The 71,614-nt window shown below is 40.4% G+C and overlaps 4 protein-coding genes and 2 long non-coding RNA genes across 13 annotated transcripts; 2 read left to right on the top strand and 4 right to left on the bottom strand.

Annotated features, from left to right (window-relative positions):
* The first annotated feature begins 18,951 nt into the window (after window positions 1–18,951).
* On the top strand, window positions 18,952–22,031 carry LOC145128514 (uncharacterized). 8 transcript variants are annotated; one of them, XR_013716961.1, is made up of 10 exons: window positions 18,952–19,222; window positions 19,408–19,495; window positions 19,612–19,670; window positions 19,771–19,891; window positions 19,986–20,142; window positions 20,234–20,318; window positions 20,598–20,738; window positions 21,109–21,166; window positions 21,416–21,562; window positions 21,742–22,031. It is a non-coding gene; the product is annotated as an uncharacterized LOC145128514 (long non-coding RNA). The 8 variants fall into 8 exon arrangements; XR_013716960.1 differs by having other exon boundaries at window positions 20,598–21,386; window positions 21,484–21,562; XR_013716958.1 differs by having other exon boundaries at window positions 20,598–21,166.
* Window positions 22,032–25,394: 3,363 nt separating this feature from the next.
* Window positions 25,395–26,867, bottom strand: LOC145132350 (superoxide dismutase [Mn], mitochondrial-like). The gene is made up of 6 exons (XM_079067103.1): window positions 26,543–26,867; window positions 26,285–26,331; window positions 26,071–26,196; window positions 25,927–25,983; window positions 25,761–25,838; window positions 25,395–25,666 (listed from the first exon to the last, which is right to left on the bottom strand). Exons 1-6 carry the CDS (start codon window positions 26,826–26,828, stop codon window positions 25,574–25,576), a joined length of 687 nt encoding a protein of 228 aa, XP_078923229.1. The 5' UTR covers window positions 26,829–26,867; the 3' UTR covers window positions 25,395–25,573.
* Window positions 26,868–27,451: 584 nt separating this feature from the next.
* On the bottom strand, window positions 27,452–28,964 carry LOC145128932 (uncharacterized). Its single transcript, XM_079063703.1, has 6 exons — window positions 28,705–28,964; window positions 28,407–28,455; window positions 28,227–28,329; window positions 27,978–28,148; window positions 27,831–27,900; window positions 27,452–27,722 (listed from the first exon to the last, which is right to left on the bottom strand). The coding sequence occupies exons 1-6, from the start codon at window positions 28,828–28,830 to the stop codon at window positions 27,648–27,650; spliced, it is 594 nt and encodes a 197-aa protein (XP_078919829.1). The 5' UTR covers window positions 28,831–28,964; the 3' UTR covers window positions 27,452–27,647.
* Window positions 28,965–30,510: 1,546 nt separating this feature from the next.
* Window positions 30,511–32,190, bottom strand: LOC145128311 (uncharacterized). Its single transcript, XM_079063118.1, has 6 exons — window positions 31,771–32,190; window positions 31,441–31,489; window positions 31,261–31,363; window positions 31,003–31,173; window positions 30,856–30,925; window positions 30,511–30,781 (listed from the first exon to the last, which is right to left on the bottom strand). The coding sequence occupies exons 1-6, from the start codon at window positions 32,086–32,088 to the stop codon at window positions 30,707–30,709; spliced, it is 786 nt and encodes a 261-aa protein (XP_078919244.1). The 5' UTR covers window positions 32,089–32,190; the 3' UTR covers window positions 30,511–30,706.
* A 9,385-nt stretch (window positions 32,191–41,575) lies between these two features.
* On the bottom strand, window positions 41,576–47,154 carry LOC145130217 (bZIP transcription factor 18-like). Its single transcript, XM_079065054.1, has 8 exons — window positions 46,877–47,154; window positions 42,864–43,088; window positions 42,708–42,765; window positions 42,237–42,321; window positions 41,998–42,148; window positions 41,905–41,956; window positions 41,695–41,762; window positions 41,576–41,612 (listed from the first exon to the last, which is right to left on the bottom strand). The coding sequence occupies exons 1-8, from the start codon at window positions 47,152–47,154 to the stop codon at window positions 41,576–41,578; spliced, it is 954 nt and encodes a 317-aa protein (XP_078921180.1).
* Window positions 47,155–48,032: 878 nt separating this feature from the next.
* On the top strand, window positions 48,033–48,824 carry LOC145128832 (uncharacterized). Its single transcript, XR_013717123.1, has 3 exons — window positions 48,033–48,427; window positions 48,532–48,608; window positions 48,715–48,824. It is a non-coding gene; the product is annotated as an uncharacterized LOC145128832 (long non-coding RNA).
* The last annotated feature ends 22,790 nt before the right edge of the window (window positions 48,825–71,614 follow it).

Consider the following 71,614-nt stretch of genomic DNA (forward strand, 5'->3'; position numbering starts at 1 on the left):
TGCTAACGAATGTAACATACAAAAATAAATAAATGGTGGTGGTGGAGTACTCACTGTGACATTCCCATTCCGAGTCACCGTACGTTATCTTTTTATCCTAGGTAATAATCGTAACTTCTATGTGACATCCCCATTTTCACGGCCAGAAAAGACTGATTTTGTTTATGCTTTATAAAAATCAGAGTACCTCTTTTTAATAAAAATGTTGCGGAATTTGTTCCCAGAAAAACATGATAAATACGTTATCAAAGCATTTCCGAAGAAATGTATTTTTATCCATTTTAAAACATTTGGGATGTCATCGTCAATACAGAAACATAAGCATAAACAGAACTTACATTCATTTACACTAGTGATCTACATCTTTTTTAAATCCCTCGGTGTAAAGTAGCTTCATATCGACACCTGTGATACAAATAAGCTTGAGTGGGTCAGGTTGGGAAACCTGGTGAGTACATAGGGTTTTCAACCCACAATAATTTAATTATTATGTTTAAACATCAAACAATCAACCCAATTACCCATCCCCATTATCTTATTTACTCTTAAGAATCTACCATAAGAATCAGCTATTCATCGTTCATTCATTCCTAAGGATTATCCTAAGGAATCGGCACGAAGTCCATCGATGCCATGGTTTACTCAATAGGCACTAAGTCTCATAGTCGCCAGGGTTATTCTCTTTTATCGACAGTATCGATTCTGAGACTCCTCTCACAACACATGTCAAGGGTTTTTAGAGTACAGCTGGTGAGCACACAGTTCAAAACACCTACATGTTGCGAGCCTGCAAGTGTCCACTGGACTGTCTAGAATAGTCCGTGGTTGTCATCCATACTCTGCTGAATGACGGGGCCAACACATGGGTAAAAGGCTTCTCTCATGGTTTACCTCTCACCCTTATCTCATGGTCTATATCACCTCTCATCATTTTGTTTTTGTCACACAACAACTATTTCATCTACCCATGTTTTACCCAACACGTTTTGTAGATATAAAATACATATAAAGTTTAAATCATTTAAAACATGTATAAAAGTCTTTCACCCAGTACAGACTTCAAGTATACAGACAATATCCACACATAGCACGTAATTTATATTAAATACTTCATATCTATGTGTAAGATGAAATGGACTATGCACTCACCTGAAAAGGTGGTGATTCCGAACTCAGACAGCGCTTCGCTTCTTAAAAAATAATTTCCTTCGACGAAACCTAGTATTATTACCACTAGAGTTTAGTCTATTATTCGCCGAGACTAATTAATAGTCTAGCTATTATTACTATTATATAAGCGTTAAACAATACTTATATAACACATAATAATAGCCCAAGTACTTATTATAAGTTCCTAATAACGTTACTATAATTAAATAAAAGCTATATTAAAAATAGCGTAGACGTAGCTCACTTACAGCGGGTTTTATAGAAAATTGGGCTTTGCTTGGAGCAGCGTTCCTGAGCCAAAAAGTTCTTCTTTTCGGAGCCGTCGATCACTCCGGGGCTTCCGCCTCGTGCTAGGGAGGTTCCCTAGGCTTTTCGGGGGGTTTCGGGGCTAGAGAGAGGTTCTAGAGAGAGACAGTAAAGGGAAGAAAGAATGGGAAAGGTGTGAAGAAAATGAAGGTGGGAGAGGTTCTATTTATAGGGTGAAAAATGGCTGAACTTGGTGCCACATGTCACCATCTAGTGGCAAGACTTGGGGAGAAAGCGATGGCCAAGATTGTGCCACATCACCCATTTTCGCACAACACACTTCCGGCTTCTAAAATCCGTAACTTTCACATACGAGCTCCGTTTTTGACGTTCTTTATACCCACGCATAGGTAAAAATAAGATCTACAACTTTCATTTTGACTCCGTCGGCAAATTCTCGACCGATCTTAAATTTAACAGCACGAGGAGATTATACTGTTAAATGTACGCGTAAAATTCATAACTTCTACATACGGACTCTGTTTTCGTCTGTCTTTTTACCGTTGAGTTCCTATTAATGAGATCTTTAATTCTCATTTAGGTCGCATAGGCCAAAAACCGCTCGAACTAAAATTCGAGTTTCGGGTCGTGCACAGCTATGCCAAATCTTAGAAAATTGATAACTTCCTCATACGAAGTCAGATTTGGGCGTTCTTTTTTCGTATGTTCTCGGTTTAACGTATACTACAAATTTTGTTTAGATCACTAAGGCTAAAAAGTCCTTTATCAAAAATTCACTATTTACGTCTCCCGGTGCCGTGCCGGTTTTGCCGTAAAACTTCGACGGACCATAACTTCTTCGTTATAACTCGGATTTTAACGTTCTTTATATGTACGGAACCCTTGAGACGTATTCTACTACTTGGTTAAGATTATTTATTCTAAATAATCTTTTGTCAAAAAGTCATTTTCGACCCCTATTATCTCTAAATTGACTAGCCCGGATCTACGGACGTTACAGTCGGCCAGGTTCAAGGCCGAGTTTGCACCGGTAATTGAGGTGCAACAACTAGCACGGGAGTTTCAGGACCTCCGACACACGACTGAGACTGTGGCGGAGATTACCGCCAAGTTCAGGGAGATGGATCTTCTTGTTCTGCAGTATGTGGCGGATGAGGAGATGAAGAAGGCCCGATATCACGAGATGCTGAGGGGTGACATCAGCCAGTTTGTGAGCAGGTCCAGCTGCAAAACGCTGGAAGATATGATTGCTTGAGCCAGGGAGAGGGAGATCAACCTAGAGCACCTCAGGAAGAGGAAGCCATATGAGATTTAGGTAGCCACAGGTTCAGGCAAGAGACCCAAGGGGTCATATTCGAGATCCAGGGACTATCAGAGCCGCAGCCAGTGTGACAAGTGTGGCAGCACGCACGAGGGTGCGTGCAGGAGTGGTCGTGGTGGTGATTCTGGGTACTTAAGTGCGGCCGGACTGGTCATTTTAGCAGAGATTGTACAGCTACCATCACCCAGGGATCAGACCTGATCTGCTTCCATTGCAGTCAGTGGGGCCATAAGAAGGCCCAGTGTCTGAGCTTGATTACCACGGGACAAGGGATAGAACCTGCCCCTGTGACGTTGAGGATCACTGACAGCCGTCAGGGCCGGGCAGAGGCAACCACGGTGAGGAACAGGGCTTTCCAATTGACCACAGAGGAGGTACGAGCAACTTCCGATGTTGCAGGTGCGTATCTTTTGCTTTCCTATCAGCTTTATTTATGATTTTATTGTCATGGTACTGCATTGATATTTATATGTCATTTGCATACCTTGGATGTTAGAATAGTAGTTAGAGGTCGTTCCCTTTTATAGAAGGTTATCAGGATGCAGTAACTGTAGCAAGCGTGACTAGAACTCAGAATATGTGTCGCTAGTATTTTGAGAGAGGTATTAATTGGTATTGGTCAGTTATATCACTAGCAGTGTGAGCTTCGGATTGTCAGCAGATCGACCCTTAGATGGAGAGAAGGATTGGGAATCCTTTCCAAGGTGGGATCTGTAGGGATCTAGTTGAATCGAAGTCGGGGAGAACTATCCTAGAGGTCAGGAGCAGAAGTAAGTGCAATTGGGATGAGTTCGCAACTTTGTTGGGAAGGAACGCAACCCAAGTGGTTGTTTGGATAGAGGAGCACACGAGTTGGGAGTTTGGGAAACCTCCCAACATTGAGTTTGTGTATTCACGATAGTTGATAACTGGTTGGGAACCAGGTGGGAGATTTTCTCGGCAAGACGCGATTTTAGTCAAGATGTAAGACTATGGGATCGTCGTAGCATTCCCCAGCAGTTAGGCAGAGCGGGAAGAGTAGTAAGACTGCGGGATAGTCGTAGCATTTCGTTAGCAGTTAGTTAGAGGAGTGTGGGCGAGGGCCCGTATCTCCTAGATAGAGGAGTGTGGGCAAGGGCCCGTATCTCCTAGTTAGCAGAGTGTGGGTGAGGCCCGTATCTCCTAGTTAGCATGATAGAGATCGAGAAAGGATAGTTCATTGATTTTTCGGGATGGAGTTAATCCTGCATAGCCCTAGATAAGTGAGACTTGTGGGGGAGGCCACTCCGAGATATAGTTTGAGTGAGACCCGTGGGCGAGGCCCGTGTGATTATAGCAGCGCAGGTGGGACCTGGTAGAGACCTTAGGGTCAAGATAGGGGATCGAGGATCCCAGGACGTATAGAGCCAGAGTGGCAAGGTGGACAGATCAGTTTTCGATAGCCGAAGTTTTATGCAGAAGTCGATGAGAGCGACTGAGAGGGTGATCAGTGGTGCAGTAACTGGTTGTAATTCGGTATTCCAGTTAGTGAACGGAAAAGTTTGGGCCTGAGAGGTCCCGTCACCTTGGAAGGTAGATAAGTGACAGCAGGGTGCTCAGGTAGAAGTAGTGATGCGAGGATTCTTGTAAGAGGGGGTAGCTTGCGAGTCAGAATAGCGAAGACACTTACAGCTGGATTGGATAATCTCAGAGTAATTGATTTGACTCTGTTGCACAGCTCTCGTCTGAGTCTAACCGTTTCAGGGATGAATCTTTTACTCGAAGGATTATCTGAGCCTCCTGGCAAGTATAAGTATTCTACATCTGGGTATAGATAGAGATGGTGTCCTTGATGGTGGAAAAGTTGGTCAGGGTGAGAAGTTTTGCGGTTGAGTAGTTATTCGTTGAATTTTTGGCATGGTAGTATAGGCGGCTTGTCGGGGAGACAACCCCCTTATGGATTTCAGGTCTCGGAAGGACGGAAGAAGTTCCCCGTAGGGTAGGTGGGGAACAGATGCGGGTGTGGTACGTGAGATATATGTAGGGTATGTAACGGTGGCGGACTTCGAGGACGAAGTCCAATATAAGTGGAGGAGAGTTGTAACACCCAGTTCTGAAAGTATTCGTTTGTGGTTTTCAGAGGCCAAGGGTATAGACGATTCGGTCTTTTATGGGGTTTCGGGTTTTGTCCGAAAGGTTTTAGGCTTGGGGGTGTGGCTAGGGGCGTAGGGTTTCTCGCCACCTTTTCGTGGATATAAAGTTCGTCAGAAACGGATTTGGAATGAAGGAATTACAACACTTTAAAGGTATTGGCATTATTGGTCCTTAATAGAGAAAGATGGCAAGAAAGGACCATGCATGCAAGGTGGTAGGCGCACGAGTACGCCCAACGTCGAGGAGTAAGTAACGCGGGTGCGGAGAGGCATACGCCCAGCGTATGAGATGTACGCCCAACATACGCTCATAGTTATTAAACCCTAATTTTTAGGGTATGCCGCTATATAAAGAACATAATGCTTCAAGGGTCAGCCTCCCTCTCATCCTTAGACAGCCACCACGAAACCCTAATCCCCCATTGAGTGTTCTTGGAGCTTAGAAGGCCATTAGAGAGCATTTTAGTGTTGTGAAGCCATTTTCCAAGCAAGAGAAGAGCATAGCAAGGTGGAGGATCAAATAGAAAGCAGTAGATCCGAGATTGGGGTTCCATTTCAGATCACTTTGAGGTATAAAGCTATAAACTTTCCTCAAGTATGCTTAGATCTAGTGAAGTTTGGTTTTGAAGTCATTTTGGTCCAAAGGATGAAGCTTTATAGTCCAAATCTGATTTCTAGGCTAAGGGTTGCCACCCTTGGTGCTAAACGACTCCCTAGGACAGAAAGTTGTCATCTTGGTGGTCTTAATGGGCTCATGCAAGAGTTAAGACCATTTTCATGGAAGTAGAATACCATTTTAGAGTTTGGACATGTTTGGGACATGTAAAGTCACCAAGTCAGTGACTTTATGGATTCAGACGTTAAGAGGAACTTAGATCTATGATTTGGACCACTGGATAGAAGCATTAAGTGCTTAATATAAGAAAAGGATTAACAGGGGAGTACACTGGGCGTACAAGATGGTACGCGCAGCATACAGGCCACCAGCCCAGTACGCCCTGCGTATAACTGAGTACGCCCCGCGTACTCAGTCAGAGTGGGCTTTGTGTTGTTGGGCCTCGGGTTGGGCCAAACAATGGACTTTGGGTTTTTGGGCCTTAGTGGGCCATCAGAAGTAAGATGTTTTGGGCCAAGAATATGTTTGGGCTTAGGGTAAGGCCCATTAGAGGGATTGGGCCCAATTTAGCAAATTAGGCCATTAGTGGGCCACTAGTGGGCTTGGGAAGCCTACCTAGTGTTGGGCCTTTGTAGATCATGGTTTGGGTCTTAGATAGGGAACAAGTTGGACTAGGGGTAAAATGGTCATTTTACCCTAAGAAGGATTATTGATGTGGACTAAGTGATATTTTGGTATTGGTAGCTCGGGGAGCCGAAGGATCAGCAGTTCAGGAATTGCCAGATAGCAGCCAGAGGGGTATCAACAAGACTTCAACAGAGCAAGGTGAGTCTCCTCATTGTGTGCATGGGTCTACGGTCACAATGCCGACCCATTATGTTTGAGTATAGTAGGAAGACCCGGGGGTTAACCCTAGGCATTTTTATGATATATGTTCCGGATTACTATCTGATACCGGGCAAGGCCCGAGGTATGTTAGTATGCTGGAGGTCTTTGTGATCCTTGCATGTGTCGGTAGTATGTTTCCAGACTAGGGTCCGATGTCGGGGTAAGCCCGAGGAATGTTATATGTTGCATAGTAGTTATACTTGTTGTCTTTGTGATACATGTATGTGCCTGGTAGGGAGGTGAGTGTGGGCGAGGTCCCGTATCTCACCACTAGCTGAGTACGGACGGGGTTCCGTATCTCATTATTAGCAGAGCAGGGCGGGGCCAGGGACTGGAAAGGGGTGAGTGTGGGCGGGGGGGCCGTATCTCACCATTAGCAGGTTCGTGGATGGGGTTCCATGACTCTTCAGTAGCAGGAAAGGGGCGGGGCCCAAGATCGGCGGGGCCTTAGAATAGGAATTCAGTAGTGTATGTTGCTTTATGTGCTAGTATGTTATTGTGATTGTATATGTATAGCGGGCGGGGCCCGGAGATAGGCGAGGCCTAATAGAAACATATCTGTATACCGAGCGGGGCTTGATGCCAGGCGGGGACTGATACCAGGCAGGGCCCGATGCCGGAGCGAGTCCGATGTCGGGCAAGTCCCGATGCAGCGGGCTGGGGCCCAGTATGTGGTTATGTGTATGGTATGTGGTAGGTTGGGGAACTCACTAAGCTTTGTGCTTACGGTTTTCAGTTTTGGTTTCAGGTACTTCTGGTAGCGGAGGGAAGAGCTAGGGATGACTGCATCGCACACACCATGATGCTTAGCCTGGGATGTTTTACTCTGATTTTTAATATGAAACTCTGATGACAATGTTTTGATGAAATATTTTGATAACTTATGGTTTTATTAATGAATCAAAATGAAAATTTTTAGTCTTAAATTTTGGCATGTTACACTTCCGCTGACCCTACAGTTCGGATAACCTCCTCCCACCAATCTCGTGCTCGGTCCCTCACCGGGCAGGATGCAAATCCCACATTTTCCCCCTCATGGACAAAATTCATCCGCTGAGCATTCTCCATGTCAGCGATCCATCGTCGGCTAGCGATGAGGTCCTTATCCCTAAAGAACTCACGAGCTCCATGAGCCTTGAACTCTCGGAATGAGGGAGCCCGAGCTCCTATCTGGCCTGCAGCAATCTCAGCTCGAAAAGTCCTGAGCCTCTTCCCCATCAGCTCCATAATCCCCTCCTTGACGGTACCGAACATCAAAGGAGTAGCATCCAACATATCGTGAGTAACCTCAGCCGAAATGAACTCGCACATTCGCTCATCAATCGGTTTTGTGCCAGAGCGAAAACCTAAACCAGAACCATAGCCATAACCTCCTCGAGTAATCATCACCATCCTCAAACTGAAACATAACATATAAATAATTAGCATATGACTCGATGGGATTTTCACTACAAAGGCCTCCTTATATTTCCCCAGGTCTATTCTTGTCTCAGGTACATATCATGTGATTTCATTAGTATGGGATCAATACTACCTTTCACACCTATTTGTACCTTCCACAAGAATCGTCTTGATTCGTCTAAGTCACCATGCTAGCACTATAAACCAATCTTATGCTAAACAACATGCATATCCTAGGCTCTCCTAGGAATCCTCAACTCTTATCGTTGATAATACCAAAAACTTTAATCAACACCATTGGTTGCCTTATGCATACAAGTTATACACACAAAATGGGATCACATAGACTGTCAAATAATGATTCTACCCTAAGTCCATAACCAAGCAAGGACCAAGAAATGAGGCTAAATCGATCATTCTAGGGCTATATGATCCTAATCGTATACAAATTTGAAAGCATCCACATAGCAATTAACTAAGCCGATATTAATTCCAAGTAATACATAACATCCAATTATCCTAGGCTATAAGGCATCACACAAATCAAGTAATTCTATCATATGATTCCTTAAGGTATCCTTAGCCATAATCTAGCATGCAATAATCATATCAAGCACACTACTCATAATACATAGGTATGGGTAATTTGGGAACCACTTGCTTGAGCTCGGCTGATTGCACGCATCACACCCCCTTTTTTATAAAAATCTTTGTATGAAATATATAGAAAATTCCTAGGGAAGAGATTGTTTTTCTTTTTCGAGGTTTAAACATCGATTTTTTCTTTTCATATTTTTTAAAACTTCATTCTTTATTAAATATTTTTATATCACCAACTTATACGTACTAATTCATTTCGATAACCTAACAACAATCGCTAGTACATATTACATAACATATTTAAAGTTTTATAAAATAATAAACCTTCAACATATTAAATTTTATTGAAGAATCGGTAATCCTCTCACTGATTTGACAGGGAAAAAAAACACAATGTGGTGTTATTTTAACATCCCGATGATGAGGTATTTTCAATTTTAAGCCTATATATGAAGGGATATTGCATTTTGACCTTTTTGCACGAGAAAGATTGCTTAAATGGCCCATAGTGGCATTTTGGTAATTTTGGCTAGAGAGTTAGTATGTTGGGCGTACTAGGGCGGACCCTAGTACGTTGGGCGTACACCGCATACGCAGGGCGTACATGATAAATCCTCAAACACTAATTTTTAGGGTTTGGTCCATATATAATCATTATTTACTTCTCATTTCTCATTCCCTCATCAACCTCCACCTGAGAAAACATCCCTCTAGCTAACCCTAAGTGAGAAGAGTGCATCTTGAGCTCATCTTTGTGTTTTGGTGGTATTCTTGAAGAAGAAGAAGGTGGTGGGAAGACTTTGGAGCTTAGAAGTAACTTGAATATAGGATTCTCTCCTTGCTAGCAACCTCCAGGAGGTAAAAAGCTCATAGCTTGATCATCTTATCTTATAGGTTTATCCATTTCTTCATTTAGAGCATATTTGGTCCCAACTATGATGATTTTTGAGCATGGCATGCTCTTAGTCGAATAAGTCGTCCTTTCAGACCTAATGAGGGGTCTTAAGTTATAAAAATGTGGTCTTGATGCTTAGTTTTTCCCCATGCATGCTCTAGAAGGTCTTAAGGTGTTAAGAAGTTGGAATTTTGTGTATTAAGCACTTAATGGGCATGCAAAGTCATATAAACCAACGTACGTCACGCATACGGAGTCAACCGCCCGACTTTGGTCAAAGCATGATTACAGCCAGCGTAGGAGCTGAGTACGCCCCGCGTACTCAGCTAAGTGGACTGAGTTGACTCGTTAGGCATGCCACTCTCGTACTGAGGGCTCAGGGGTATTCCAGACTTATGCTGAGGACCCAATACATGTTGTTATATGTTGTGTGTTTGGTACTTTGGGGGAATTAACTAAGCTTTGGCTTACAGTTTTAGTTTATGGTTTCAGGTACTTCCGAGGATCGTGGGAAGGCTAAGGCATGATCGTACACAACTCCCTATTTTATGTCATTGGGTCTTGGGAAAACTCTGATTTGAAATAATGCTTTTGAAAATGGTTTAAGTCAAATATGATTTGGAGTTGAAGTCGAAAATAGATTTGAAGTTGATTTCAAACTGGAGGGATCAATACTTCATTCGAGTTTCGTTTGTGGGTATTGACCAATTTGGGGTCAAAATCACTTTTATGTGATATAGAGTTGAAGTCGTTTGATATGCTACTTACGATTTAGACATGAGAAGTATTTGAGAGTTTGTATTTCGATTTAGAGGTTGAACATATATCAATGGTTTGGGTTAGATAATTGAACTTGTATTGATGTTGAGGGTACTTTGATGGAGGTCGAGGTCCTTATAAAAGGTCAATATAGAGGGTCCTTTAATGAGGTTCGAAGGTTTGATTTCGAAGGTTTGTAGAATTGAACGCCATGAGGTTGATGATCGAACTCATTGTCGATTGTTGCTGATACTGGTAACAATTTGGGGAAGAAAACTAACATTTTCAATATGCACCCCTGGAATTTCTAAGAAATGGCAAAACACACCTAAATTAGAAAATTGGAATAAAAACCTTATGAAAAGTGAAGATTTTTCTCAATGGGTCCCTGAAGTTTCAGTAACTTGGCATAATTTACCCAATTTCAAAACTGGACTGAAAATTATGAGAATTGGGATAATTGGTGCAACGGGTCCCTGCATAATTCTGATATCGGTAGTTTTTACCCGGATTTTCGAAATGCTTGCAACTCTCACCCAAAGTCGAAAATTTTCACAAATTTGGAAAATTTTCTTGGTTTTTTCGTGATTGTTTTTTGTGCAAGTTTTTCGCGGTATGTTTTTTGACACACATCGAGAGGGTGTTTTTCATGGTACATTCCTCGGGCGTTTCTCATACCCTTTTCGTTTTATAATCATTTGTTGATTATAAAAAGGAGGAGAAATATGAAATGGGTATTCGAGTTACTTCATTTCAAAGCGACATTTGAAGACCGGTGTCAATTCAAGGGGGAGTTAGGTCTTATCGCTTGGAGCTCGTTGGATATTGAAGCCGGGACATCCAATCCTAACTTTGAGGGGGAGAATGTTAGGGTTCAAAATCATGCTTGGATGCTTCTAGTAGCTTACCCTTTTGTTTGTGTGTAATGAGTTGTCTTCCTATAAATAGGAAGTGAGTGACACTCATTTTATGTAAGAATTTATGAGAGATTAGTCTAGTGAGAGAAATATTGCATGACCCACTTTGTAATACTTTCTAGACTAATGAGAGCTAAACCCATATTTATTTACTCTTGTGTTCTTCATGTTCATGATTCTTGTATGATTCACTAAATCATTTCATATTCCGCATTCATCATCATGATTAGGAACACTACAAAAAGTGCGACATGGTTCATGAGGGTCCTTTCCTATCTACTTTTGGGTGCCACAAATGTGGCAAGGATGGGCATTACGCTAAGGACTGTCGCCAACAGGTTTCTGTGTCGACAACCAGGATCTGTTATCATTGTGATTAGGTTGGCCATATGAGGGCCAACTATCCTTTGCTTACTGGGGGACCGAAGCAGGCTCCAACACCAACTACTTTGAGGATCATCGATGAGCTTCAGGGTAGGGTGGAGCCCCCGAGGGCTTGAGGTAACGCTTTACAGCTCACGGCAGAGGAGGTCAGGGCGCCGTCAGACTTCGTTATTGGTATGTTTCCATTTATTATTCTGTCGATTATATTATGGTATGCTTATGTTTATGTTTCTGATAGGTACATTCTTAGTGAATTCTTTGCCTGCTCTTGTGTTATTTGACTCGGGCGCGAGTCGGCCCGTTGTATCTCGGTATTTTAGTAGGGATTTTGGTATGACCCTTAGCAAGTTGGAGTGTCCGTTGCGGGTTTCTATCGCCAACGAAAATGGGATTTTTACATCCAGAGTGTATCAGGGTTGTGTTTTGGAGATTTTCGGGGTGCCTTATCTGATTGATTTGATTCTTATCCCCATGGAGGATGTATGTGTTATAGTGGGGATGGATTGGTTGAGCAGGTTTGGTGTTATGATAGAATGTGAAGGTCAGCGAGTGATAGTTCGAACTCCAAGTGGGGGAGAACTGGTTATCTATGGAGAGGGTATCAGGATTGGGTCAGGGTTTTGTTCGGTGCCCAGGGCTCGGCAGTACATTCAGCATGGTTGTATGGGTTATCTTTCCTATATGGTTGATACACATGTTTGGGGAACAAAAATCGGTTTCGGATGTGCCGGTTGTCAGGGAGTTTGCTGATGTGTTTCTGGAGGAGTTACCCGGTGTGCCTCCTGAGAGGCAGGTTGAGTTCAGGATTGACCTAGTATTAGGTGCGGCTCTGATTACCAAGGCGTCGTACCGTTTGGCACCGCCTGAGACGCAGGAGTTGTCCTCTCTGCTTTAGGAGATTTTAGGCAAGCACTTCATTCGACCAAGCAGTTCGCCGTGGGGAGCACCGATATTGTTCGCCAAGAACAAGGATGGTTCACACCGGATGCGCATTGATTACCGGGAGTTGAACAAGTTGACGGTGAAGAACTGTTACCCCCTTCTGCGGATTGATGACCTCTTTGATCAGTTGCAGGGAGCAAATTGGTTCTCCAAGATCGATCTGAGGTCGGGGTATCATCAGGTGATGGTTAGAGAGGAGGACGTGGATAAGACTGTATTTTGGACTCGTTATAGGCATTATGAGTTCGAGGTGATGCCATTTAGGCTCACCAATACGCCTTCAGTGTTTATGGATTTGATGAATCGGGTATGCAGGTCGATGCTCGATCGATCAGTTGTTGTTTTTATTGATGCTATCTTGGTGTATTCCAAGACTAGAGAGCAGCATGAGGAGCACCTTCGAGAAATTTTGGGGGTGTTGAGACGAGAACGGATAAATGTCAAGTTCTCAAAGTGTGAGTTTAGGTTATGAGAGGTCCAGTTCCTGGGGCATCTCATTAACCAGAACAGGATTTTGGTCGATCCGGCCAAGATTGAGGCTGTGATGCAGTGGGAGATTCCGAAGTCTCCCTCAGAGATCAGGAGTTTCTTGGGTTTAGCAGGATACTATCGGATATTTATCGAGTATTTCTCTAAGATTGTTGTACCCCTCACTCGTCTGACGAGGAAGGGTGTGGATTTCTGATGGGGCCTTGAGCAGCAGACGAAATTTGAGACACTGCGACAGAGGTTATGTGAGGCCCCGGTGTTAACCCTTCCGAAGGGTTTCGAGGATTTCATTGTATTTTGTGATGCATCCATCACTGGTTTGGGGGCAGTTCTTATGCAGAGAGGGCGAGTGGTTGCGTATGCTTCTCGGCAGCTGAAGTTGTATGAGGCACGATATCCTACCCATGCTCTGGAGTTGGGGGCAGTAGTGTTTGCCCTCAAGATTTGGCGGCACTAATTGTATGGGGTCCGGTGTACTATTTACACAGAGCACAAGAGTTTGTGATATCTAATGGACCAGCCAAAACTGAACATGAGACAGCTTAGGTGGCTTGACGTGGTCAAGGATTATGACTGCAAGATCCTTTACCATCCGGGTAAAGCGAATTTGGTCGCGGATGCTTTGAGCCACAATTCGGCTGGATCTTCGACTAGAGATATGTCTATGAGAATATCTATTGATTCTCCACTTTTGGTTTAGATCAAAGGGGAACATGCAGAAGGAGTCAAGAAGGAGAACTGGAAACAGGAGACGACCAGGGGTGAGATCGAGAGATTTGTCAGCGATAGTCGAGGATTGTTGACCCGGTGTGGTCGGGTTTAGGTTCCAGTTTCTGGCGGAGTCAGGCAGATGGTTTTGGAGGAGGCATATAAGTCTCGATTTTTGATACACCTGGGAGCCACCAAGATGTATCGGGATTTGAGAGTAAGTTACTGGTGGCCGTGTATGAAGAGGGAGATAGTTTGGTACGTCGAGAGGTGCTTGACCTGTAGGATGGTCAAAGCCGAGCACCATAGACCGCATGGCAAGCTGCAACCTTTGGAGGTTCCCATGTGGAAGTGGGAATAAATCACTATGGAATTTATCACCAAGCTACCAAGGACTGCAAAGGGTTTTGATTCTATCTGGGTCATCGTAGATCGATTGACTAAGAGTTCCCACTTTTTGGCCATCTGAGAGAGCTCCTCGGCCGAGAAATTGGTCGATGTGTATGTTAGGGAGATTGTTTCTCGTCATGGGGTTCCGGTCTTGATTCTATCAGATCAAGATGTTCGGTTCACTTCCCGATTCTGGAAGAAGTTCCACGAGGAACTGGGTACGAGGCTACATTTTAGCACTGTTTATCATCCACAGACCGACGGCCAGAGTGAGCGGACCATCCAAACACTTGAGGATATGTTGCGGGATTGTGGCATAGATTTTGGTGGGAGTTGGAATTCTCATATACCTCTTGCGTAGTTTTCCTACAACAACAACTATTACTCCATCATTGGTGCACTGCCCTTCGAGCATCTGTATGTTCGGAGATGTGGTACCCTAGTTTATTGGGGGAAGGTTGCTCATAGAGTCATGGGGATGACTGAGGTAGTCCTCCAGACTATAGAGCTCATCCAACAGATCAAGCAGAGATTGCAGACAACTCAGAGTCGACGACGTCGATCAAAGTTGGAGTTCCTGATCGGCGATATGGTGCTACTGAAGGTCTCACCCTGGAAGGGTGTGATACGATTCAAGAAAAGGGGGAAGTTGGGTCCCCGGTATATCGGAGCGTTCTGTGTGATCGTCAGGGTAGGCATGGTGGCTTACCGTTTGGATTTGCCGAGTGAGCTCATCCAGATCCACAACACTTTCCATTTTTCGAAGTTGCGGAAGTGTGTGTTGGACGGCGAGGCAGTGGTACCTTTAGATGATATTTAGGTCGATGAGCGTCTGAATTATATTGAGAGGCCGGTAGCGGTGGTGGAGGGAAATATGGAGGTCTTACGCAACAAGGAGATACCTTTGGTAAGGTTCAGGTGCAACATCGGAGAGGCTCCGAGTGGTCCTGGGAGCCGGAGTCGGAGATGCGAGAACATTGTCCTGAGTTATTTGCAGCATCGGTCTTCGAGGACAAAGTCTAGTTCAAGTGGGGGAGAATTGTAACATCTCGATGATGAGGTATTTTCAATTTTAACCTATATATGAAGGAATATTGCATTTTAACCCTTGTGCACGAGAAATATTGCTTAAATGGCCCATAGTTACATTTTGGTGATTTTGGCTAGAGAGTTAGTACGTTGGGTGTACGTTGTGTATGATCGGCGTACTGGGGTGGACCCTAGTACGCTGGGCGTACACTGCGTACGCAGGGCGTACGTGATGGATCCTTAAACCCTAATTTTTAGGGTTTGGTCCATATATAATCATCATTTACTTCTCATTTCTCATTCCCTCATCATCCTCCACCTGAGAAAACGTCCCTCTAGCTAACCCTAGGTGAGAAGAGTGCATCTTGATCTCATCTTTGTGTTTTGTTAGTATTCTTGAAGAAGAAGAAGGTAGTGGGAAAAATTTGGAGCTTGGAAGCAACTTGGATATGGGATTCTTTCCTTACTAGCAACCTCCAGGAGGTAAAAAGCTCATAGATTGATCATCTTATCTTATAGATCTATCCATTTCTTCATTTAGGGCATATTTGGTCCCAACTATGATGATTCTTGAGCATGGCATGCTCTTAGTCGAATAAGTCGTCCTTTCAGACCTAATGAGGGGTCTTAAGTTATAAACATGTGGTCTTGATGCTTAGTTTTTCCCCATGCATGCTCTAGAAGGTCTCAAGGTGTTAAGAAGTTGGAAGTTTGTGTATTAAGCACTTAATAGGCATGCAAAGTCATAAATTTGGAAACTTTATAACTCTTAGTGGTATTTTGGCCTTGGATCTGAAATTGGGACGCGAGAGCTTAATGTATTAAGCTCTTATTGAGGAAAAGGGGACCTTGTACGTACGCCGTACGTAACCCAATGTACGTCACGCGTACGGAGTCAACCACCCGAATTCGGTCAAAGCATGAGTACGACCAGCATAGGAGCTGAGTACGCCCCGCATGCTCAGCTGAGTGGACTGAGTTGACTCGTTGACCTTGACCTTTGACCAGTGTTTTGACCAAATTGACTTAGGGGTATTTTAGGTATTTTGAGCTGATTAATTGAAATTAGGTCCTTGGTGTTGGTTAGGTGATCGTTGAGCCGATTTTCAGGACCGAGATTTATTCAACTTGCATTTAGACTTGAGGTGAGTTTTCCTCACTGTACCGTAGATTGAAGGCACCAATGTCGGCCCACTAGTTTATGTATCATGGTTATAGTATAGTGATATACTAGTATTTGGCTGAGTAGTGGATCTGCATGAATATTTGTATTTGATGGTTTTGTGTTTAAGTTTATCTGTTTCATATGTCGACATATTGTGTTGGGTTGAGGTTGTACTGCTTTGTATGTAGCCAACAAACCCAAGAGCATTCCATACATGAGCTGAGGGCCCGATTGACATGCCAGTCTCATACTAAGGGATCAGGAGCATTCCAGATACAAGTTGAGGGCCCGATAGGCATGCTAGACTCGTACTGAGGGCTCGGGGGTATTCCAGACTTATGCTGAGGACCTTGCAGGAGTAATCCAGACATAGGCTGAGGACCCAATATATGATGTTATATGTTGTGTGTTTGGTACTTTGGGGGGACTCACTAAGCTTTGGCTTACAGTTTTAGTTTATGGTTTCAGGTACTTATGAGGATCGTGGGAAGGCTAAGGCGTGATCGTACATAACTTCGTGTTTTATGTTACTGGGTCTTGGGGAAACTCTGATTTGAAATAATGCTTTTGAAACATTGACTATTTTTGTAAACAATGTTAATTAATGGTTGATTTTGAAAAATTTAAATTTATTGTGATTTTTGGGATGTTGCAGTTATAGGATATGTTGTTTAAGATATTAAATATAAATTTTAAAATTTACTAGTTACATGTGCAAATATTGAGAATACGTGTTGGCATACCAACTCGACAATAAATATGATAATCACCATCTACGTCACACCAACTATTCACACCAATAAGCGTGTCATCCGAAACACTTGAGATTTGCATACTTGCAAACCATGTTCAATTCGTAAAGAAAAACAAAAAACATGTCATGAACCATAAAACTATAATAAAGACTAAAAGTACCAGAGATGGAGATCAATAACATGAAGTATAACATTTTCAACCCCTGAGACAATTTATAGGAAACTAATTTCCCCAGAAATGAGTAATTCCTCGAGGTTCCCAACTAGGCAGCAAACTTGTGTGTGGAAAATTGTCAAAATTTCCTACATACATCTTTTCGTAGAAGATGTGTTGGAAATCACTAGCAAACGACTGTTCCAAGAAAACCCATACGAAAAACTTTATGTGAAACATTAACTTAATAAAAAAATCAGAAATATACGGGTTTAAATTTTTTTTTATAACGGCTAACACACACACCCACTATTCTACTCCTAAGGCGGCGTTTTGTTCCCGAATGTTTTTGAAGGAATTTGAATATGTTAAGGAATTGAAATCTGTCTTGAATTGGAATCCAATTCAATATTCTGTTTGGCTAGCAGTAAATGGAATTTGAATCCAATTTTATATTTTGTTTGGTTGGCGGAAAATGGAATTGGAATAGTGTAAAATGACATAACTACCCTTCTTGGTTTTTGCTTACTTTTACTTTGTTTTATAATTATATGTAAAAAATATATTATATAAATTATAAAAATAGTAAACGGTTGTGGTGGCGGCGGCGATGGTCGTAGAAGCGACGGTGTTGGTGATGGCGGCAGTGTGTGGTGGTGACAAAGGTGGAAGTGGTGGTAGTAGTGACATCACTAGTGTTCATGGTAGAGGCAGTGGTGGTTGTGGCGGTGGGTGTTAGTGGCGGTGGTGGATGTCGGTGGTGGTGGGTATGGGTGGCGGCGACAGTGGTGGTGGTGGCAATAGAGGCAGTGGTGGTGATGATTGAGTTAGTAGTAACGACGATAGTGGTAGGATGATGGTGTAGGTGGTAACGGAGGTTATGGGTGGTGGTGGTGGTAGTGGTATCGACGATGGTGATGGTGGTGGTGGTAACGGAAGCGGTGGTAGTGGTGGTTGGCAGTGGTGACGACATCAGTGGTGGTGGTGGGTGGGTGGTAGTGGAGGTGGTGGTGATAGTGGAGATGGTGAGTAGTGGTGTTGAAGGTTGTGGTGGAGGTGGTCGCGAGTAGTGACGGAGGTTTTTCATATTTAATGTTAAAAATGAAAAGGGTAATATGGTAATCTTCAACATTCCCACTTGAAGGAATTTGAATTTCCTTATCTTTTATATGAAATTTATTTTCCCTCAATGGAATGAAAATTGGACACATTTAGGAATCCAATTCATTCTCAAAACTTGAACAAAACATAGGAAAGTGATGAATTAAATTCCAATTCCAACAGCTAACCAAACGACCCCTAAATCTACACATTTTGTCTCCAACGATAATTGAAGCCTCAAGCTTTGTCTAGAAATACCTTTCCGACAACTCCTCATACCTACATTCTACTCCTAATTGGTTTTTGTAGGGGCTTTTTCTTTTATTTATTTACAACATGTGAGGTTTTAATAACACAACTATCTCACTAACACGTAAATATAAAGTTACAACATTATATTTGTTAAGAGCTGAATATCAAATAAACTTTTAAATTCTATTAAATTATGAACACGAAAATTCTTTTATTTTTTAAACCTTTTAGGTTAAACATTATTTCCTCATATTATAATTAGATTTAATTTTGAACAAAAATATATACTTTCTTTTTGGGTTATATTTTAGTTTATCAAACTTACATGTGATATTAATAAGATGTTAAATTGTACCATTGCCGTTATGCTATCCATATTGATGATCCAAATTAATAGGTTGGGTTGTTATTTTATAATCGTCATGAAGTTATAATCATATCAAGTCTAAAATTAAAGAATTTGATTACATTATAATGACACCATATCTTAGTAATTATAAAATTTTGAAGTGTCACTTGAACAGTTCTTCCCTGTGATTGGTTGGATTTTCTTTTTTTTTTTTTTTTTGTTGGTGATCTGTTTTTCCCTTTTTTTTTAGTATGGTCTGTTTCCACAGCATTCGCTTTTACACTACGACGCTACGTGTCCTCCGCCGCATCATCCCCCAATTAATCCTTCTTGGGTGTAACCCCACCGCTCCACCGCCTAATCGACTTCTATTTACTTTCTCCTCATTATTCTAGAACCCTCTTCGTCTCCCACAATCGATCATTCCTACAATTGCTTTCTTAGAACTTTTTCCAATACCACCCTCTCCACCCTTCTAACTTGTTGCCTGAAGGACACAAACGACAGAACGAAGCAATTAGATCTGCTCCGATTTCCCGATCGGTTTACCTAATCTCGGGTATATTCTTCGCATATGTCGACTCGATTTCTTTTTTCTAAATTTCTAGGGTTTGTCTCTTGCTTACCTGTTCAACATCATCACCGATTTCGTCTTATAATTAAGATGCGATTGGTTTCTTCGCTTACTTGATAAGGCCAAATAAAATCTAAATTGTCTGCTGCTTTCTCGAATTGGATATACAGAGGTTTCACATTGAGATTGAAGTAAATCCTAGCAATATTAGATGAGCAAGAAGGAATGATGGGGTCAAAGGCAGCCACAAGCGTTGAGGTATGTGATTTACTTTGAATCGGTGCTTGTACTTCTCTTTCCCTTTTATGCTTCTATCAGCGTCGACTTGCAAAGATCGATTATCAGAAATTCTGAAAAACGATGATCGATTGAAGGTCTGCCGGTGAAGCAATCTTGGCCATGGGAAAGAAGAAGATGCACATGAATTTTTAAGGTAAAGTGACTTATACTTTTGCATTTATGATTTATGCCATTTAAATTGTTGTAATAGTCTATTAGTGAGTTGACTCAGTTATCAAGTGATGTTATTACAGGTATGCTATTGATACTTTGCAATCCGCCTCTCTTAAGGAAGCTGGAACAAAATCTTCCAACTCCTTAGAAAAAGAAACAACTCTAATCGGACTTACGTTTGGTGGTTATCTAAGATCTAAGGTAACAATGTCTTTTATTAACTACTTCAAATCATCTTTATCCAAAACACAAGAAGCTTCTAATTTCTAAAGCTACTGTGGCTTTTGAATTGTAGATAAAGTGCATGAAATGTGGTGGAAAATCAGAGCGACATGAGCGGATGATGGATCTTACTGTTGAAATTGAAGGTGATATAGCAACTCTTGAAGAAGCTCTGGATAAATTACATGCACTGAAGTACTAGACGGTGAAAAAAAGTACAAATGCAGCATGTTTGTTCAAAATCTCTCATCTAATCTTACCTTAAAACTTTTTATTTATTTATTTATTTATTTATTTATTTATTAACTTTTTAACTTTCAGGTGTAAATCCTATGAGAAAGCCAAAAAGAAATTGACTTTGTTGGAGGCGCCAAATGTGCTTACCATTGCATTAAAGCGATTTTAGGTATTTTTTTTTAATTTTTTAATTTTTAATCAAAGATGCTACAATACATGAATAAATGAAAGTAAAAAGTAAAAGAACATTGCTATTTGTTGCACTCTGGTAAAAAAAAATTCGTTGTGGTGTGAAGTTCATGTAACATGACCATTTTGCCCCTAAAATCACCTTTGGTAACACTTTTTTCCCCTCTGTTAACTTTAATGACCGTTTTACCCTTATATTCCAACAAACAGTTTTAACAATATTTCCACTGATATGATTTATTGTTTGTTTATTTGAAAGATGTTGGTCGGGTGCTCTGTTGGGGGTATGGTACACATGGATCTAGACAACATCAGAGTGTTCCCTCATTTATTGGGTCTCTAGCTGCTGAGAAAGTTGTCCATATTGCTTCTGGAGGTTCTTCATCAGCTGTTGTAACTGGTAATATATGTCTCCTTTGAAACAAATGTAGTTGTTCTTTTTTACTTTTATCAATTCCTACAAGGATAAAATCGTCGTCCTTATTTAACTAATATTAACACCTTACAATATTTTTATGTAGTAAAATTAGCTATTTACCATTTTTTTTAATAATCACCTATGATGATTTTAGTTTATTGAACTTTTGGAGTTTTAACTATACCAAGCCGCTAAATAACAACAGTCTAAGAGGACCAATTCCACAAGTGTTGGCTAACTTGACCTAACTCACATTTGCGTAACCTCTGTAATAAAAACTTTAAACCTTAATCTTTCGAGTCAAATGCCTTTTCATTTGGTTGAATTTACTGAAATAACCTTCCATTAAAAGGGACTTATCCTTTAGCATTTGGAACAAGCCAGTGGTGCTTTTGCTTGCTACTTTTCAGGTATGGATTTGTTTTTTGGTGGAGGATACTACACAACCAACAAGTATTCTTTGATATAAACAGTTCGCATTAAAATATCCAATTACCTGTTATAATGGTATACTTATATAATAGATTTTACATTATATGTTGTGCTCACATAACTGTTCATTTAGGACTGTCACGCAGAAAGCTTCTCATGCATATAGATCTCTGACCGGATAAAGTGTTTTTTGTTTACGTAAGATATTTTTCTGTTTCTTTTTCTAGACTGAACTAACCATTTCAAATGAGACTAAATGAGGGAACTGAAGGACAATTACTTTTTCAAAGAGTAGATAAAGGTTTGGCTTAATTTCGTAGATGAGGTTAATGGATTTGATTTTGGCGAATGGTGACAGTGCTTGCTGATAAAAAGTAATGTAACTACATTACTTCATCTTTAATTTATTTAATTTATTCATAATGCTTTAATATTTATCCAATCTCTTTGACATTCGACTTAACATAAAATTCTAATGGCAATGGTATTAAACAAAATGACCAAGTGTGATGCGTTCTAAACTTTTTCATATGAACATTCATTTTTTTTGTAGGTTGCAACTAAAATGAATGATTTGACCATGTGATAGCTCTGCCATTGTAATTGCCCTTGAAGGAAAAATGATTAGATTTGGGTTTTTGGCTGTAGCATTTACACCTTATTTCCAGGTGGCACCTTCAAATGACAGTATTTTTTGTGTTTTGTACTCTTTATAGGTTGAACAATATACTATGATTGATTCATCATTAGGACCACCGACTGAGGCGAGGAAAACTGCCTTGGTTGTGATTAAAATTGTGATAAAGATTTTATTATTAAAGAGTTTGAAAGAATTGTAATCTATCACATTTTTTTTTCAAAAGAAATAGAATGAAATCCAATTTCCATCCGGCAAAGCGGGTTCTTCCCTAGTTAAGAAGTAAACAACAACGATAACATATCAGTCATGCATCACATTTTAATTAAGCTGCGAGAATATAAAGGAAAGCCTAAATTTGCAAGGAAAAAAGTCAGTTCAACAATCACTTAAAACTAACAGACTATTTTATATATAATATAATATAAACATACATAATTATTATATGTCATAAATCAACTCAATGATTTAATTATCGTGGCTCAAGCACCTGAGCACCATCCCTAAACACCTTTTTTACCTTACAACCTCTCGTCAAGCTTGTTCGAACTACAAAAAAAAAAAACTACACACCTCGTTGAAATGTGGACCAACATTCACAATCACCTTTACAATGTCTTCTATGCATATGATATCATGATGATGCCCACAAAAACTATCAACTTATCTAAATATTTAGAAGTTTTCAAAGAGAAAAAAACAGGAAGACCAACTCTCAACCATTAAAGCACAAAAGAAACACATACCTAATCAGTGCTTGATTTGGGTGGGGGTTATATAAAAATGAATCCAACAAACGCAATAGACATGATGGGTGTGAAAAGCAAATATGAACAAAAATGGCTCAATAGATCATTGCAATAAACACCTAGTTAATAATTTTAGTTCCTTTGCAACGGTTAGCAGTAAAATAAACAAAAATGAAAGAATACTCACAGAACTTATAGCAATCAGAATATCAGATAGTAATTAACAAACTTGGAAAAGCTCGGACAAACTGTTGTTGTCCAGCCGATTTGACATTAACTCTTGCTATGATAGAAGTATATAATCAACAAGACTTAATAGTAGCCGAAACAAACGAAATTTAAATATATATGTATTACAATAATCAATCCGCAAGAAGACTTACAAACACGAATTTGTATTCAGAAAAAGGCATGTGTGATGCAGTGTTGTTTAAAGGATACAACAATCAATCAACAATATATCTTTATTCTGACGAAAATATCTTTGCTTCCATGATTTTCCAAAAAAAAAAAAAAAAAAAAAAAAAAAAAAAAAGAGAAGGGGTGGCGTTTTTGTGCCTTAATTGTTGTGGCCGATGAGGCACCATCGACAATGTCCAACGTCTTAAAGGTCGTGTCAGGTGGTCACTTGTCACTTGATGGTTTTCTTATTTTGCAAGTTTTGTTGTCATTTGACTAACTTGTGCTGGAGTTTTTTAATGAATGGAAGGGCAAGAAGAGGAATGAAATGGAAGATAATAATAAATAATTAATTGTCTTAATTCAAATGAAAAAGAAATAAAATGCAAGGATTTGAGTCATTTTTTTCCTTCCCCTTCTAAGTTCTAACCCGCCTAAAACTGGGTGGATGGATCTAAGCCTTCTTTGCCTCCCCCTCCCGGCTAAGCTAGCTTATCGGATAGTTTTTTACCAAACATTATTCTTTATAAGTTAACAACTGGCTTGACTTTTAGCTAGTACGCCAAACATAATATTAGATCCGCACAAACATGATATGTGTTTTGGGCTTTGTCAAAGCTAATAGTTGTGAGCTTGTAGCTATTTTCGTGGATTTGCATTCATCAAAAGCTAAGGGCTTGTTTGATATCTTGCCGACTGGGTCCGGTGAGCACTTTTGGCTGACTCGGTCCGGTCAGCATGTTTGATAATTGGTATTTTTGTCTGACCCAGTCCAAAACCACTGACCCACCTTCTCACTCAGTCCCATACAAAAAAAAAGCTGACTCGGTCATTTTTCTTGATTGCCCTCATTTGCCCTTCTCCCAAAACACGTTTGTTCTTCACACCTTTCTTCTTCGTCACCAAATTGATGAACGATACAGCTACATCGCTTCTTCCTCAAACTCCGACCACCTCTTCTAATGCTCCAGCAACGACCTCTTCTGCCTCTAACCCTCTCGCCAACCACCATCTTCGCTAGAGTAGGAAACCCCGTCACTGGTACTCCACCATCGTTGTGGTACGTTTTTGTACCGATCGCCTGTGGAACGCGACCCATATCGGAAAAAGAACCAATTGCAAATTTGAATTGACCATACCTCAATTCGTGATTCTGATAGACAGGAACGAGTATTTGGAACATGTATTGTGGGTTTGGGAACGCTGGTTTTGGGTATGGGATCGACGACTGGTAAAATTGAAAAAAAAAAATCTTATCTTTTATGCAATTGATTGTGTATATCTCCTTCATATAAGGCAACGATTCACTAGTTTGACTAGTTCGATATGGTTGACGGTGCGTTAAGAATGGAATGAAAATTTTAGATGGTTAAAGAAGTTGCAGTGGAAATAGTTGAGGGATGGATAAAAGAGATCACAATATCTTACTTTTGTGTGAGATTAAGAGATAGGAATGAAGTTTGATTTATCTGGAATTAAGAAAAAGAAGAGTTGGTTACTGCCAAATGTTTTTCTTGTCTATAAGGTACATCTTAGACATTGTTTACAAAGTCAACTCCATTGTCCATTATGTGACAATCAGTTTGTCTTCAGAGCAAGGTGTAGTGGAGTACAAGATAGCAGAAATGGGGTATATGAAGGTTTTATTTGGCTCCTAAGATTGAAGAAGATGATGAAGAGAATAAAGTGAATCAACAAGTGAGATGTGAGAACTGAAATACTAAATACTTTGGTAGTTGTTTGCTAGCTGAAGCTATATTGTGTAGTATGTACTCACGAGAACTTAGCCAAGTTTTTCTTGATGGTACTTATTATTATTACTATTATTATTATTATTATTATTTCAAGCTAATTTTGTATAATTTTGTATTCATTTGTTGGGGATTGAAACATTTTAAATGAATTTGGTCCAAGTGTTGACTTTTACTTCAACTTGGTGTAAAAATCACATGATTCTACGTCCCATTGATAACAATTTTTATTTGGATTTTTGAAGTTGGTATTTTTTTATAATTATTTTATCCGGTGTAAAAGACATTAAGACAACATAAGGGTAATATAATCATTTTTTATCATTCACCACAATCAGTCAGAGATATAATCAAACAACATGAGAAATTCTAACCCAATCAAAACTAACTCGATCACCAACTATCAAACGACCCCAAATAGTTGTGGGTGTGTGGGCTTGTGGATATTTTTGTGGGTCTTCGCAAATCCTTAAAAACAATTAATTATTTAATTGTGACTGATTATTTATTTACTATTTAATCTGTTGCAATTGATTATTCATTTAACTTGTTACGGTGTATTGTCGAAAAGCAACACCTTAACGGAGTTGGTGAATTCAAATCCTTTAAAGATGACTGAATCATTAGACATAATGTCTAAAAAGGGGTAAAAATGAAAACTCAAGAGAGATAACAAGAAACATAGCAACAACTGTAAATGTAAACAAATTATTTGTTACAACATGCATGAACTATATGCAACTATTTTGTAACAGGAAAACTGGTTTCATACACAGTATGTTCATATCCCAAGGGTAAAATAGGGTTTCTTTATTGCATCCTTTAAATCTTAACAAACCTGCAACTCTTTTAGGGGCACTCTTTCTCATATACTTCACATGCATATTTCCAGTTGATCACCTTCCAGATGTTCTTTAAGTAATCGGGCCTGACATTTTTATACTGCAAATTGTACAAAAACACATATATAAGTTGAAATGTGTACAATTTGTATACCGTGATTTAGGATACACAAACATGAAATTTGTTTAATCACCTGTAAGTAGTATGCGTGCTCCCAAACATCTATGCCAATCAGAGGAACCAAACTTGGACCTTTTGTAACCAGTGGGTCCTACAACAGAGATTCATATTTCAATAATTTGATTTCTGAAGTTTAAAAGGGATACTAATTTGTTTGAATAAAACTAGTGATAACTTACCTGGTTTGATGTGGTTTCAACCACAAGCCTCTTCAACTCTTTGTCAACAGCAAGCCACTGCCAAAATATATCATAAGTTCAAAATAACAAAAAAAAAGTTGAAAGAAAAAACCAAAATGACAAGATAAAGATTAAGGAACATACCACCCATCCAGAACCTTGCACAGCAGCACCTTCTGCGTTCATTTTAGCAATCAATTTTTCCACAGAACTAAAGCTCTGGTTGATAGCCGAGCCCAAAGAACCATGTGGTGGCTCGCCACCTCCTTCCTGCAATAAGGTTTTAGGGTTTCAGTTTTGGTCAAATTATAGTGCTCGGAAGTCAGAATTATCATCTAAATCAGAAGAAGAAACTAACACTGGTGGGAGCGAGATTCTTCCAGAAAATTGAGTGATTTACATGACCTGCTCAAAGACATAAGGGTAGATTAGATATCTGTGGTTGTATGAATATTATTATCCTCCTAGCATCAAATTTGTCATACAGTTGTTTCACTTTAACCTATTTAGGACTTGAAGGGGAAATTTCCGATGGAATGTAAGATACATAACGCTTCTAGCAAGTATTCAACCAAAAACACTGAAATCGACAAGATAGGAAATGATAGTGTTTAACCTCCGCCATTGAACTTAATAGCGCTCTGAAATTTGACAGCAGTTGAAGCATCTCCCTTGGTGATAGCATCATCGAGCTGCTCGATAGCTTTATTGTAGTTGGTTATGTAAGTCTGGTGGTGTTTCTGGTGATGGAGCTGCATGATCTCTCTGCTAATCGCCGGCTCCAGTGCGCCATAATCGTAGGAAAGATCGGGAAGCGTGAACGTCTGCAATCCACGCACATGTTGCTGAAACCTGGATATCGCACCTAGGGTTTTAGCAGTCGCGAGGGTTCGTAGAGCCATGTGTTCAGCAAATCAATTTGGGAAGAAATGGCGTAGCGGTGTCGGTGTCTTTGTTGGAGAATTCTCTTAATTACATACAAGTCCTTATAGTATCAAGCAATTCTTCTCTTGCACCTTAACGTTTTGCCACTACTTAAAATTTCGTCCTTCGTTGATTGAACTCTGTCGATAACAATAACATAATGAAAGTTTGGCTTTTTATTTACCGAATCTTTAGGTTTTTTATTTACCTAACCATTTTATAACATTTAGAAGTTATTTTTTTTAATAAATTAAGCATCTAAATTTTGTAAGAATAATTTAGTCAAAAGGAATGTTATATATGAAATTGGGGTAATGTTGTTATTGTTGTTACCAAGACGCCTTTAAGTAAACTTTGTTTTTCCAAAAGAGCTAAATACATGAAAGAAGAATGTATTTTCTAATATTTTTTATTACAACATTATATTTATATTTCGTTTTATGATAACATTATGTTATTATAAGAAATAATTAAAAATAAAGTAGTGCGATAAGAAGAAACAAAGTACAATGTTATTATAGGAAAAATAGAAAGTATATTGCTATTTCTACCATTTCAAGAATCATATCTTAAATGTTTTCAGGTACCACCATAAAAATCAGATCAGCAAAACAAATACATAAAATGAAATATTGTTTGATAATAATAAGTTCAAACTAATTAATAATTACATTAAGTAACAAACCAGAAAACTAAAAGCATAAACAGAAAATATGGATCTATGATAGCATAAACAGAAAATATGGATCTATGATACAATCTCCAGTATATAATACACGTTTCTGAAGCCAAATGTGCTAGTTTTTCAGTAATTCTTCAGCTTTCTTCACCCAAACATTGTAGATATCATCCGAATATAGCACAAAGTGAATCTGCAAACAGATCATAATCACCTTCTTCACTTGATCGTTAACAGATAGATAGAAGCAAATATTGGAAACCATTCTATTTAATCAACAATAAACATCACGCATAAATACCTCTTTAATGCTATGAAAGTAGTCTCTAATTGTAGATATGGCCACAGTTGCAGCTTCTTCAAAAGGATATCTGAAATGGTAATTACACATTCTGTCAATTTATGATCTGTTATATTTATGAAAGAAGTAGCAACTTAATGAACTCACCCATTGGCACCACAGGATATGGCAGGAAATGCAACATATTTAAGACTGTTCCCACTTACATAACGCAAACAGTTCCTGTATGCATTACGCAAGGTAGCTGCAGGATTCTCATCTTCATTATAAACAGGACCAACAGTGTGGATTACACAATATGCAGGCAATTTAAACCCTCTGTTTGAATTCTTCAATCATGAGTTTAAGAAAGACAAAGTAAATATCAATAATGGAGTCTAGATCTTGAGAACTTACGGAGTCATTCTTGCTGCTCCAGTTGGGCAACGTATTCCAGGGCGAACTTCACCAGCACCATAACATGCTGTTCGAAGCTCCGGGCCAGCAGCTCGATGTATAGCTATCAAAATTACACAAAATTTGTTAAAAACGTTATGGAAAATGGATTCGGTTATATTGGATTTGGAAGAGAATCACCTCCATCAGCACCACCACCACCAAGCATTCCCTCATCCGTAGGATTAACCTGTGCATAATATCTATAAATCACAGAAGAAACGCTTGATAACAGGTTGCCATTGCTTCGACAATAGCTAAATTTAGATAATTAGATCACGACGGAAGAAGGAGACAATCAAAGAAAAACTTAGGGCTTTAGTTCTTAAGGTACCGATGATTAGATAGCCACAATCATTTATATATGTATTACCATGAGCAATATCATCGATTTCATATTCAAATAGATGAAGCAATCAACACAATCCTATATACATACAATAGCGTCGTAGGAGCCATCGATAAACCAACGAGTGATATCTCCTTTCTGAATCTTCAGGACCCTCGTGGGAGACAGATTGAAGTGAACCATCCTTTTCTCAGCGTCGCCCCCATTCGTAGACATATTCGATGTAGCTCTAACTGCACTGCCTCCTTGCAGGAAGGAAAATGATCTTTCGACAACTGTTCGAAAAGCAACAGAAGTTCTGATTCGAGATTCCGGCGGTGTATATCTGAAAATGAATCTATGGATTAATGATCAGGGATTTTCATTTTATCGTCGCCATGAAAATCATAAGTACACAGATGGAAAGAAAAAATCAATGGTCAAACCCCAAATTTCAAAAACTTATCAAAGTGTACAACATTTAAAAGAAATAGTCCAATCATTGGTCAAACCCCAAAAAGTCAGAAACTTAGCAAAGTGTACAACGTTTAAATAAGGGTTAATGTTATAGTAAAAGCCTAAAAGGGTAACTAATATTTTAAAATGTTTAAAAAACATCCTCCAACTAAAAAAACCTTTTAAAAGGTAACAAATTATTATTTGCCTTTTTAAAAAACCATTCCACTGGCACCAACCAGGTAAACACTGTGTAATTTATCTCTCCCACCATAGATGTGTTTGTAAACAATCTGACTAATATGTGCATGTGTTTCTTTGTGATAGTGGGTTAGTGATTTTTTTTCCCTCTAGGCTCTTATTCTTTGGTATGTCTTCTCTTATTCTTTTTACAAACCAACAAGATCACTTAGTAATGATTTATGTTTGTCTATATGGAAGTTTGACAGTGGAGTACTAAAATCTTATACATTGTTACTGATGTTTGAAGTTATGTATTCTTTTTTGAAGTGGGAAGGCGATGGTGTATTGAAGGTGTTTGTAGCCTTTTTTTTGGCTTATTTATGCGATAAACACCTTTGGATACACTTCCCCATTCCAGTGATTCCCTCCCAGTCATGCATTTTTCTGCCTCAGTTGACCGCCACAAAATTTAAGCAAGTAAGAAAAAAATGTTAGTTTGAAAAGAACAAAAAACTCATTTGCAGAAGAATTGTCAAAAACGACATCCAATAAATTAGGGAATACTATAAACTTTTTTTTTAATAAATTAAGTATTTAAAAAATTATTGCATATTCAAAAAATTATTTATTGTACATCATGTTATTGCATATTAATCTTGTCATATTTAAATCTTCACTATAATAAATGGGCTTCGTACTGTCCATTACGGCTCTCTGATATTACGAGGTTTATGGTACTTGATTAAAACCCTCATGTGCCCAACCCTAAATCTTCAATATAATGGTTTTCTTAAGTTAGTGGAATGTTACCGAGACTCCTTTTATCCCTTACCCAATGTAATACATTGGATCAAGGCAATGTTGTTGTTGCTAGCAAGACTCCTTTAGTAAATGGGATTGGGCCATGATGTTGCTAGCAAGACTTTCAAATCAACTTTGTTTTTCCAAAAGAACTAAATATATGAAATAAAAAATGTATTTTCTAACTTTTTTACTATAACATTATATTTATATTTCTTTTTATCATAGCATTATGCTTTCCAATTATTTGTTATTATGGTATTGTACTTTTAAAAAAATGTCCAATTATAATTGTAATTAGATAGATGTTTCAAGGTATAATCTCCTAATAAGAAATAATAAGAAACAATGTTAGTATAGGGAAAAAAAATATAAATTATATTGTTATTTCTTGCATTTAACCCTTTCAAAAATCATATCTCACCATAAAAATCAGATCAAAAAAACAAATTTATAGAATGACAAATGAACCAGAACTGATATTATAGCCAAATCTTTACTTGATGCGGAAAAAAGGAAATACTATTTGATAACAATAAGTTCAAACTAATTAATAACTGTCACCAACTCTATATCAAGTAACAAACCAGAAAATGAAAACAATAAACAGAAAATATGGATCTAAAATACAATCTCCAGGAGCTAAAAGATCACATTTCTCAAGCTAAATGTGCTAGTTTTTTAGTACTTCTTCAGCTTTCTTCACCCAAACATTGTAGATATCATCCGAAAATAGCACAAAGTGAACCTGCAAACAGATATAAGCAAATACTGGAAACCATCGTTTTCAATCAACATCACAATGAAAAGCCGCAAAAATACCTCTTTAATGTCATTGCAGTGGTCTCTAATTGTAGATATGGCCACAGTTGCAGCTTCATCAAAAGGATATCTGAAATGGTAATTACACATTCTGTCAATTTATGATCTGTTATATTTATAAAAGAACTAGAAACTTAATGAACTCACCCATAGACACCACAGGATATGGCAGGAAATGCAATATATTGAATATTGTTCTCTCTTGCAACACGCAAACTGTTCCTGTATGCATTACTCAGTGAGGCTGCAGCATTGCCATCTTCATCATAAACAGGACCAACAGTGTGGATTACATGAGATGCAGGCAATTTAAACCCTCTGTGTAAATTCTTCAATCATGAGTTCAAGAAATAAAAAGTAAATATTAATAATGGACTAAATGGAGTTTAGATCTTGAGAACATACAGGGTGATTCTTGCTTCTCCAGTTGGGCAACGTATTCCAGGGCGAACTTCAGGAACTTCATAACATGCTGTTCGAAGTTCTGGGCCAGCAGCTCGATGTATAGCTATTAAAATTACACAAATTTTGTTAAAAACGTTATGGAAAATGGATTTGGTTGGATTGGATTTGGAAGAGAATCACCTCCATCGGCACCACCACCACCAAGCATTCGCTCATTTGCTGGATTAACCTGTGCATAATATCTATAAATCACAGAGGAAACGCTTGAAAACAGGTTGCCATTGCTAAATTTAGATCACAACGGAAGGTAGGAGATGATTTAAGCAAAACTTAGGGTTTTAGTTCAAAAAGGCATCAAATCTCATCATCGCGAAATGAAAATTGTTTATGAGGAATCTAAAGGTACGATAATTAGATAACCACAATCATTTCTATATGTATTATCACAAACAATATCATCGATTTCGAATTCAAATAGATCAAGCAATCAACACAATCATATACACATACAATAGCGTCGGAGGAGCCATCGATGAACCAACGAGTGATATCTCCTTTCTGAATCTTTAGGGCACTCGTGGGAGACAGATTGAAGTGAGCCATGCTTTTCTCAGCGCCACCTCCATTGGTAGACATATTCGATGAAGCTCTAACTGCACCGCTTCGTTGCAGGAAGGAAAATGATCTTTTGACAACAGTTCGAAAAGCAACAGAAGTGCTGATCCGAGATTCTGGCGTTGTATATCTGAAGATGAATCTAGGGTTTAGGGATCGATGAGAGAGAGAATTGAGAAATGGGGATGCGATTGATGGTAAAATTGGGGGCATTTGTTTCGCACACTGGGCTGAGTGGTAGTGTGCGACTGTGGGTAGTGCCTGAGTTGCGTTATTCCTACGAGTCCACACCAGAGTCAGCGACTCAGCGGAGTAGCATAAAGAATAATGTTAGGCAAACTATCATAAAAAGATTGGTGTTTTTTCTTAAGATTTTAGGCAAACTATCATAAAAAGATTGGTAAAATAAAAAATAAGTCCCAAATGTTTTTAACAAAAACCATTGGGGGATCTGGCAGAAACCAACTGTCAATCCCAATGGGAGGTGTTGTGACACTATTTGGTTATGATCATTATTCTAATAAATGAATAGTTTTAATCTTCTTTTGCCAATTGTCATTCTAATACAACTCCTATGTCATGTGTCATGTAGATATATTAGACAACTCATTTCAAAATTCAAATTTACATTTTCTAATTATATGTTAAATTTGAAGTTTAATAACTTTAAAATTTTGATATATTTCTTAATTAATAATTTATTTAAAATGACTTATTTAAAATAACTGATTAATAATTATAAATTTTTATTATAAAAGTTTAATTAATTTTATAACTGTGGTTCCCACGGGTTATAAACTAGTAATAATAATAATAGACATTGAACGTTGTTTTGGTGGTTTTAGATTGTTTTGACTACTATTTAGTTAGAATCAACATATCCGGTTGTGAATTTGGTTATAGTGGTCTAATTGGAAAATAAGACAACCATGACCTACATGAGAAAAGTATATAAATAGGGTGGCATATTCAGGGCCGACCCATGGGCCTGGGCAAGCTGGGCGACCGCCCTGGCCCCCAAATGCCATAGGGCCCATTTTATATTTCTTGTATTAATTATATAGCATTAACCCATTAGTTTTATTCTTATTGGACTGATTACTGAAGCCCAATACTCTAGTCTCTTATCAAACGCCAACCCAAAAAGAAAGAGGGAGGAGCGAATGAGGTAGGCGACTGGGAGTTGGCGTGCGAGAGATGTCCGACTTCCAAGGCGGCAAGGCACAATTAATTTTCAACGAAACAATCAATTTCTATGGAGAATCGAAACGTTTTCTCCGGATTCTAAGGTAAACAACGGTCTCAAATAATCATATTTCTTTTATTTCTTCCTCAATTTTAATTATATCGATCTCTTATTTCTTCTCCAGTTCATCTCTTCTGATTTCGGATTTAGTACATCTGATTCTGATTCTAAAATCGACATTCAAAATTCAACTGAGTTAGTGTATTCGACTGATTTAGGCTTCTCCTTCACGATTCCTACTGATTTGAACGATTTCCAATTTGAGTGATTTCCAAGTTTCATCCCACCAGAATCGCTGATTGTGAATCTTCTTCCTTCTTTTTTCTGTAAGTTCTACTTTTTAGCATTAGAATTTCTTATTTTTCTGTGATTTTTCTATTTTTTTGTGAATCTGATCTTCACAATTTTATGCTATGTAGTCTGTTGTAGAATTTGAGAATCCAGGAATATTAATATGACCTGTTGATAATCTGATTGTGTGATTGTGTGAATCCCTGTAACTTTGTAAGTAGCCTCTCGTTTTTTTGGAGATATTTTGTTATTCATTTGCTTAATTTCAGTTGTTTAATGCTAATCTTTTTAATTTGATTTTTTTTTAACTTCAGAATTTTTTGTTGTAACTATGGGGCTTTTTCAATTGGCAATTGCTTAGAGGTTATTCACACGCTCACATCATCAGCTGATGCGACATCGACCTCCGGCAATGCTTCTGGTCTTTTGCTGCGGCGGAGATCTGGATATCACAGTGCAAAGTCGTTAGAGCCGTCCCAGAGACTGTGCCCCGGGAGCGGACTACGACGATCAAGTTAGATCAGCTAGAAGATCTGAGATGGCTCCCTTTAGCTAGAGAGGACCATCTTGGTGTTGGTGGTGGTGTATGGTGGCTGACGGCGGCGGGTGGCGGCTGAGCCACCCGGCCGGAGTATAGTGGCGGCTGAGCCATGGGAAAGATCTAGGGGAAAGGTCTTAGTGGTGGCTAAACCACGTGGGAAAGAGTCCTCCTTCATGGAGGAGGCACTATCTTATTTGTAGTGGACAATTAGGTCAGGGGGAATTGGGTCAGGCCTTGGGCCAGCCCAATTCAGGCCCAACTAGCAAGGAGTTGGGCAAGGCCGCCCAGAGGCGCCGGGCGGGGCTGGCGAGCGCGCACCAGGAAGGGATGACAAGGGAGCGCCAGGCGAGGGAGCGCCTGGCCGGGCTGGCAGGAGAGTCCCCAGCAGGGCTGGCAAGGGAGTCCCCAGCAAGGCTGGCAAGGGAACGCCAGGCAGGGCTGTTAGTAGTGCGCCAGGCCAGGCTGGCGCGCTAGAGCAGTCTAGGCCATGCTAATGGACCATATCATCAAGTCCCCCCAGTCTGGTGTTATTGGTACGCGGCCAATGACATCGGACTGGAACTAGTCATATAAATTGTGTGTCGTCAAGTCCCCCTAGTCTGATGCGATTGGGTTGCTGACAATCGAATCGGACTAGATAAAGCATCAATACATTAAATAATAGAGAGAACGACCGAACCTCGCCCACGAGACTCATGGGGTTGTGCGAAGAGCCAAACATTGCCTATGCAGCTTGGGCTGACTTGATCCTCCTTCATTGAGAGGAGTGTGAGCCGGTTGGTGAGATGCAACATAATTGTTGCTGCGATCATGTAGACCGAGGCCGCTCAAGAGTGTTACGCGACACTGATGTCGATAAAATTGTTGTGGTAGTCATGCGCATATGGAATGTCACCGATATCTGTCTACATAGTCTGCATTAATAACCGCCTTGAAGGTATTTCTTGCTTGGGCTACACCTAGCTGGATTCCCCCAGTCTGATGTGGGTAGCGTAGGTAGCCGCATCAGACTATGTTGTCAAACCAATAAACCGTAAGGTTGTTGACCATAATATAAGTGACAGATATTCCGATAGCTGTGTGATTAGGTTGCTAGCGAGGGTCACGCAGTGAGACTATTGCCGATAGCCAGACAATAGAATTGTTGAGGGATAGGCAGTGAGGCTATAGGTTGGGGTTGCATAGCAAGACCGTTCCGAGAACCATGAAACAGAGGTGTTGTGGGATACGCGACAAGGCTATAGGTAGGGTTGCATAGCAAGACCATTTCCGAGAGCCAGGAAACAGAGATGTTGTGGGGTACGCGGCGAGGCTACAGGTAGGGTTGCACAGCGAGACCATTTCCGAGAGCCAGGAAACAGAGATGCTGTGGGGTACGCAGCGAGGCTACAGGTAGGGTTACGCAGCAAGACCGTTTCCGAGAGCCAGGAAACAGAGATGTTGTGGAGTCGTAGGTAGCAGGGCCACTGTCGGGATGACCTTCTTGCTGGAGAGTAACCTCACTGTAGCAGGTTGTAATGTGGATAACACTTCATCGATCGTCTAAGCACAAGAGAACCATGATGACTGAGAGAGAGGAAACATCGAGATTATGGTGTTATACGTGGAATAAGCTTGTGATGTGCGACTTATGGTGCGCGACGATGTGCGACTTATGTTGCGGGACTTAGGAGAATAGCTCGGGCTTAGCAGCCAGCGAACATGGAGATGTCATGCGGGAAAAATCGTGTGTAACGGATCGGGTTTGGTTGCTAACGATCATAGATAACTCACGCGGAAGAGCGTCGTGTGGAATGGATCGGGCTTGGCTGTCAGCGATCGTAGATAGATCACGCGGAAGAGCGTCGCGTGGAATGGTCGGAGCAAGTTGCTATAACGGAGTCGGGCTGAGAAGCCAGGCGACTCGAGGCGAGGGTACTGAACCTCGTATGCGGAGCGTGTCGCTATAATGGAGTCGGGCTGAGAAGCTAGGCGACTCGAGGCGAGGGTACCGAACCTCGCATGTAGAGCTTTCTGCTATAATGAAGTCGGGCTGAGAAGCCCGACGACTCAAGGCGAGGGTACTGAACCTCGCATGCAGAGCTTGCCGCTATAATGGAGTCGGGCTGAGAAGCCAGGCGACTCGAGGCGAGGGTATTGAACCTCGCATGCGGAGCTTGCCGCTATAATGGAGTAGGGCTGAGAAGCCAGGCGACTCAAGGCGAGGGTACTGAACCTCGCATGCGGAGCTTGCCGCTATAATGGAGTCGGGCTGAGAAGTCAGGCGATGCGAGGCGAGGGTACTGAACCTCGCATGCGGAGCTTGCTGCTATAATGGAGTCGGGCTGAGAAGTCAGGCGACTCGAGGCGAGGGTACTGAACCTCGCATGCGGAGCTTGCCGCTATAATGGAGTCGGGCTGAGAAGCCGGGCGACTCGAGGCGAGGGTACTGAACCTCGCATGATTGGGCGTAGCACCCCACAATCTATGCGTCTCGTGTGATCAGTTTGGGTTAAAGTGGAATGGTACCTGATGCTTTGCTGCGTCGCTAGTCGTACTAATAATTGATGCCTCGGTGTCTTGACTGTTTGTCGAGGGCTATGCGGGGATGCTACTTAGAGCTGGATAGTTTAGCTACCGTCAAGTGGTGCGTAGCGAGACCGCTGTCGAGGGCTGGTCATCAGGGCCGCTGAGAACTGAGCACCGAGCTGCTAGCGATAGATGAGAAGCACGACCGCTGAAAGCTGGGCAACGAGACTACCGAGGGTTGAATGACGGGGCTGATCTTCCGACTCGAAATATTAACTTCACCTCGGGAGTGCACTATCATCATGGTGTTAGTTCTTTATGTACCTTAACTCTGCCCCTTCGGAATGAAAATCACTTCTGCATAGTGTCGTACCAACCCTCCCCCCCCCCCCCTTTTTTTTCTTAGAGGAGGCGAAGAAAGGGAAAGTTGAGATACATAGCTGCTGGAAAGAGCTAGGCAACCCAAGTACTAATAAAACTGGATAGCATGGCTGGCGAGAGCTAAGCAGCGCGACTGCTGGGAGTTAGACAAAGTAGTTGCTGATGGTTGGGCTTTGCAGCTGCTGAGCTAGGTCGTGTCGCTGTTGAAGTTCGAGTTGTGCGACTACTAAGAGCTGGGCAGTAAGGCTAGCGGGGGTCGGTCAACATGAATGTGAGAGTTGATTAGCGGGACTTCCCGGGATTGGTCAACACGGCTGCTGATGACCGCGCAACGTAGTTACTGATGGCTATTTCGAAACGCTTCACGAGTAGTAGTAGTAATGTACTACTCTTCTCCTCCCCCTTTTTTTTGAAAACTCCTTGCGTATTCGAGACGTATTTGTTGAGCGGGGCTTGTGATACGCCTTCATTAAATGGGTGTTTTGTCTTGTAATATTGGCCCATTTACTGTTGAGATGGCCAATAAAATATCAATTTGATACAAAATCCAAAGATAAATGTGTTTGGAGCCCACTTGTAATTTATTAGCCCATTTGTTTAATCGTGGGCCATTATGTTGACTCTTTGTTTGTTTTTTTTTAAACCTAATTGTAACCTGGGAAATTAAAATACACGCGTGGGGCCCATGCTCTTCTTTATCAGACTTAAATCACAATGTTGCAGTTGTACACACGATTCCAAACGTATTCCCTAGATGGAAAATCTGGCATTCGGTGGTCAAGGCTCCAGGCGATGAGTTTTGTGTTGGAGCTCATGGGTTGTCTGAGAGAGATCGACCGTGACACCGGTGGTGGTGAAGGAGCAACAACCAACGACAGCGAGAGGTGGTGGTTGACAGGCGATCTCTGGTTCAATTGGAGGCGACGGATCAAAGAACTGAGGTTGGAAGTCGGAGCAGAGGCTCCTGTCAACGTCGATCTGTTGGAGCTTGGAGGTCATCGTGGAAGCGGATCTGTTTGGTCTTTGTTTGCCGATGGCTTATGGCTGGAGTGCGCCAAGTGGTAACGACGGCGGTCGGTGAGAGCCCTGGTGATTCCTCGCTGGAATTCGGCGATGTAGAAGGGATCGGCTGTTAGTTCAGAGGGGGCCAGAGCGGCGATTTAGCCATCGGCGTTAATCAGTTGAGTCGCTGGCTGGATGTGATTTTGCGTTGATGGGAGAGAAGCTTTTAGCGGGTGGCGATCGGAGGTTCGTCAAGTGGTGGAGGAGCAACGATTGGCATTTTGTAACCGGGATCGACCGATCATCGTGCGGTGGCACCTTATGTTTGTTCGTAGTCACCGAATAACTGATTAGTCGGGGTTTAAGACCGCTCGAACGGTTATTGCTGGTTCCGGACTTGTGGTAGTGGCGACCGTGGTTTAGCTTCTTGGAGACGGATTGGTTTCAACTTTCACCAGCGATTCTAGATTTGAGGTCGGCGATCGGGAGCGGTGATCGAGGTAGCAACGGACGATGGCGCTGTCTGTGACCGATTATTATTGGCTGGAGTCAGCAGGTAGTCCGGTGGGTTTGGTTCCTTAGCGGGACTCACAACTTGTAGGTGGAGGCTGGAGGAGCGACGAATCAAGGAACTGTGGTGAAGGAGCGGTGGTGTTGGGGTTACTATGGTCGACGGGTGGTTCTGGTCTGGTGGCACGCAGCTACTTCTAGGTGTGCTTCGTTGGGACCGATGGCGACCAGCTTGAGGCGTGCTGCTGGAGTCACGGCGGTGAAGGGGCCAAAACCATCGACCAGCAGCGCTCGGGTTCTGCTTGTCGAGATCGGAGGCGACTAAGTCTTGATTTGGGGATCTCTTTGACTGCCCGAGGAAGTGTGTTGACTGGGTGGGTCCCGACTCCTTTATTTTTTGGATAGACAGCTCTGTCATTTGTCTTGTCATGTGTCTGGTGCACTGTGCACCTTTACCCTCTTTTTTGTTACTGTCGGTAGTAGGTAGACATGACATACACCCTTTTTGACGTATTTGAGTGATTTGTCATGAATGTGAGCTGTAAATGTGATTTTCTCTGTATACACACTTTTTTATATTATAACCATTAATGAAAATGGTAAAACTATAAAGTAAAAATAACTTTTACTAGTTACAGCACAACTTAAAGAAATTTGTATATTTAGATTGATTACTAAAATTAACTTTTGATAATATGGCATCTGAAAGATGGTAAAAAGCTCATAAGATTTTTTTCTCTTTTACAGATATCAGTTCTTCTTATAGAACTCCTCTCCACCCCCCCCCCCCCTTTTTTTTTGAAAGTTCTGGAAAATGTACAAGCCATATGGCTGTGTGTACAAATAGTTGTTGCAGTGGGAGTGAAGATGCTCATAGAAAATTTTTACTAAAAATGATTTTCTTATAATAGATGGACTGAAGTGGGATAAAAACTCATAAAAATTTCTTTTCTACTCAAATTTCTGGAAAGACACCAAAACATAAACAAAAACGAATCTGTAAGGGTTTTTTTTTCATAAACTTCCTTTTCTTCTTCAGCTTGCTCAACAAGCTATCAAGATGTGAGCAAGGGCAGATCTATTTCGTTTTTCTCCTGATTTTATGAACTGAAAAATATGAGTGACAACTCATAAAACTTCTTTTCTTCTGAAACAAACCCCCAAGATATAAACAAAAAACAGATCTAAGAAAGTTTTTGCGTATTTAGGGAGTATTTGAGTGAAGAAAATCATGTAGATCCATAGATCTGAACTAAACACGAAATGGATCTAACAAAGTTTTGTTCTCACTAAAACTTCTTTACTTTTTAGCTTGCTCAACATATCTGAAAATCTTTTGTTTTCCATCTCTAAGCTTCTAGAGGAAGCATCAGATAAACAACTTGAATGAAGTTGTACATGAGAAATCAGAAACCAAAACCGATTTTCTTGAGAATGAACAAACAAAAGAGATAAAGACTTGTAAAATGTTGTTTGTTCTTCAACTTGGTGAATAAAATTCAAAAATATTAACAAAGATGGGGAAAAACTCATAGAAATCTCTTTTCTCCCCAACTTTCTAAATAATCCAACAAAGATGGATCTGATAAAATGTTTTAACTTGAGAATTGTTCAAATAAACTAAAACAAGGCATATTTAGATATCTGAGCAAAAACAAGGTAGATCTAACGATCTGAGCAAAAAACTCAACAGATCTAAAGATATGAACAAAAAAAAAGTGAACAGATCAAGAGATCTGAATGATGGTTAGACAGATCTGAAAAGAACTTGGCAAGATCCAAACGGATCTGAACAGATCTTGGCCAAAGCCAAACGGACCTGAACCAAGTGGTGCTAAATATGATCAGATCTGAGCTAAAATGCAACAGATCTGAACAGATCTAGGCAAGAACAAGCTTGAAACCAACTCAGGCTTTTGCTACTTGCTCGAATCCGGGATGGCGCCAAATGATGCGACATCGACCTCCGGCAATGCTTCTGGTCTTCTGCTGCGGCGAAGATCTGGATATCACAGTGCAAAGTCGTTAGAGCCGTCCCAGGGACTGTGCCTCGGGAGCGGACTCTGACGATCAAGTTATATCAGCTAGAAGATCTGAGCTGGCTCCCTTTAGCTAGAGAGGACCATCTTGGTGCTGGTGGTGGTGTATGGTGGCTGACGGCGGCGGGTGGCGGCTGAGCCACCCGGCCGGAGTATAGTGGCGGCTGAGCCATGGGGAAGATCTAGGGGAAAGGTCTTAGTGGTGGCTGAACCACTTGGGAAAGAGTCCTCCTTCATGGAGGAGGCACTATCTTATTTATAGTGGACAATTAGGTCAAGGGGAATTGGGTCAGGCCTTGGGCCAGCCCAATTCAGGCCCAACTAGCAAGGAGCTGGGCAAGGCCGCCAGGAGGCGCCGGGCGGGGCTGGCGGGCGCGCCCCAAGCAGGGCTGGCGGGCGCGCACCAGGAAGGGATGACAAGGGAGCGCCTGGCCGGGCCGGCAGGAGAGTCCCCAGCAGGGCTGGCAAGGGAGTCCCCAGTAAGGTTGGCAAGGGAACGCCAGGCCAGGCTGGCGCGCTAGAGCAGTCTAGGCCATGCTAATGGACCATATATCATCATCAACAATTTAGCATCATTGACAGTCAACAGTAGGTACAAAAAAACTCTTCTTTTATTATTTGTTAATTGTTATATGTTTTCTTGTTGGTTGCCTTTTATCACTCTATTGAATATGCATCCTAGAAAGTATATGTAAATGTCTTTATTTTTTCTTTGATATGTTTATGTATTAGTGTTCAAAGCATTTTTTGGCTTTTTTATTTTGTTGTTTTGTATTAATAGTTGCTAGGTTGTTTGGCTTACGGGGCTTGTCCCGAAGTCTTTTCTTTCCATAGGTGGGGAGTCCCCAACCTTCAATTGTATAAATTTTTTAATTAATAAAATTTCCGCAGGTGCCGCCCCCTTTTACAAAAAAAAAAAAAAAACAATATGAGGGCCCCAAATTTCTTTTTGCCCAGGGCCCCAAATTATCTAGGACCGGCCCTGGGCATATTTATTTATTATACCTTTATTGTAATTTATTCAATAAGTCTAGGGGTTGTTTTCGCTTTTTAATATTTCATAACACTTTGTTGGTGTTGTGCAATTGAATATATTTTTTCTAAGTGAGAAGGTCGTATAATAGCAACATACTTTCTAATATGTCTTACTTAGGTCACTCAACTTCTTGCATACATTCCAAGCTAATATACTTTCAAATCTTCCAAAAAAGTGTTGTGTCTGAAGTAAAAAAAAATACACACAATCAAGACAAGAATACCATTCCATAAATTCAATAAACACAATAAACCTCACAACTTACAATGAATGACCTACAACAAAGAATAACACAACAAGATGAATTACAACAACTACCGTCACCCTAACACACTAATCATGTAAAAATAAACAAATCAATTAAATAAATTTAGAAGAAAATGAAACTTCTTCTACCCACTAACCATGTGTATGTCTGTTAGTCAGTCTATGAACAATAAAAAATTGAGGCAGAATCTTGACAATCAAAACGTACCACTGCTTTCACCGGTGGAGATTGAAACACATTCCGACTTGATATCAAGCCCCTGAAACGGAAAATAAACGATGGTGAGGGTTTTGTAGTGACTCTGTCTGATTCGGGTTTCTGAACATGTTTCCTTGATTGTATTGAACATGGTGCATGCCCAGATTATAACCATCTGAAGAAGACGACCTTGACATTTCACCAGTTTCTATTCTCAGCCTTTCTACGTCTTGCTTCAGTGCTTCATTCAGAGCTGTATTTTGTCAAACCAATAAGTCTCATTACACTTGCTTATATAAAATCCCGATAGTCACAGAAGCTAGAAGCTACTTGAAACTTACCATCACGTAAATGAGCTTGTTTTTCCATAGCTTGTAATCGGATCTTAAGCTCTGTGTTTTCAGAAGACAGGCCATTTGTATCCCTCTGTATAATTTATAAATAGCAATAAGATTAACCTCAAATATATGTTCATGAAGGTAAAGGATCATTAGATTAGCAACCTGAAACAGAGCCAATTGTGCATAAAGGGTCGTTGCTTCTGTTTGTAAGGTCTAAACTTTTCTCTCGAGCTCAGATATATAGCGTGCTTTCCTCTCCTTTGAACGAGAAGCAGATTGTCGATTTGCCAAAATCTTGATTAGTACAAAGTACAAACCATAAGTTGATGTTCTAAAACTCTCTGCCAGTTAGTTTTTCCCTTTACTTTGGATCAAATTCTTCTTTAACTCCTAATAATGACCGGATTTCAATCTCCATCTCTAACTATTATGACGAGATTTCGTAACAAAACAATTGCATCGATTCATAACAAGACTGGATTGAATTTTAGCAGAAGATTTCAAATTCCAAATGATTAGTTGTTGGTATCTAAAATTGGTAAATCAAATTACCGAGTGCAAAGAAACTAGTATTTCCCTATTAGAAATGGACAAAATAAGAAGCATTGAAGACAAGCCAAAAAGTACCTCTTAGCTCGCTTAGGATCAACAATCCACAACTCAGCAAGCTTATCGGGAGCCATTACCTTCTTAGCTTCAATGCTTTCCCTAAAAAAATATTGAGCCATCCACTGAGTTGCTATGTCGATGTCGAGGTCTCGCCATACTCTTTTTTCATCACCGTCGTCGCCGTAATCATCGCCCGAAGCTCCACCATCACCAACCACATTGACATTGTTTATCCCCCGACTGCTGTAACATCCATAAAAATCATGCCAAATTTGAACTTTTAAAAAACATTTCAAAACCCATGATTATTACAAAACTTGTTTTCAAAAATAGTATATTGTCAGAGTATCCCAGAATCAAAACATGAAATCATAAAGTGTGGGGAGCGGTACGATCACGCCTTCGCCTTCCCGCAATCATCTGCAGTACCTGAAACAATAATCGATAAATGTAAGCTCGAAGGCTTAGTGAGTTACCCTCAAAATACCAACACCATACAGATATAACCATATCATATAAACATATAAGCAAACAGCATGCATAATGAGCCATCAGTCTGACTGGACCGAATCTCAGTCCTCAGTCTATCTGAACCGCTCTCCGAGCCCTCGGCATGTCTGGACCGCCCTCCTCGGGGCCTTCAGCCTATCCGTACCACTCGTTGGGCCTTCGGCCTGACGAGATTTGCCCAGCCTGGGCCTGCAGTCTACCCGGTCCGCCCAGGGTGTCTTGGCCTACTGCACACAGCAGGACCTGTTTCAACCCTTTCCCCAAACCAATAAACATGTGCACATAAATAACATACGCTAGCATGCAATAATAGATAGTCATAAGATCTAACTGATCACTATCATGGCAACCATCATATATCCAGGATACCAATCTAACCGATCTCTAATATAGCAACCATCCTACAACCAGGATATCAATCTAATAGATTACTAGCATAGCAACCATCCTAAACCAGGATGTAAATCATAAAGGGTCGGCCTTGGTGTCGTAGACCCTGTTGATATAGTGAGGAGAACTCACCTCACAACTGTCGCACTGAAGTGATAAGCTCAAACTCTCGAATCACCGACACTAACTCCACCACCTATATTTACCATAAGACCATTTCCATAAATTTCCAAATTACCAAATACCCCAGAATTCAACTAGTCAATCCTTGGTCAAAGTCAAGGTCAACAGTCAAGGTTAACAGTCCACGTTGACCCGACTCGTCGAGTGCAGTTCACCGACTCGTCGAGTCCTTCCTGAACTCGAGAAGTCGTGAAATCTCCGGTTGACTCGTCGAGTTTCCCTGCAACTCGCCGAGTTCATGCATGTCCAAATGTCGGGAAAACCCTAGCTGACTCGTCGAGTCCATGTAGAAGTCCTTGCACGACAATCTTCATCAGAATCGTCGAGTTGACCATGCAACTCGTCGAGTCCCTTCAGTCTTTTCTCCATTCAAACGCTTTTTAAGCCATTCCAAAGCTCCATATCGTAGATCTAAGCTCCTAAGTCATACTTCTTACGTAAAGTTGCAAACTTTACGTACATGCAAGGTGCTAATGACTTAAATCAAGCAAAAGAAGAGGTTCTAGGCAAAGGAATTACACTAGCATGCTAAAGACTGAAACTTTATGATTGTAAGGGCCAAGATGAGCCTAGATCTGAAGTTGCAACTTCAGATCTTGGTTCATCTGTAACGCCTCGATTCTCAGGTATTAATATTATGGCTTTAATTTTCAAGTTTCAAGTTCTACTCGACGAGTTGGATGCCCTGACTCGTCGAGTAGTAGCGAGTTTGGGAAATGTGTTTAAGTGACCAACTCACCGAGTCGGATGAGTGACTCGACGAGTTGGAGCTGGAGGGTGAAACCCTAATTTCCGGGGTTTTGCACCCTATTTAAGGAATCATAAGCCTCCTTCAGCCTCTTTACATTCCCTTGAGAGCTCAACAAAACCCTAATGCGTGTGTGTGTGTGATCCATTGTGTGTTTTAAGCTTTGGAAGATGATTCTTGGGGAGAAGAGCTTGGGGAAAGCAAGTGGATTGAAGCAAGGAACTCGTGGGAATCAAGATCTACTTCAGTTGGCATCTTTTGGGAAGGTATTAAGCTGTTATCTTAACCCCATTTCATTCTAGATCTCTTTTGGGTGGATTTTAGGGCTTTTCTAGTGTGAATCTTCCCTCTAGTGTGAGACTTCTTTGCAAGCTTGGTTTTTGTCATTTTAAGGCTTTAGAGCTTTGGATGCACGTAAAGTTTGCAACTTTCCGTGATAAACATGCCTTGGGAAGCTGGATCTGCAATTTGGAGCCTTAGCATGGCTTAAAAAGCCTCTGTATGGATGAAGGACTGAAGGAACTCGACGAGTTGCATGGTCAACTCGGCGAGTCCGATGAAGATAGTCGTGGGCTCGGCGAGTCAGTTAAGTGACTCGGCGAGTCGGCTAGGGTTTTCCCAACCCTTGGACACATTTGAACTTGGAAAGTTGTAAGGAAAACTTGACGAAGGAGTTTACGGCCGCAAACGTAGGAACTCGACGAGTTGACAAGTTATGCAAGGAACTTGGCGAGTAGCTAAGGGTACTCGACGAGTTGAGGTCAACAAGGATTGTTGACCTTGAACTTTGACTTTGACTTTGACCAATTGACTTCTGGGGGAATTTGGGAAATTGGAAATTTATGATCATGATTTGATGGTAAATATTGGTGGTGGAGTTGTGACAGTGATCCGAGCGTGGAGCTTCTCATTTCAGCGCGTTAGTAGCGAGGTGAGTTATCCTCACTATACTCAAGGGTCCAAGGCACCAAGGCCGGCCCTTTGGATTGTTATATGGTTATGTTATGCTGGGATGATATGTATCCTACAGGGTAGGATAATATTATGTGGTATGTGGTATGATCTGTTAGATCAGTATCCTAGAGGGTAGGATAATATTATGTAGTATGTGGTATGGTCTGTTAGATCGGTATCCTGGTAGATAGGATGATATTATGTGCTATGTGGTATGATCCGTTAGATCAGTTGTTGTCTATGGACTGTTATGTGATTATCTATTATATAAATGTGCACATATTTGTTTGGCGGTTGAGGCTTATCTGCTTTGTGCGGAAGCCAATAGACCTGGGCATTCCAACCTGTTGGTTGTGGGTCGTGAGTATTCCATCCCGAGGATGATTGGACTCATAGTATGTGGGCATTCCAACCTATTGGTTGTGGGCCTGGGGTATTCCATCCCGATGATGATTGGACCCATAGTATGTTGGCATTCCAACCTGTTGGTTGTGGGCCTGGGGTATTCCAACTGGATGGTTGACTGGACCCATAGTATGTTGTTTATGATTATATGTGTATTGTTGTGGGTATGGGTATTTTGGGGGAACTCACTAAACTTTCGGGCTTACAGTTTCACTTTATTGTTTCAGGTACATCAGGGGATTGTGGCAAGGCGAAGGCATGATCGTACAGTTCCTCATGTTTTGTTTATGTTTCTGGGAAAACTCTAATATTATACATTTTGAAAACAAAGATGTAATGATTTTAATGGGTTGAAATGTTTTTTTAAAAGTGCAAATTTGGCATGAAATTTTTGGGTGTTACATCATCACTCGAAATGTAGCACCAAATGCCAAAATGGCCCCAAAACTCAAATATAGAAGGATCTAGCTAGAAGAAGATCAAGGTAATGACTTGATACCTTCAAATGATTCTAAACTGGGGTAGACTTCAGATCTACACACGTTCCTTGCCTCAAACTTCTTGATCTTCAAGCTCAAACTTGAAAAATCACACTAAATGGGGCACACACACGAATTAGGGTTTCAGAGCTCAAGGGGACAATGAGGGGAGGCCAAGTGAGGCTAATGATCCTTTAAATAAGGTGTGAAACCCTGGAAATTAGGGTTTCATCCTTCAGCTCCTACTCGTCGAGTCGGTTACTTACGACCCGCGACCAAAACCGTGCTTACTCGACGAGTCAGGGCATCTAACTCGTCGAGTCGACCTTAAAAGTTGGAAATACAAGACTGAAAGTTTATACCTGAGAGTCGGGGCGTTACAACTGCTGTCCGGAACGCCACCACCGTCTTTCAAGCTAGATCCGAGCTTCTCCATGTCCATGTAAGTAGAAAACATATCATCATCATATCCAATCTCTTTGAAGCTTCCATACGCTGCATCGAATGAGTCTGATACCAGATCTAGATCTTCAGGTAGCCGAAAGTTGACCTTGGAGTGTGCACGCCGGTGGTGAGACGGCTTGAAAGGAAAGGGTGCAACATTTGGAGAGATAGAATTGGGATTCGATGGATCTTGCATTTTTCTCAATTGCGTGAGTCCATGATCTTCGCTTATGAGCCTTTCCTGGTTCGCTCTCCCCTTTCTTCTATTCTCTGCTCAAACAGAGGGCAATGCAAAGTTGCAACTTGAAAACCAAGTAAAGAGTAAAGTAAAGGTAAAACAGAAAAACTTTGTCTAAATTACACGGTTTGGTTTGAGGTAATTTGTAGGATTATCTCTATTTTATTTTCTTTAACTATGACAATAACGGTTTTTGTTGAGTTTTTATCCATAACCGATTTAAAATAACCAAAGGGCCCCACCATCCCAACCCTACCACATACTTACATCTTGCTCTTATGTTTTTTTTAAGAATATAGAAAGGAGGAAAAGAGAGGATTCAAAAGGAAAATGGTGTTCTCGAGTTTTTTTTAGGAGATAAGAAAATGGGTAGAGATGGAAGAAAGACACAAGCATAGTGTGTATCCATTTATTTTTGGGCGGATTGAGAAGGAAAAGAAAAAAGACAACTTCATATCCTTGCCCTTTTCTCTATTATACCTTGAAGCTGAAACCTAACTAAGGGTAAAAATGTTATTTGGCATTAAAACTCCTCCTTCCTTTCCCATGCAATTTGAGAAAACATGTCATAACTTTTTTTTTCTCATTCCCTTTCTTGTCCATCCCCTTCCTTCCGTTCCCCTCCTTAAAATTTACACTCAAGAACAAGGTGTTAATATTCCTCATAATACCGGCCCAAGAGGTGTTCAAGGTATGCCTATAAACAAAACCCACTAAAATTTAGGGCCCATAAAATTTCAGATTTTATATTAGCATTTCTTTCTTTTTTGGCCCAAATAGGTTAAGCAATATATGGCGTATCAGGGGAGAAAGGAATGATGCATGCAGCTAAGTAGGAACGTGGAATCATGAGCGGGAGATGACCATTTTGTTCCTTCATCCTCGTTAGGAATCATAAATATTAATTGGTGTTGCACCAATTAACGGTTGCTAGTAGCCTAGCAACATCGATCTTGTTTTCTTATGTGTTTGTTGCTTAAATCCAGAAAAATCATTCAAAAGAAATCCATTAATCCTTTGAATTCAAATGAAAACCACTCGTTTAATCAAAGATTTGAGTTTATACTTCTTTCTTCACAAAATCACAAGAAAATCGCTCATTCAGCCAAAAGTCAGCAACAACAGATTTCTTTTTTATTCATATTTCAATTAATCAAAAGCAAATTGGAATCGGAAATGAGGTGCCGAGGTTCGAAAATCGGAATACGGGCCTAAGGAAGAAAACCAAAAGGTAAATCATTTTTTTATTATTGTTTATGATTCTTATTTCTGATATTGTTTTGAAGTAAATCAACCTTTTTTCATTCTTTTTTATTCTTATTTTCTTGAATTTAGAAGCATTGAAGCAATAATATCTTGATGTCAATCGAGCTTTTCGAGGTTCAAAAGTTTATGATTTCGAAAATTAGAAGGTATTATAATTTTTTTTTCTATCTGATCCATTTTTGATATTGTTTATAAGTAAATCATTTTTTTTCCATTCTTTAATGTTTATGATTCTTATTTTCTCTATCTCAGAAGCATTGAAGAAACAAATTATTGACTGTCAATCCAAATTTTTGAGGTTTACAAGTTTTTGATTTCAGATTGTCTTGAAGTGTCGAAAATCAGAATGTTTGATGTCGTCGAATACAAGAAAAAAATGTGTATTATTTTGAACGAACTTTTAATTTTTTGTAATCTACAATAGAATATGAAAAATTATAACTTTGTCCTTGAATTTATATATTTTTCAAGTTTTAGGACCTATTTTTTATTAAGTTGCACAGGGTCTCCGAAATCTCGCGGCCGACCCTGATTCCTCACCTCCTATCCACACTAAGAACTACTCTCTTCATGCACCCTAAGAGCTATTATCTTCTCCGATAACATTTTTGCCATCGTGCGCGTCTATATTAACTACTAGACTAAATGTACTCACATGTCTCACCGGAAAGCTTCACCCACCCCCATCGGGGTCTCCTTGCTAAAAAGTACCAGTAATGACCACCATCATTGATGATGTTGGACCACCGCTAAAATTGATTATGAAACCTGAAATAAGACTTGCACCTTTTGGCGAAAACCTCAGCATTCGATTCTAAAACTTGGAATCAAGGAATCTATCGATGGTAATGATCGAATCCATAACAGCACCGCTAGTTCCTTACTTCTCTCGTCGGAATCCAATTTACATATTTGACCCATAACCCTCAGTGGGCTAGCAAAGTGAGGTGCTATGATTTCGATGATGGTGTTGGTTGTTGATGGGTTTATGCCATAAGAACATCCTATGTGCTCATGCAAACCCTAATGCTTGGATCTAGGTTTCTCTATTGTACATGCATTCATCCAAGACTATAAACCCTAGATCTAGCATGTGATAATCAATATTAACATATGAATTAGGGTTTAGATCATACCTTAATTGTTATGTAGCAATAACAATCTCAAATCCTCCTTGTAATGGCTTTAGAAAGCTTAGAGTCACAAGTGTCACTCATCTAATGGCTCACAAACACCAAGAGCAAGAGGATGAAGAATAAGGAAAGAGGAGGCTGCCCAAAACGTGTGGAAACCCTAGTGGAACTCTTAGCCACGTTTTTGGGGCTTAAGGGTACTATATATACATGTAGGCTATTAGGGTTTTCAACTAGGAAACCCTAATCTGACTGCTTAAGCCCTAAGCAGCCCATGGACCCTTTTAGAATATCCCTTGGGCGATTTCTAATGGGTTTCCCCATAGACTTCGTCCAACCTATTATTCCAAGGTGATTCATAGCCCAAATGCAATTATCTTATAATTACAGTTCCAACCCCTTAAGTTTAATTAATCTCTTTTAGCCACAAAATTAATTATCAATTAATTCTTGACTAATATTAATTAAACAATATGATTTCTCCTTTAATATATTATTCTCATAATATATTAATAAATCATAATTAATCCTTTCTCTCCATAATTCATCCTATCAAGTTGCTTTGGTGAAGGCAACCCAAAAGGACCATGCACCATCGGGTCAAGTACATACCAAAATAGTTATGGACTTAGACACTAATCCAACAGTCTCCCACTTGGATAAGTCTAATAACTATTCTGCGTATGACTTCAGATCCTGATCTGTAATCGTAGCTTTCAAAAACCGCTGTCAACTCTGATCCTATCAGAAGCGTGTCCTTTAGATAAGGGATTATATATTCCTCCATTCTAGATATCGTATAGACTGAGACATGGATTTAAATCATTCTCTTTGTCTATGTGTTGTTTCCCGATTTCCGATTTATGACGACTGACAACAGACTACAATTGAACACATCAAATTAGTCCCGGCTTGGCCAAGCGCTTAGTTGTCATCACTAAATCATCGAGGGGCCCACAGATATTGCTTTCATCCTACTTTGGATAAAAGGAACGGATAAACTTTGATTCAATGCTTGCTTGCACTCACTTACCGAATCACACACAACAATATGTTTTATGACACCAAGTTACTGGTGCGTTTACATATTATCAATGTGTAACCGACTCACAAGATACAACTCACACATCTCGGTTTCAAGAATATAAGATATTATCGTCTCACCAGTCACTCGTGATAAAATCCATGAAGTGATCCAAGTGAGCGTGGGTTTAATCCAATGCTCAAATCATATTCATAAGCACTCATGAACGTTGCAGCAAACATTTGCTTATGTCTAATACACTTTAGACAATCTACAAACCAATTCATGACAGTCTTCATTCATACGTACTTCCAACATATGAACGACTGTGGACCATTCGAATAATTTGATTATTCTGAAATAATTTAATTATTCAGGAAGTCAAAACATGCAAAGTGAAACACAAGAATAATACTAATCCCATATGGCCCCAAACTCTGGGTATAAATAAAACATTTTATTTAATCACCATATTGATTACTCATTATTTGTTATTTCGGGTAATCAACTTCTTACTTGAATTATTACTACACTTGTCCCATGCTCTCAGCATGCACACAATGTTTACCTATGGTCCTTTCTTTGTGAAATAGATCAAATGAACACATTTCCAATCATATTCATTTCACAACTCCCAATCCTTATCACAAGTATAAGAATATCAAATTCTTGTTACTTATGCTAGATTCTAACATTTTATGCAATGATTCTTTCGTAAAGTCACAGCTCAAAATCATCAAGACTCGGCCAATCTCTATCAGAAACAATTCTATAGATATGATGTCTCTCACTCAAAGTACATTCCTTTGAACATCCTTCTTGCATAAAAGTTTCTAATCTAGACATAGATTCTTAATATCTAACTCCCAATATGGAAACATTTCCATATTTGGCATATGACAATTCATTCTTAATAGAATCTTATCTATTCATAATAATGTCATCCAATACAATACTTCCAACTACTCACAAGCGACCAATCCTCAGCGAGCTTTGGATCGTCCTTTGATAGTTGTTTAATTATTTTAGTCAAAACCGATTCTAGTCCTTTTTTCCTCTAAATGCGCTAGACATTTTGAAAATTTTAGAATGGTCAAATATTATAGCACTTGCAATCGATCCTATACCCGAAGCGTATGGAACACGATGCATAATGTCTTACATAAAGATATGATGCTTTATCCATCTTCTGCCATAATATTTTATGTGTCTCGTTCTTACAATTCGAACTATGAAGAGGGATGCCGTAATCATAATCGAAATTTAAGAACACACTATGTATCCTTTGACTAAATTTATTAAAATTTCTCAATCTAAGCTTTAGATTTTGAAACGAAGTACAATATTCTCTCCCTTAATTATAGCAAAACAATTATTCAACCCTTACGACTTTGCAAAGTATGACTCTTGTTTTCTATAATTAATATTGCTAACTTGCAATACTTTCCTTAATAATCATACAAGCACAACATTTATGCTCCCACTATCATGATGATTATTATCATATAAGCATAACACTTATGCTCCCACTAGCTTTGACATGTTTTAGAAAACAACTGAACTTCCAGAAAACAATACTTATTGAATTTCTGAAGTTCATATTTCTAATACCTAATGCTTTGATAATCCTTTATCTAAGCTTCTTAAACTTATACACCTTTGCCTTAGATAGCTCATATGTGTGTCTAAACAATCCAGACTAATTGCCAAATCTCACAATCGAATTATGGAAAGGGATGTCGTAACCATAATAGAATTCGAGAATACAACTTCACAATCACTATCTTCTTAAAATCTCTCTTAGTGAAAGCATTTCCTCACAGTCATTTTCATGAAGGAGGGAATCTTATGACACTTAGATTTTAATGGTGTATGTGTTCCTATCCATGCGAATTTGTCAAAACCAAAGTTTGCGACAAATCCAAACTCATATGGACTGATCTTTCTCAATCTTGATTTCTTGCCTTATGGTAACACGAGTGCCCACCATGTCTTCCAAGTAGTTAAGCAGCTCACCCTTTCATATCAACGTACTTTTCATTGATCAAGGTGCTTGCCTTTTATGCGTTCAAATGAGAACTCATAGAACTCACATGCATAATTAACTTAATTGGAATGGCACAGAAACAAAATAATGTCAACACGATAGGTTGTAAACCTCAAGTCGTGTGCTAGTGATGATCGATAAGGTTTATTCTCGATTAGTTCTTGAAACTTTTCAAGACCATTAAGACTCCCACTGACTCCTTGACATATAAGATTCTTTTGTCAATAAACATTTCTCGACAAACAAATATTCAAGAGTTAGTGTAGTTTTTATCAAGACAAAACACTTCACTAAATTGGCCCTAGTTGGTCTTTGTCTTATCCAAGACATCACAACTTTCCAATTGTGCAAGAATAAGAAAACCTTTTCAAATTTCACATTTGATGAATGTTATAAACCTTCTTAAGACTTGTCACTCAATTCACAATCTTAACTCTAAGACTTGGTTTTGGAACGAAGTATGATTGACTTCTTGATTTAACCATTTCTTCAATTCTTGATTCCTCTTCTCAGACATACAATTGCACTAAGACTCACTTAGAGGATCAATTGAGATATGGTTCTTAATCATTAAGACCTATCATAAAACATAATAAAAAGGTACTCTCCCTTCTTCTTAGAATAGAGAAACTTTTATCTTTCTGCCTACTTGATTCTTCTTATTCGTTATGCTATTTATTGAAACTCTTTCAATCAATTGAGAATTACACTTAATCTCATAAGTATAATCATATTTACTTAACCTTAGTAAATCATGACGAATATCTTTGTTACTCTTGTGGTGGACTTGATCAACACACAACCTTGTGTACTCGATCTCCTAGTCCTTCACTTGACACTTTGTCAATGAATTAGTCTAATTTCCAAATATGAAATTTCTCATTCATCATGCAACCAAGTTGTATGATTCCAAGTTTCTGTCCAATTGAAACTTGGGCGATGAGAAACTTTCCCTATTTGGTAAATTCTTGACATTTCCACAAATAACATAATTAAGAATCAAATCCATTATTGCTAATAATAGAAACTTACATCAATTTTTCATACACGCCATTGCAAGGATAAATAAATAATATAAAATCAAAATTTATATTATTGCGGAAAAATTTGTCCTTACAATGCAATTCAACTGAAAAACTATGTTGTTAAATATTCCTAAGCAATCTATTCTAACTCCAAGTAGTAGCTTAAGATTCTAATCTTCAAGTAATGCGATCGAAATCCATTTCTTCACGATTAGATTCCGCTCACTTCTTCCCTTAAGATTCCTCTCTTTTCTTCGATCCTACAAGACATCGAAATGTAATCTTATCACATTATGTATTAAGAATCTAGAATAGGAACTTAAAAGAGTTAGTTAATGGATTTTACCTAAAGTAGAGTCATACGTTTTGACTCTCCCATCTCTTAGATCTCTTAGGTAAACAGGGCAGCTTCGTCTTCAATGCCCCTTCTCTTGGCAATAAAAGCAAATTGACTCTTTTGGAACAACACACGGAACTACTTCTGACTTTGCCTTTCTCTTATGATCAAACTTTTCGATCATGGCATGCCTTTCGTTGCCATTGTCTATATCCATAGAGGTCTGGAAGGCAGATCCACCAATCAACTTTGCTTTTCCAGTGCGTCAAATCATTGCTGATTCAGCAGCAATAAGCATATAGGTGAGATCGATGAGGGTTACGTCGTGGTTCATCATATAGTACTCTCTTACGAACCCACTATATGAGTCAGGAAGTTACTGAAGAACCCAGTCAACAGCCAGCTCCTCACAGACAACAGACCCCAACATTCTTAACTTATCAATGTGCGACTTCATCTCTAGGACGTGTGCACACACTGACTTTCCTTCTTCATGTTTACTTGCCAAAAGGGCTTGAGTGAGTTTGAACTTTTCAACCTTTTGAACTTGTGGGTTAGGGAGAACAATAGGAGGAGGTGGAGGAAGTGAAGCATGATCTCGTGTTCCTCTATCGAATCGTGGAATATCATCTTCATGTGAAAAGCTTGTTCCACGGGATTTGGGAAGACCATAGTTGTCATACTTTGATATCTACAAAACGGGAGAAAAATTCAAGTTAGTTGATTGATTGAGTCCTTAATAAATCACCCAAATGAGATATTAAGGCTAGGACCCAACACAATACTCTACAACTTGGGAGAGGGATGTCGTAACCCAAATTGCAGAACATTTGAAGGTAAGTGAATGACGATTCACTAATTTCCACCATGAAAAACGAAAAAGAAATTTAAGTTTTAAATCTATTGAAAATTCCTAGATCTTTTGAGATTCATTGAACATTTCAATGACATGTTTAAATCTCGATATGCCCCTCGATTTGTGACTGGGATGCCGAGGATCACAAAACAGGGTGTGAATAACCATGCAAACTTACATGGTGCCCCCAATGTTACAGTCACCTATTCAATGTGCCGGTTAACCACACACGCTCCACCGAACTATGACAAACAATGAGTCACCCTTTGCTACCTTTGCTTAGTACCATTTAGTGTGCCGGTTAGCCACACACGCTCCACTAATGTCTTCGCAAGGGCACAAAGTGTAATTTCATGGAATTGCATCAATTCACTTTTGTCTAAAGTAACTAAGATTGGGAATTTTGTATAAGACATTTAGTTACTTAATACTTCATTATACTTTTAATGGAAAGGGTTTGCCCTATCCTACCCGTTCGGCTAACGACCCTCCACTAGTCAAGAGTGCGGTGGGTAAGAGTGGATACCCATTCAATCGCCATTTTATAGGCAATTTCCTTAAACACCCCTTATAGACTAGCTTCGTGAATGAGGCCTACTAACGGTAAGACTGACTGTTTACTCATACATATATATAATACTAGACTTTTAATGTTATATATAGTATAGGGTGTATTTTACACTTTTAAAATACTAGGTGGTCTAATTTAATAAAACATACTTTTAATTTAATTAAATGTAAACCATATCACTATGGATTTATTAACTCTCTTTTAATTATACACTTAATTAATTTAATAAAACCATAAGGGTGTGATTTGAACTTTTCAAAAACAATACTAGGGTTTTAGAATCTAACATTTCTAAATTAAACTTTTAATCAACTTTTAAATTCCAAAACTTGAGGGCAAGTTTTGAAACATTTCAAAACATTAGGGTTTAGAATTTAAATATTTCAAATCAAACCTTTTAATCAAAATTTAAATTCCAAAACTTGAGGGCAAGTATTTGAAACATTTCAAAAACACAAGGATCAAATAGCAAATAATTTAAATTAAACAATTAATTTAATGATTATCTAAATTTGACCTAATTTCAATTTCTTGCAAGATAAGTTACCCAATTAATACAAATAATTAATCTTTAATCATATAAGGAAGTTATTATCTAATCAATTGGTAATTATCTTTTGTTTAATCAAGGATATTCTCAAATATAAGATAAAATTCGAATATTAAAGACCCAAAACAATTAAGGCAAGTATCCTCAAGCAAAATAGCAAGAAATCCCGAAATCTGCTCTTACTGACGCTCGAACTCGCCGAGTTCCTCTATGGACTCGCCGAGTTGGAGCAACTCGCCGAGTCCACATTGGAACTCGCCGAGTTCATCAGTCAGGGAGCCAAAAAATCGATTTTGAAGCTTGAACAAATAACCAAGGCATCAACACAATAGAAACCAATCAAGGCTCTGATACCACTGATGGGTTTAGGCCATAAGAACATCCTATGTGCTCATGCAAACCCTAATGCTTGGATCTAGGTTTCTCTATTGTACATGCATTCATCCAAGACTATAAACCCTAGATCTAGCATGTGATAATCAATATTAACATATGAATTAGGGTTTAGATCATACCTTAATTGTTATGTAGCAATAACAATCTCAAATCCTCCTTGTAATGGCTTTAGAAAGCTTAGAGTCACAAGTGTCACTCCTCTAATGGCTCACAAACACCAAGAGCAAGAGGATGAAGAATAAGGAAAGAGGAGGCTGCCCAAAACGTGTGGAAACCCTAGTGGAACTCTTAGCCACGTTTTTGGGGCTTAAGGGTACTATATATACATGTAGGCTATTAGGGTTTTCAACTAGGAAACCCTAATCTGACTGCTTAAGCCCTAAGCAGCCCATGGACCCTTTTAGAATATCCCTTGGGTGATTTCTAATGGGTTTCCCCATAGAATTCGTCCAACCTATTATTCCAAGGTGATCCATAGCCCAAATGCAATTATCTTATAATTACAGTTCCAGTCCCTTAAGTTTAATTAATCTCTTTTAGCCACAAAATTAATTATCAATTAATTCTTGACTAATATTAATTAAACAATATGATTTCTCCTTTAATATATTATTCTCATAATATATTAATAAATCATAATTAATCCTTTCTCTCCATAATTCATCCTATCAAGTTGCTTTGGTGAAGGCAACCCAAAAGGACCATGCACCATCGGGTCAAGTACATACCAAAATAGTTATGGACTTAGACACTAATCCAACAGTTGTGGTGATGGAGGGCTACTAGAATGAAGAGAATAAGGTGTGAGAGAATAAGGTAAACAAATTTGATTAATATGTAACCTGGACTTCAAAGCCACCAACTTAACTAACCCAAAACAGTTAATATTGTTTGTTAAATCCATGTCATATCATGTGTAATAAGGAGTAATCTTTATCTTCGTCTTTATAAATATTATAAAGGAAGTCATTCAAATCAATATGATTTTTTTCAATTATATTTATTTGAAATCCCAAACTTTCCAAGTTCTTCTACTTAATTGTCTTTAACCATATCTATTTATAAGTTCATAGTTCTTTAAATTAATTGAATGATTAAATACAATAGTTTGTGTATATAAGAACATTATCTTCTGTAACGACCATTTTTTTTTTACAAAAACACATTAATTATTAGAGAAATAAAACCAGTCGTCACCCCCCATTTAAAAGTAAATTCAAAGTCCCTAGACTTTCACCAAACATTACAAGTTTAAAACCCATGATAACAATAGCGGAAGAAAACATCCCAGAATTAAAAAAAAACATATCTCTTATTCTTTTATTAAATCTTCAAGAGAATATAGCCTGCAGTCATGCCGGTCTCTTTCCGTTGTCTGTACCTGAAGAACCTGGAAATATTAAATAACAACGGGTAAGCATAACGCTTAGTGACCATACACATTACTCTTCCATTATACATATCACTTATTTACAAGTAATACAACTATTACGTTTCATAAAAACATAAGCATAATCATGAACATTCCTAGCACATATTCTTGGTACCAACCATAACATTGTTCCCCCTTCCGGGAATTACCCCCCCCCCCCTTTACTTCCTAATAGGGAATAAGACATAAGAGTGTAGTTTGCCTCACTATAGGACAACCTACAATCTGTCTTACCTTGTTCACTCTACCGGATTAGGGTATCCGTGAACAAAACATGGAAAACAGGTAACGCCTACATAATAGGAGAGTTAGTGTAACTCACCTCCTTGCACTTGAGTCTTTAACTAATGTGATCTTTATGGATCCTTCCCTTTCCAAGAACCTACACACTCATTTTAATGTTATTTAGTTTATTTTGATGCATTTATGTTCATTTAGCTCATGTACATATTTCTTTATCTTCTCTTTGATTTTTATGATCTCTTAGGTACCCATTTTTTTACTTTTTTAATCATTAATAAACACTGATAAAATTATTTTGATAAATTTACATCTTTTACCTTTCGAGATATATAAGTATCTCCTTCTAGTTATTCTTGGTTAATTTTATATTAATTTTACAAGTTAGTGACTTTATGTTGTCCTTTTCAGGACCACTCGATACTCTTGGAGTAAACACTACTAGTTCACTAGGAATTTGGTCAAACCCTTGATATGGAGGAAACTATACATCCATATCTAACTATATTTTTTGGAATTTTGGCATTTGGAGTCTTAATGAATTTATTATGATTTTTGTAAGGCAATATATGAAATCTGTGACAGCACATACCAGTTGGATAAGATTGACCATTCTACCCCTCAAGTTGTTGGAATTTGGAAAAATCATTCAAGGTTTGTAGAAACTAGACACGCGTAGCTTTCCAGAAAATTAGGTCTCATGATTTTTAGACACTCTATTAGTCTTGTACGAATTTTCAAAGTTGAAGGGCAGAATAGGAAAAAAAATGTGTTATTTAGCTTTTAAGCCATTTTTGGTGTTCTATTAAGAACTTAATGGTTAAGTTTGAGTTCAGAACTTTTGGTAGATTAAAAGGTCATATAAGAAGCTCTTAATATGTATTGACTATCTAGACTGAATGACTTCATGATTTTTTTCTAGAAGAGGCTTGAAACTAGGATCTCTTTTTCCATAAGGTCATAATATTATTATGTGGGTTAAGTTTGCAACTTAACCCATCAATCACTTCAATTGAGTACTTGGCTGGAAAATCAGGTCATTCATAGCTCATCTTCCTATTAACAATTCTTGAAACTGAGAAAATAACTCTTGCATTTCGGGATATTCTAGTCGATATGGTGCTCTAGGTATGGGGGACAACATCGAGAGTAAGATCTATATGGAACTCAACTTTTTGTTCAGGAGGAACGCCTGACAAGTTCTTGGGGAATACGTTAGGGTACTCGCGGACTACTGGGACATCGTCGATCGTGGTTGTCTTCTTCTCCGATATACTATCCACCACATATGTTAGGTACCCTCTACAACCATGTTGTTTGTATTTCCTTGCTTTAGCTGCGGAACAAATAATCATCTTCCTCTTCTCGCCATGTATGATCAGTTCTCCCCCACTTAGGTTTTGAGCACATACTAATTGTCTTTCATAATTGATTAGGTCACAATGTCGTCCCGACCAATCCATGCTTACTATTACACTGATTTCACCGAAGGGAATATGAATGAGATCAATGGGAAATTTCACATTTAGAATTTCCAGGGTGCAGTCCTTCAAGACTTGAGACACGCGGATCTCTGGATCATCAACGATCTCCACAACCAATGGTTTTTCCAAAGCACCCATGGCAATGCTAAAGTTCTTGCTAAATGCAACGAACACGAAGGAACAACTTGCTCCAGAATATAAACTAACAAGTACGGGCATAGAATTTACAAGATAAGTACATGACATTACATATTTATTCATAATAAGGGAAGAAAATAATATAACATAATAACTTAGTAAAAGAAATGAAAAGGTACCTGACGCCACATTAGTTACTACTGCTGCTTCTTCTGCGGTGAGCTGGAACGCCCTTGCCTTCACCTTTGGGGCCTCTTGCTTCTTTTGGACACTCTGACTTGACATGCCCAAATTGCTTGCAATCAAAACATAGCTTGGAAGGCGTCTTGCATTCTCTATTCATGTGACCAGTCTTTCGGAACTTATAACACACGTCTGTCCCAGCCCCACACTCCCCAGGCTGATTCTTTGGACATTTAGCACAAGGGGAATACTTCGGCTTGAATCCGATTTTGTTCTCTGAGGGCTTGAACTTCTTGTTTGTATGGTGTGAGGCTTGCGTCACTTTCCTCTTGTGGTCGAGCATCTCCAACTCCGATTATCTGACACACGCTATCTCGGTCTTCTCACTGAGAGTCTTACATTTTACAATGACAACAAAATCTCTAATATTTGCCCTTAGCACATTTACATAGTGCAACATCTTCATATCTTCAGTACTCACCAGATTTAGGCAAAAGAGCGCTCTCTCCATGAATTTGTTAGTGATCTCATTCACTGACTCGGTGGTTTGCTTCATAGTCAGAAGTTCCTTTGCCATCATGTTCACTTCCACCAGTGATACATACTCCTTTCTGAGCATCCCCTTAAATTCCTTCCAGGTTATAGATTCCACTTCCTCTTCAGTACGGAACTTTGTCATCAGACCCCAACAATCTCTTGCCCCATCACGCAGTAAGATCGTAGTTGAGGGCACTTTTGCCTAAGCAGGGAAAAAACTGGTACGAAAAGCACCTTCAACATCAGCCAACCATCGACTGCTCACCAATGGGTCCTTTTCCCGTGGAAAAGTGGCGGTTTACAGTCCGTAAAATCTCGGTACTTCCAGCCACTTGAAGATCCTTGGCTCATCCCTTTGGCATTCTGTATTGCAACAACTATTTTCTCATCAATATGATCTGCCACTACAGTTCTAATCTGCTCAAATAGTCCTGGAAATATCTCTTGGATAGCTTCACGTACTTTACTCGCCACTATCTCTCTGATATTGGGTGTCTCAGATCCGTCGAGTCCATTTGATGGCCTGCCCCTAGTGTTCACCATTTTCTGAAAATGCAATTTGTATAATTAGAACATTAATACTTTAATCATTATATATTTACTTCTTTGACTTTAATCATTCATTTATTTCCTTTACAATCACCCATCAGTTCCTTGGGGTTTTTCGTGATTCTTCCCGACTCAATTGTCGATCATGTGCTTCAAATAGTATGGTCCCTTACTACCTTTCACACCGACATATATTTGTTCTGAGAGATCACACAAAACTCCCTTACTAACATGATGGTTGTAATAGTTATCTACTTATTTGCCATTTTATTATTCTTGGTTTCCATAAGTATACATTCCTATTCTAGCATTTCATATTATCTCATTTTTTTCCATATAGGCAATACAAACGGTGGATGCATGATGATGCATACCCCCGAACCAATACAAGCTTTTGAGAAATTGATTCTATCCTAAAACCACAACCTAACAAGGAATAGGAAGTAATCAGTTCTCTAAACCTACATGATCCTAGAGGTAAACAATCATGGCATTCAAGATATATGCCACCTATAAAGGTCATCAGAGTACTACTAAAACACATACTTCACATAAGGCACGTATATAGCACATAAGCACATAAAAATCATAGGCACATATGCATCATAAACACATAGGCATTAGAATAGGAAATTTGTAGCATCTATATGCATTACATATATCTTAGCAGTTTTACATAAGACTTATTCTGAGTAAGTGGCTCACTACACGTTGATGAAACCATTAAGTAGCACTTACGAGTGAATTTGGTTGATTTCTCCATTGGTTTTCCATATTTCTACAACATAAGTTGTTAGGTTTCTCGAGAAAATTTTCACTCGCTTATCTAAAAATTTTCTCGAGAAACCTAACAACTTCTGTTGTAGAAATATGAAAAACCAATGGAGAAATCAACCAAATTGATTCTATCCTGGCTGCCAGCTTGCGATCCTAACCCGAATCCAGTCTCAAGACGTCTCGTAACCACCATTCTGATAATACACCAGAGGGATCTCGTAAAATCCATATGATAACAGGGAACTAACTCCCAACCAAACCCTAGGGGTTGTGACTTCCTTGCTACGCGTATGGGTCATGTGCTTTCAGTAGTACGGGCCCATACTACCTTCCACACCTACCCATATTTGTCTCAAGTATCATCACAACGCCCTAACAATATACATAAACATGGCGAGCGCTCAATCCTGACTCCTAGAGGAATGCTAGATATCTCATAACTGGCCTACCGACCTCACACAACCCACCCATGAAATTCCACCAACCCTGCAGCACTCTTCTATGCTAACCATACATAACGCTGGACCCTATAGACTTTTGAATACCTGATCCTACCCTAAGCCCTTCATCAAACAAGAACAGGAAATAAGGCCAAACGAATCATTCTTAGGCTATAAGATCTTAATTATGTACGGTCGTGATGCATACACTAAGCAACTACAGTAATGATGTCAATTTCATATACAGAAAAATCCTAGGCTATCAGGCATCATATAATCAGGCAATTCTATCATGCAATTCCGGAAGATCCCTAGCCTAGTACTAGCATGTTGTTCTAACATATCACATAAATCAAATAATCCGTAAGGTATTTTGGGGTCTATCCGCGAGCTCCGACTGATCGTACACTTGCATCCTCCTTTATTATTTTGTAAACATTTTAAGAAAATCTTTTTAAAATATTGTCCTCGGTTTGAGACTGGAGACATGCGAGTGTTTCCTCCAATTCACTCAAACCAAGGCTCTGATACCAACTTGTAACATCAATAAAAATCATGCCAAATTTAAACTTTTTAAAACATTTCAAACCAATTGATTATTACAAAACTTGTTTTCAAAAGAGTTAAGTGTCAGAGTATCCCAGAATCAAATCATCAAAACCATAGGAGGTGCACGATCACGCCTTTGCCTTCCCGCGATCATCATAAGTACCTGAAACAAAATCAACAACTGTAAGCACGAAGCTTAGTGAGTTCCCCCAAAATACCAACGTCATACAGATATAACCATATCATATAAACAAACACAACATGCATAATGAGCCATCAGTCTGACTGGACCGCCTCGCAGGCCATCAGTCTATCTGGACCGCTTTCCGAGCCATCGGCACGTCTGGACCGCCTCTCAGGGCCTTCCGCCTATCCGGACCGCTCGTCGGGACTTCGGCCTGACTAGTGTGCCCTAACCGGGTTTGTAGTCTACCCGGTCCGCCATGGGTATCTTGGCCTTCAGCACAAAGCAGGACCTGCCTCAACCCAATCCCCAACCCAACAAACATGTGCACATAAATATCATACACTAGCATTCAAGTACATATAGTCATACAGATCTAACAGATCACTAACATGGAAACCATCCTATAACCAGGATACCGATCTAACCGATCAATAACATAGCAACCATCCTATAACCAGGATACCGATCTAACCGATCTCTAACATAGCAACCATCCTATAACCAGGATATTAATCTAACAGATTACTAACATAACAACCATCCTAAACCCAGGATATCAATCTAACAGATTACTAACATAGAAACCATCCTAAAACCATGATGCAAATCATAAAGGGCCGGCCTTGGTGCCGTAGACCCTGTTAATATAGTGAGAAGAACTCACCTGGCACTGCTGAAGTCCCGCGAATAAAACTCCAGCTGTTGGTTGACAGATTCTCGAACTGTCAACATCAAAATAACACCCGATTAATAATTGGGTTCCAATACATAACCACGAGTCCATTCTTGGGGTAAAAGACTACTTACCCCAACCTAGCTCAATTAAAGTCCAAGGCCCAACTCCCACTCCAAGGCCTAAAAGTCAAGTAATGGGCCAAAGCCCAACATATGGCCCAATTTTCCAAATTGGGCCCAGACCTCTACATGGTCTTACCTTAAGGCCCGTCCATTTATTCTAGTACAAACTCTTAGTATTCCAATGGCCCAGTATCTCATAATCATCAAGGCCCAAATATGTCCCACCTATGGCCCAATTTTCAAAATTGGGCCCAAGCCTTTCAATGGGCCTTATCCTAAAGCCCATCTAAATATTCTAATTCATATGCTTGTTCTTGGATGACCCATCATTAACCCATTCACCAAAGCCCAAAAGAAAGGCCCAAGTAAAATTAGGGTTTTCACATGAAATGACGATTAGGGTTAAGTATTTCTTACTTAAGCCATTAAGGACTTAATCCACTAAGTCCAATATTGACTTAGGTTAATTGCAATTGATTATTAATTAATATTTTAAGTTTAGTAAATAATTCCAGTGCGGGTCCCGATTAATCCATAATCCATATATCCAAAATTAGGGTTTCCAACCCAATCACAACCCAATAGGCCCAAAAGCTAGTCTTTAGATCAATTAGGGTTTCATTAGGCCCACTAGGGTTTCATAAGTCGGGCTCCACCCACTACCACCTAGGGTACTGGTGGTCAACGCTGGCTCACGGTGGTGGTTATGGTTTTAGTCCATTTTGTCCAAGCATCCCAAACGAAATCTAAACACAAACAAAGCACACCGCCACCCAACACGGCGACTGGTGGCGGCAGCCACCACTTCACGGTGGTGGTTATGAGTTTTTTTATTATTCTAGCACCGATTACAATATTTCAATGCAAAATCACAAATAACATACACACACACTAATTCAAACACACACACTCAGCCACCCTTATGGTGGCCGGCGGTGGCACATGGCGGCAGCCACCACCTCACGGTGGTGTTGGTGACTTTTCCGTGAACTCCGGCCAAACAAAACACCATACACGACAAGCACAGCAGCAGAAGAGAAATATACACTTGCGTCTTTGCTCGAAAAGCGAACCCAACACCCACCTGTGGTGGGCAGCGATGATAGTGGGCGAAACAGCCGGTCAACAGCGGTGCTTACGGGTCCCAACAACAGCAATGAAGAGGTTGAACGGAGGGTTTCGCCTTCGATGGAGAGGAATGATCGGCTACTGAACATGTTCGTCCGGTCTCCCTACGTCCACAGAGTCGGGCTCGAACTCTTGCTTCACCGACGATGAGAGCAGCGGCAGTGAGGCGTCAGCTGAAAGAAGGGAAGAAGGAGGAATGGTCGGAACAGCAACATCGGCAGCCACACGACCACTGTGGCTCCATCTTAAAAAAAATGGTACAGCAGAGACCGGAGATGACGCACCGACTACACCCGAATGTCGCCTACAAACCCTCGTCGGTCTTGGTAGCCCTTGTCATGAAGAAGGAGGTACCACCGGTTGTCTTCGTCGGTCGGAAAACAAGAGGAAAGGGGGTGGTGGCGGCGGCTGGAGGGAGGGAGGTGAGGTGATGGTAGCAGCCAAATAGAGCATTAGGGTTAGGGTTACGGGAGATCTAACAACTCTTGCGCCAACTCCTGCGCCTCAATCTCCTGGGCACACTCTGCCCAGAATCTGTTCTAAAAGTCATCCCATGACATAGCATCAACCGCATCATCACTCAACCTTCTACCAACCTCTTTCCATCAATCACGTGCCCTATCCTTCAGGAGGCAGGAAGCAAGTCGGTCCTTGTCCCCTTTCGAGACTACGACTGGTACGAAAATATTGGCGACACACTCGAGAGTGTGCCTGAATCCCTTAGTTTGAGTTCAGACACACTCGAGAGTGTGCCCGAATCCCTCAAACCAAGGCTCTGATGCCAACTTGAAACATCCCAAAATACAGTCTAAAAATTTCGTTTTAAACCATTAATAAAACCATAACTATCATATCATAAATCGTGTATCTCAAAAATATCACAATATATGTCAAATATATCAGAGTATAAACATCCCAGGCTGAACAAATGGTGTGTGCACTGCAATCTTCCCGAGCTCCTTTTTTAAAAACCGAAGTACCTGAAACCAAAACTGAAAATTGTAAGCACGAAGCTTAGTGAGTCTCCCCAAACTACCACATACCATACACATAATCATGCTACTGAGAGATACGGGCCCCGACCACACTCAAGGAGATACGGGCCCCGCCCACACTCCGCTGACTAGGAGATACGGGACCCGCCCACACTCCACTGACTAGGAGATACGGGCTCCGCCCACACTTTGCTGACTAGGAGATACGGGCCCCGTCCACACTTCGCTGACTAGGAGATACGGGCCCCGTCCACACTCCGCTGACTAGGAGATACGGGCCCCGCCCACACTCTGCTGACTAGGAGATATGGGCCCCGCCCACACTCAACCAATCATGAGATACGGGCCCCACCCACACTTGAATAATAATGAGATACGAGCCCCGCCCACACTCAGCTAATAATGAGATACGTGCCCCGCCCATACTCAGCTAATAATTAGATACGGGCCCCGCCCACACTCACATATATAAAAAAACACATACAAGTATCACACAGATAACAAGTATAGCAATCCAACAATCTAACTGATATCTATACTCTGGTAATAATGAGATAAAGGCCCCGCCCACACTCCGTGTTCCTATCAAGAACATATAAGCTACACGGTCCAGCATTGGTGCCTTAGACCCATTCCTACTGGAAGAGGACTCACCTCGCACTGCTGGAGTCCCGCGAATAAATCTTTGGCTGCTAGCTGACAGATCCCTAGACTGTCAACATCAAAATAAAACACAATTAACCATTTGGGTTTCCAATGTATAACTCTAAAATACACACTTGGGGTAAAAGGACCATTTACCCCTAACATAGCTTGGTCCAAGACCAAGGCCCAACTCATACTCTAGAGGCCCAAAATACCAATAGTCAACCAACGCCCAACTATGGCCCAATTTTCCAAATTGGGCCCAAACCTCTACATGGTCTTGCCTTAAGGCAACCATTTATTCTTGATCCATCACTTGACATTCTGATGGTTCAATATCTCATAATCATCAAGGCCCAGTTATGGCCCATCTATGGCCTAATTTTCCAAATTGGGCCCAAAACTTTCCAATGGGCCTTATCCTAAAGCCCAATCCAATATTCTAGTCTATACTTGTTCTTGGATGGCCCATCAATAGTCCGAACATCTAGGCCCAACAGAAAAGGCCCAACTCAAAACCCAATACAATTAGGGTTTTCACATGAAATGATGATTAGGGTTAAGTGTTCTCACTTAACCCATTAAGGACTTAACCCATTAAGTCCATTATTCCACTAAACCATCATACAATGGAATCAACATAGGTCATAACTTTAGTCCACTGGTCCACACGCGGGTCCCGATAGGTCCAAACAAACATTTTCTAAAATTAGGGTTTCTCTAAACCCTAATTAGGGTTTTCAAGCCCAAAAACGAACAAGCCTAGTCCAAGGTTAATTTTTTAGGTCCATTAGGGTTCTACTAGGTCGGGCACCACCCACTACCACCTCGGGCAACGGTGGTCGACGGCGGCTCACGGCGGCAGGTGGCGCAGCCACCACCTTACGACGGTGGTGGCGGGTTTTTCCTCAATCCGCCAAAAAGCTTAAACTATCCCCATTTTCTACTAAAAACATTCACACACCACATCCTACATGCACAACCACCACCATGCGGCGGCAGGTGGTGGCGAAACGGTGGCAGCCACCACCATGAGGTGGTGGCGGCGGGTTTCTGGCCAAATAACCCACATATAAACCTCACAAAAGCAACAGTCAACTTATACATTTGAAGATACAAACCTACAGCCACCGCCTATGCGGCAGGCGTCGCCGGAAAACGCAACAACGACCAATGGCCACCGGCGGCAGCGAAACATACCTGACACCGAACATGAAGAGAGGAACAAAGGGGAAATGAGATGTAGTGCCTTACCGAGAACCTTCAGGTCACGTAGGACCCACGCAACAACGAACGCAGCTGTAGTCGTCGGTCTCAGTGGCTCTTCGGGCTTCCCTTACGTCTCCGACAGCAGCAAAGAGGTGGTGCTCGTTGGCGAGGCAGCAGTGTAGCACCTGGTTCTTGGTATGTATTTTTATTTAAGTATTTTTGCATTTTTGGCCTTGGACTCGGCGAGTTGAAGGACCAACTCGCCGAGTAGAAGCAGGATGAGGCGCGGGATTTAAGTGATGGACTCGTCGAGTCGGGTCCCGGACTCGACGAGTAGACTCTGACTGGACAAAAACCCTAATCCGAGGGTTTGCACCCTATTTAAACAATGTTATGACGGCCACAACGTCCCTTATGCTCCCAGAACACCTCTCATTGAAACCCTAGCCGTTATTGAAGCAATCTAAGCCTTGTTGGTGGATTTTGGTGCTTGTGGTCTTAAGAATGAAGGAGAAAGGCTTGAGGAAGCAAGTAAAGACCAAGGGAACCCGAGTTTGTGCACCTTCTACAGTTCATTGAAGGTAAAAAGCTGTAACCTTGCTCTTTCATTTGTTAGATCCCTTTTTGGGGAGATTTAGGGCTTTTATAAGCCACTTTTGATGGCCAACCATGTTTGCAAACATGGTTGGGGGTTAGAGCTTCGGAATCACGTCATTAAAGGAGTCACAAGGCAGCTGGGGACTGCTTTTGCACCCATGAAAGGCCCCATGCATCTTAAGAGCTTGTTTTATGTCTTTTTGAGCTCAAAGTCCCATGCAAGCACGTAAAGTTTGTAACTTTACGTGCTAGATCGATTATAGAAGTTTGGATCTATCTTTTGATCAAAGGTTGTATATCAGAATTCAAGGATTTACAATGTGGACATGACTGACTCGGCGAGTCCGTTCTTGGACTCGACGAGTCCGAGGCTTTGAGCCCCATATCTGTTGAGAGTCAAAGGAACCCAGTTGAGTGTTAGAAGAGTTGTAATCGGATAGGAAGAGTTGCCCAATGTATTGGACGTGATTTTAGACCTGGAGTTCATGGGACTCGACGAGTGCTAGAACAGACTCGGCGAGTCCAAGGCAATCTTCTTAGGGATGAAAATGAACTCGACGAGTTGTTCATCAACTCAGCGAGTCGAGGACAGAACTTGTTCATCAGATGAAGGTGAACTCGACGAGTTGTTCATTAACTCGGCGAGTCGGATGAGTTTCATGCGATGTTCATGTGAGGGAGGAACTTGTCGAGTTGACGGCCCAACTCGACGAGTCGGGTCATGGATAAGGACGAGTAAAGGGTGATGGACTCGGCGAGTTGACGGCCCAACTCGGCGAGTCGGGTCAACTTGAAGTTGACTTTGACTAGACTTGGACTGACCCTGCTTAGGGTTGTACTGGCTGTGTGTTGACTTGAAGGTCGTCGTGTAGGGATCGAGGAGTCGAAGGGAGTCGACTTGTGCGCCGAGGATAATTCAAACACTGCACGACATTGAGGTGAGTTACCTTCCAGTAGGGGTGGTTCTAAGGCCACAATGTCGGCCCACCAAAGAGGAGTATTTGTAAGATGATTGTCTTTGTGATAATTATCTTGGTTTGGTTATGTGCTTTGGTCACGAGTATTATCTGCATGATATGTTACGTGTATAGTAGGGATTAGGATCCCTGACAGCGGCCCTTAGGGCCGTGGGGTAGGTCAGTACCCGGATATGCCTGACTGAATGATTGTACCTTGTTGTTGTATGCTAGTGGTAGGGGGTGGAATAGTCCCCAGTTACCGGTTGAAAGATACCGATGACAGTTACCGGTTGAAAGATACCGATGATGGTTACCGGTTGAAAGATACCGATGACGATTACCGGTTGAAAGATACCGATGTTGGTTACCGGTTGAAAGATACCGATGATGATTACCGGTTGAGAGATACCGATGATATTGTATGGTATGTGGTATGATGGGGGAACTCACTAAGCTTTATGCTTACGGTTTCGGTTTTGGTTTCAGGTACCTCTTCGTCTAAGGGGAAAGAGTCGGCGGCGTAGCATCGCATCACACACACACACATATGATTTCCGCATGGAGTTTTCTGGGATTGTACTCTGATATGTTATTATTCTATGGCTTGGGTTTTCAGACATGATACATTGTTTTATGAGATGATGTGTTTTCACAGTATTTTCTTATGAATGTTTTTATGTGTTGGTTAATTAGAAAGAAATTTTTTGGACTCGAAATTTGGGATGTTACAAGTTGGTATCAGAGCCCTGGTTTGAGGGATTCGGACACACCCTCGGGGGTGTCTGGACTCAAATTGAGGGGCTAAAAGGTTTTTACAAGGAAAAATGGTTTTCTAAAATCTAAATGGAAGGATTTTAAGAAAGACGAAGTGTGTGATGCATGCGACCGGCCGGGCTCAAGTAAGTTTTCCCCAAGATACCCATACTTGATATGTTATGCTATATGGTTTTGATTCAGAAAACTGCGTGCTACAATAGGACTAAGGATCTAGGAGGATGCCTTGTGTGCCTGATATATGATTCTGAGAATTGCATGCTAGTTAGGGCTAAGGATCTAGGAGGATGCCTTATATGCCTGTTGTATGAGCTGTATGCTAGGACTGTTTAGTCAGCAGTAGGATGGCCTGTGTAGGTTATGCCTGATTTGGTTACCCAATGCTCAAATGTTGCTTGCTTTGTGCTATGGGGGTTCTGGCCACCTTCAACTAGCTAAGGAACGGATATGTAACAGTATCCGCAAGTTAGTTAGGGGAAAGTGGTGGGGACTCCTAATGCAGCTGATGGCGGAGGGTAGGTCGGAGAGTGCCCTAGGAAAACCTAGGATGAGGTCAGTGGAAAGGGGTAACGGTGAAAGGGACTTAGTGAAGTCGAAGCAGTCCTTGAGGAAAGCACGGATAGATGTGGAAGGTAGTATGGGCCCGTACTACTGGAAGCAGAGGATCCGTACTCGAATCAAGGAGGGCCTAGATGGAACCGGGAACCTTGGAAAGTGTGTTAGGCCTCTTGGAAGTATGTATGATCCTGACATTTATGCGTGTATTTTCAGCATGGTAACCACAGGACATGGAGCAGGAGGTTCCGGATCAGGATCAGGGTCGGGCTCGGGTGTAGGATCCGAGCAGGTTGATGACGGGCTGCGCGAGTTCATCGCGTCTGAGATCACGAGAGGCATTCTTGAGTCGACCCCGGTCATTTTCGGGTCGATCAAGGAAGGGATTGTTGATCTGATGGAGGATCGCCTCCGGGCATTCAGGAGTGATATGGCGTCTAGCCAGACGAGTACGCGCACACTGTCCTTTAAGCACTTCCGAGGGAGCGGTGCGCCGGATTTCCATGGGGTGAAAGACCCGATTGCTGCTAGGAGATGGATCGCAGACATCGAGTCTGCGCAGCTGACCAGCTTCTGCCCCGAGGGGTCGAAGGTGAGATATGCAGCAGGGTGTTTGAGAGACAGAGCTAGAGATTGGTGGGAGTCTGTTGGTGACTCATTGGGAGCCTCGACTGTTGAGGCTATGACCTGGTCAGACTTTGTGACCAGATTCAGGGCGGAGTTTGCGCCAGCTGTGGAGCTTCAGCAGCTGGCCAGAGATTTCTTGGACATGAGACAGACTACGGAGACTGTGGCGGAGATCACCGCTAAGTTTCGGGAGAGGGCATTGTTGGTGCCCCAGTATGCGGGTGATGAGGACATGAGGAGGACCCGCTACCATGATATGTTACGAGCTGACATCCGGGAGCATGTCAGTTTCTCAGCTTGCCCTACCCTGGATTCCATGATTGCCAGGGCTAGGGAGAGGGAGATTGATCTGGAGCACATCCGGAAAAGGAAGGCAGCGGAGGGGCTGACGACGGGGGCTTCGGGGAAGA

The sequence above is a fragment of the Lactuca virosa genome, chromosome 8 (assembly GCF_052849685.1).
Source record: "Lactuca virosa cultivar CGN04683 chromosome 8, Lactuca_virosa_CGN04683_v6, whole genome shotgun sequence".
Lineage (NCBI taxonomy): Eukaryota > Viridiplantae > Streptophyta > Magnoliopsida > Asterales > Asteraceae > Lactuca > Lactuca virosa.

Coding starts and splice junctions, on each gene's coding strand:
- LOC145132350 (XM_079067103.1), bottom strand. CDS start 26,828: ATGGCTCTACGAACCCTCGCGACTGCTAAAACCCTAGGTGCGATATCC. Junction 26,197..26,284: donor AGAATCTCGCTCCCACCAGT/GTTAGTTTCTTC, acceptor ACCTTATTGCAG/GAAGGAGGTGGCGAGCCACC. Junction 25,984..26,070: donor TGCAAGGTTCTGGATGGGTG/GTATGTTCCTTA, acceptor ATATTTTGGCAG/TGGCTTGCTGTTGACAAAGA.
- LOC145128311 (XM_079063118.1), bottom strand. CDS start 32,088: ATGCCCCCAATTTTACCATCAATCGCATCCCCATTTCTCAATTCTCTC. Junction 31,174..31,260: donor GGAGAAGCAAGAATCACCCT/GTATGTTCTCAA, acceptor GAATTTACACAG/AGGGTTTAAATTGCCTGCAT. Junction 30,926..31,002: donor ATATCCTGTGGTGTCTATGG/GTGAGTTCATTA, acceptor TTACCATTTCAG/ATATCCTTTTGATGAAGCTG.
- LOC145130217 (XM_079065054.1), bottom strand. CDS start 47,154: ATGCAAGATCCATCGAATCCCAATTCTATCTCTCCAAATGTTGCACCC. Junction 43,089..46,876: donor TGTAACGCCCCGACTCTCAG/GTATAAACTTTC, acceptor TGGATGTTACAG/CAGTCGGGGGATAAACAATG. Junction 42,322..42,707: donor CTAAAATTCAATCCAGTCTT/GTTATGAATCGA, acceptor TAAATTATACAG/AGGGATACAAATGGCCTGTC.
- LOC145128932 (XM_079063703.1), bottom strand. CDS start 28,830: ATGTCTACGAATGGGGGCGACGCTGAGAAAAGGATGGTTCACTTCAAT. Junction 28,330..28,406: donor TGGTGGTGGTGCTGATGGAG/GTGATTCTCTTC, acceptor TAATTTTGATAG/CTATACATCGAGCTGCTGGC. Junction 27,723..27,830: donor ACTTTCATAGCATTAAAGAG/GTATTTATGCGT, acceptor ATCTGTTTGCAG/ATTCACTTTGTGCTATATTC.